General features: G+C 38.2%; 4 protein-coding genes across 6 annotated transcripts in view; all 4 read right to left on the bottom strand.

Annotated features, from left to right (window-relative positions):
- Window positions 1-26,441: 26,441 nt before the first annotated feature.
- Window positions 26,442-27,246, bottom strand: LOC130471416 (uncharacterized). Its single transcript, XM_056841527.1, has 2 exons — window positions 27,205-27,246; window positions 26,442-26,834 (listed from the first exon to the last, which is right to left on the bottom strand). The coding sequence occupies exons 1-2, from the start codon at window positions 27,244-27,246 to the stop codon at window positions 26,442-26,444; spliced, it is 435 nt and encodes a 144-aa protein (XP_056697505.1).
- Window positions 27,247-38,298: 11,052 nt separating this feature from the next.
- Window positions 38,299-54,571, bottom strand: LOC110802551 (cyclin-L1-1). Of its 3 annotated transcripts, none has more exons than XM_022007978.2 (9): window positions 54,359-54,571; window positions 53,799-53,957; window positions 53,487-53,568; window positions 53,248-53,388; window positions 52,887-53,062; window positions 39,429-39,702; window positions 38,857-39,301; window positions 38,686-38,724; window positions 38,299-38,553 (listed from the first exon to the last, which is right to left on the bottom strand). In XM_022007978.2, exons 2-9 carry the CDS (start codon window positions 53,948-53,950, stop codon window positions 38,483-38,485), a joined length of 1,380 nt encoding a protein of 459 aa, XP_021863670.2. In that variant the 5' UTR covers window positions 53,951-53,957; window positions 54,359-54,571; the 3' UTR covers window positions 38,299-38,482. The 3 variants fall into 3 exon arrangements, with proteins under 3 accessions (XP_021863670.2, XP_021863668.2, XP_021863669.2); XM_022007976.2 differs by having other exon boundaries at window positions 53,799-53,971; window positions 54,359-54,501; XM_022007977.2 differs by having other exon boundaries at window positions 53,799-53,985; window positions 54,359-54,498.
- Window positions 54,572-66,954: 12,383 nt separating this feature from the next.
- Window positions 66,955-68,043, bottom strand: LOC130471415 (uncharacterized). The gene has a single exon (XM_056841526.1). The coding sequence runs from the start codon at window positions 68,041-68,043 to the stop codon at window positions 66,955-66,957; it is 1,089 nt and encodes a 362-aa protein (XP_056697504.1).
- Window positions 68,044-70,097: 2,054 nt separating this feature from the next.
- The window catches only part of LOC110779564 (probable protein S-acyltransferase 17), a 9,204-nt gene continuing 7,212 nt past the window's right edge, over window positions 70,098-72,089 (bottom strand). Inside the window, exons 9-10 of the mRNA XM_021984050.2 lie at window positions 71,338-71,463; window positions 70,098-70,737 (exon numbers count right to left, since the gene is read on the bottom strand). Of these exons, the coding sequence (XP_021839742.1) occupies window positions 70,459-70,737; window positions 71,338-71,463 (405 nt within the window). The 3' untranslated portion in view covers window positions 70,098-70,458. The remainder of the gene's footprint in view (window positions 70,738-71,337; window positions 71,464-72,089) is intronic.

The following is a 72,089-nucleotide window of genomic DNA, read 5'->3' as shown; positions in this document are numbered from 1 at the left end:
GCCAAGCCACGCTTGCACGCAGCATGCTTGCTCGCTCGCAGCAGCTACCGTGGGATGCATCACTTGCTAGGCGCAAGCAATCGACCATTGGCGAGGCTGCGCTCGTTGTGCGCGGAGCAGAGCTCGCTGGACGACCCAGCTTTCGCTCTCCCGCGCGCGCGCCTCGGCCTTGTGCCACGCCCCTTTGCCCACCGCCTATCAACACAACACACACGCCCAGGCTCCCCGCCTCGCGCGCGCGCCACGACTTGGTTGCTCGCTGCATTCGTACCGCACGGGCGACGAGCTCCCTTGCTCGTTGTCGCGTGCCCGCACTATACAACACCCCTTAAGGGTAACACGTAGCTTCCATTGCTTTGTGTGTGCAACATTTATGGCCATTTTTCATAAAAATTTAAAATTTTTAATTCAAAATTAATGACAAATTAATAAAAAAAACATATTAATTTCATAATTTTAGGGCGAAAAATCTAAAATTTATTAATCAATTAATTTCCGATTAACATGGATTCAAATCTAGGTCATAAAAATTTAAAATTTAACCTAAATTAACAATTTTTATGGTGGTTTTTAATCATGGATGCCTAATTATATTATTAATTAATTTTAAAAACCAAATCAATTCTAAATTATTCGAATTTCAACAAATTAATCATAATTACAAATTAGGTTGTATAATTAACAAGTCTAGGCATTCAAAGTTGTTAAACATATACTATAGGTCAATCAAAAACTCAAGATTTATCAACAAGAATCGCAAATATTCAATTTAACATCTTAAATTTACAAACTTTTGAGTTCGAAAAACTAAAACCTCCGAAAAGTCATAGTTAGGCTTCGAATTTGGGAATTCTGGGTTCGGCCGAAAAACAATATTTTTGAACAAATTTTAGAATGCCTTTTACATGCGGAATTGACACAAAAATCACTCGATTTGGATGAGTAACGAATAAACTACCGAAAAACTGCGTACATATAATTAAATAAACGCAATTTGCAATTAATTAACAATTACGAAAATTAATCACCCCTTTTAATTCTTTGTGAATTTGTAAAATTTAACCATGTCATGCAATTTAGATTATGAAAATAATAAGAGGCTCGTGATACCACTGTTAGGTTATGATACATATGACAAAACATCAATCATGCGGAAAACCTTAATGCCAGGAAACATATTATTTACACATAATCATTTAGCATAGTTTAGGTGCATACACTTTGTAGCGTGCCCTCCCTAGCTGCGCCCGAACCGAACAAGAACAAGTCTTTAGGACTCCAAGTGTCGTCCCTCCGTAGATAGTCCACAGCACGTCCGGATCCGCCTTAAGATTGACCAACTAGAATCGCCCTTAAGGTACTATTATTTTCGGCTATTTATGGGCAAGAATGTGACTGATTTTTCTGCTCAAAAATATCTGTTTTATTGTATGAATACTTATTGAAAACTCGTGTCTAAAATTATGACCCTAGGCATATATTTATAGGACTATGGAAAAGGAATTCGAATCCTGTTAGAATACTAATTTATTAATTAGAATCCTATTAGATCTCTAAATAATAAATTTAATCTTTTAGGATTAGGATTTAATCAATGCACGAATTCTGATAGCATTAGGATTCGTCACGCACACGAGCAGCGCACAAGCACCGCACGCCCGCACGCAAGCCTTGCGGCCCACACCGAGCGCACAGCGCTGAGGCCCATGCTCGCAGCCCATCGCTGAGCTTGTCGCGCGCCAATGCTTGGCTGGGCCTGGCCTTGCGCTGGGCCTAGTCGAGGCCTTGGCGTGTTGGATGCGTGTGGCTTGCTGGGCGACGGCCTGGCTTCATGTTGGGCCTTCGTCTAGCAAGCCTCGTCCGATGCTAATTCGTACGATACGCTTTCCGATTAAATTCCCGATTCCGGAATTCATTTCCGACACGAACAATATTTAATATTTTCGATTCCGGAATTCATTTCCGTTTCGAACAAATATTTAATATTCCCGCTTCCGGAATTATTTTCCGATTCTGATAATATTTCCGATTCTGACAATATTTCCGTTTCCGGCAATATTTCCGATTCCGGTAATATTTCCATTTCCGATAATATTTTCCAATACGTACCATGTTTCCGTTTCCGGCAACATCTACGACTTGGATAATATTTATATTTCCGATACGATCTATATTTCCGTTTCCGGCAATATCATCGTTTCCGGAGTATTCATTTCTTGCCTTTGACGATCTCAGCTCCCACTGAAACCAAGATCCGTCGATTCCGAATATCCATAGATGGAGTATTTAATGCCATTAAATACTTGATCCGTTTACGTACTATTTGTGTGACCCTACGGGTTCAGTCAAGAGTAAGCTGTGGATTAATATCATTAATTCCACTTGAACTGAAGCGGCCTCTAGCTAGGCATTCAGCTCACTTGATCTCACTGAATTATTAACTTGTTTAATTAATACTGAACCGCATTTATTAGACTTAGAATTAAATGCATACTTGGACCAAGGGCATTATTTCCTTCAGCTTCAAGCTTGTTTCACTATGTCTTTATACTGTGGTGCATCTTGCCACACGGGAAAGAACTTAAAAGGCTTTTTACCCACTGCCAGGTGAGGATACACAGATATGATGCCAGGACAGTGATCAAAATACCCCTCATTTTTAAAACAAACCTCAGTATTTGGAAACTGAGAACACCAGGCATGATTAATCATGACTCCATCTAGTTTTGAGAAGACCCTCCTACTTCCTTGCTGCTTATTATTCCAAGTGAAAAAATTCCCATTCACTTTTGCATCCTCCATTCCACAACAGTTAACACAATTCTGAAAATCTTGTATCTCATTCAATCTTACAGCACTACCCACCCTTTCATCTGTATTAAGCACACAGTTAAAATCCCCCATCATAATCCAAGCACCTGTGATGTTACCACCAAGAGTGCAAAGGTCTTTCCATAGAGAAATTCTCTCATGTTTAGAAATGTGAGCATATATAAAAGAACAAGCAAAGGTGATGCCATTTTTTATACTGATATCACAGTGTATCGTTTGACTAGAACAAAAATAAGGGTTCACTTGAAACTCAAAAGGATTCCAAGCAAGAATAATCCTACCCCAGGATGACACATGCTGTTGGAAGTAAAGGCCCAACTAGCAAACAGATTAAGGTACAAAGCCCCCAAATTCCTTGCTTTGACCTTTCTTTCAAGGAGACAAACAAGGCTACACTTATTAGAGTTTCACATCTTTTTGCTTAGTGCCCCTATTCACCCCCCTGACATTCCAAAACAACAATCTATCAATTAGAATCAAGAGGTATTCCACCTCCATCATCTAATGCATCTACACCACTTACAGTGAACTCACCTATGTTGCACCAATTTTCTTGCAGCATCTGGAAAGAGTTTGCCACCACTACTGGTGAACTACTTTCTTGCCTAACCTGAACTGTATTGGTGGCTTGTATGAAACCCCCCTCCCCATCTCCAGTACCCTGAACATTAATGTTCCTAGTAACTAGTTGCTTAGTTTGGGTTGGTTTAGCCACCCACACCTTCTTCCCTTTTTTCTTCCTACAATCCACATTATTATGACCTAATAGCTTGCAATGTTCACAAACAATTGGTTTCCCTTCATACCCAACACTAATTATTTTCAAAACACCATGTTCATCCTGGAACTTCACACAATTAGGTAATTCCTGAGATAAAGAAACCTCAATCTGAACCCTAGCAAATTGCAGTTTATCCCTATTGATAGTTGCTTGGTCTGCTTGAATAAACTCCCCAATAGAACTCACAATCTTACCCAAACTTTTGTTTCCCCAAAATTTTAGTTCTAGGTGTTTCAAATGAACCCAAATAGGGACCACCTTGACTTCATCCTAGAAATCAACAATACCCTTGTGCCAAGGTTTGCAGATTACAGGCTTCTTATCAAAGGTGGGTCTATTCTCAGCAAGAATTCTGTCACGATTTTCCATAGTGAAAAATTGAACCAGAAAAATACCATGTTCAATAGAGACAATTTTATCAATCCCTAAGTCTTTCCAGATTCTTCTACAAAAACCCTAAAAAATAGATAAAGGGGGATTAGCACCTAGAACAGCACAAATTATTGCAGAGTTCCAGTAATCAACCTCATCCTGGATATCATCCAGTTCAATGCACACAACATTTTCAGTTTTATCCAAGTTATCATCGCAATTAGGTTGGAAAATAGGAATGGGGGTTACCTGACTGTGTTTTCCAGACTTCATCACCGACAACCACGACGAGAAAGTGCGGTGCTCTTCCGATCGAGATTTCATTTCAGTCCGTGAAGTAGGAGATAACAACACATTCTCATCTTCCAAAGCAATCACATCTTCCACCAATTGATTCCCATCATCATTCGATTCAACCTCCATAGCCAAAACGCCAAGAACTTCGTCCATTGACTTCGTCTTCTTCGCTTGAGAGTCAGAAACAGGTCCCATAGGGTCTTGGAGTTCTTCCGAGCTTTTGATTTGTCAGCCATGGCGACGGCGCATGATAAGGAAAAAAAATGTGAGTTGTTGGATTGTATGATTAGACGGTTGAGATTAGTTCTCAGTTCTCATCTTATATATATATATATATATATATATATATATATATATATATATATATATATATATATATATATATATATATATATATATATATATATATATATATATATATATATATATGGATCATGATCAATCATTGTTCCCATTTTAGTATTTCACTACTTGATGAGGACCGTGGGCCTTATTTGGTATGTTGATATTTTATGCCTATTAAAGTCTAAACTAAAGTTGGAATTAATCTTGGACTGAATGTTGCGTAATCATTTATTTAATCCTAAGATAAAAGGAGGTTGCGATTATTTGTTTATGTTGTTACTTATGTTGTTGGTGTGTCATAACAAAGTAATAGTTGGTAAATCATGTAAAATGAAACTGGATAGCAATAGCTTTAGACTGTGCATGTCTGAATTTACGGAAAATAAGGAGTTGGAGTTCATGGTGGTAGCCCATGGCTTTTTTCGGGACCGGATTGATCATCGTGTTGTATTTTGAATTAAAAGTTTCCTCGATATCGTAGGTCATAGGAATACAGAGTCGCGCCCGTATTTTGTCTTCCAAACGGAAGCTTTTCAGTTAGACACCTCTGTCCATTGATTAATCCAATTAAATGAATTGTTATTCAAGTCAGTCTAGTAAATGTTATTTGCGAGTCTTTATGATGTTACTTATTATTGTTTATTATTTGTTAGTATCATGTTAGGATTGTTCGTTTAATAGAATCATGTTAGGATTGTTCGCTTAATGGAATCATGTTAGGATTGTTCCTTTAGTGGAATCATGTTAGGATTATTATTGATTTAGTATGTAGTACTCAGCTTTGCTGATTACGTGCTTTGTTTGTGTATGTTGATCATGGTTATGCCTTATTGATCTTGTGATGACCCATTTTGGTGATCCATCTACAGGTTTGAAGATGATGCATCATTGGGTTCGGGATTGGAGAGCTTGTAGTTAACTTTTAATGTTCTAAGTTGGATTTGGTTTGTTAAAGTGGACTTTAAACTTTTTGAATTGTTTACTTTGACTTTGTTTTTCGTTGGTTGGTTTTGGAGTTAATTCCGCAGTTGACTATTTATAAACATAAAGTTAATTATTATGCTTTCCGCTGCAAAATTCTGAATAAGCCGAAATGTTTTCACACGGGCGATAATGCCTTGATAATTCTCTATATTTTATATTAAAAGGTTACTTTGGAAAAGAGAGAATTGTCGGGGTGTTACAGTGGATGATCTTACTCCTTTTCTTTTCTGAAGCACAAACCCATAGTTGAAGTTTTGTTGCAAATAAGAGTAACTCAAGCTTCGACATCTTTTTTTATATGCCATCTACACAACATATGTCTACTTTTGGGAAAAACCCCTGCTATCGGGTTCATCAAACCCAACTCGCGATCAGTCAAAATAGCAGTTCGATGTACATCAACTCCAACTATCATCCTCAATTTCTCCATTACTCATTGGTAACTAGTCTCATACTCATCAAACATAATAGCATAACCAATAATGAAGTTCATGCCAACTGGAGATACTCCAATCATCTCAAAAAATGGTAGGTTTTATTTTTTCGTCTTGTATGTAGAATCCAAACATATGACATATGGGTATGTTCGTAACAGTTTCACAGATGTTGGATGTGCCATGAATGCATAAGTAACAACATGAATAACAGGATCTTATGCACTCCAAATTAAATATTTGTGAGTAATAGCAAGGTGGAGAAATTGTTGAATTACTGACCTTCCTTCAAACTTGTGTTTCCGAATATTTTGTCGATAATTGTAAATATGTCGCATAGTGGGACGGCACTCTGGAAACTTTTGAACAACGGCATTCTTAATCATGTGAGGCCTCGTGAGTGTTTTTATCATCTCATACACTAATTCCTTAGCGGCTTGATGGAGATCGCTAAATTGCCGATGACCCTCTATATTGAAGGAAATATGTCCTTCACCCAAGGTGCATTAAGTCTAATACCAAGGTTCAGATTAATTGCGAACAATTAATTCAGTGAGATCAAGTGATCGGAACAGCTAGCTGGAGCAATGCTTCCGATCAGTGAGTTCTAATGGATATTGAACTCACAACTTACTCTTGAGTGAACCTACAAGGTCACACCAATGACACGTAACAGATCACCGGATTAAATGAATCGAAAATTCATTTAATAGCTTTTCGGGAATTAGTTGGAAACGTATTATACGTTATGACCTTTGTCGGAATCGTATATCGTATCGCGAATATTCGTAAGCTGGGCGACACGAATAAATCGTATCGTACGACGGTGATTCATCGTATACGAAACGATAAATAATATATAAGGAATTATATTAAATCGCGAATACGAAGGGCATCGGAGTTGCCGGCCCGTCGAGCCAAGCACGTAAGCGTGCAAGGCCCAACGAGCCAGCAAGCTCGCGAGCAAGGGCGAGCAAGGCCAGCCAATTGGGCGCGAGCACGCAACAGCACGCAATATCGCACAGCAGTGACGAGCGAGCAAGTCTCACGGCCCAGCTGCTCGGCGCGCGCGCTGTGGGCTTCGGCCTGCAGTGTGTCGCTGGGCACGGGCGTGCGGTCCGTGTTGCTTGGCTTGCACGGCTTGCTAGCCGGCCTTGCTTCTTAGCTTGGTCGGTTAGTAAGGTTATGAATATAACCTTACAACCTAATTTCCAACACATACAATTCATATTACTCAAACCCTAGAGACACAGAGAACCCTAATTCTCTCTGTGCCTCCAAAGTGAGTTCTTCCCAAAAGCAAAATATCTTGATCAATTGTCTAAGCTACGATTATCAAGACGGATCTGATCGTGTCGGTGAACCAAGTAGAGGAACGACAAGTGGAGTTCTTTGTTCGTGTTCGTTGACGGATTATTGTGGAAAACACGCTTCGAATGTAAGTTTGCTTAATCTGTGCTTTATACATGTTTCCTGGCTTTGGGGATTGTTCCGCACATGTTATTATGTTTAACTGTATTCCCCTACAGTGGTATCATGAGCCTTATGTATTCAAAGCATGAATTAGCATGATTATTATTGTTTTTGCATTGTCGAAATTTTTGGAATTTTTGTTGATTTTTCGGAATTTTTTCGAATTATGGGATTAATTGCGAAATTGGCAGTTCTGAAATAAAAAATATTCGCTTTTTCGATTTTTAAAACCCTAATCTGATGGAGAACGGTTTTCTAAGATCAACTCATGTGAATAGAATTGCGAAAACAGGCCTCGAAGTATCGTTTTTTGGGCGTTTTTGTTAATTTTTCATTAAAAATTAAAAGTGTCAGACAGTAATTCAATTAAAAGGTCAACCTAAACTACTCGGAATTTCTTGAAATTTTGACACAATGTTTCTAGGTACATGCATGATCTATCGAAAAAATTTCAGATTTTTCCGATAAGTATAAACCCTAATTCTGCCTTTCCCCAATTCGTAAAATTTATAACCCTAATTGAATTTTAATTAATTTTGGTTTAATAATTCGGTTAATTGGGGAAGAGGGTATAATTTCATGGGTCAGTGGCTAATTTTAAAAATTATTGGATTAAAATTTTGAATGGTTTCGTTAATTTTAATCGCACTTAAACCAAATTATTAATAATCTGAAATTTAATTGTTTATGAACGATTTAAAGCTTTGGATTTTATTAATTAAAAGTTCAAACTTTAATGTTGATTCGTTCGTTCATAAAAGTTTGAATATTGTTAGCCCTTGATTTAATAATTTTACGAAATTGGATTGTCGTTAAAGTTTATTGAATCGTTAAAAATCGTTGTTTTTCGAAAATAAAAATCGTAACTTTTTTTTGAAAAATAAAATTAATGCAAGTTCGTGAATTAAATTTAATTTTAATTAAGTTGGTCCGTATTACGAACCAAAGGCACGAACATGAGCATGATGGAAGTATGGCTCGTCAAGCCATACGAGGCCATTGCGCTTAGGCCGAGCCATGCGACACGGGCAGCAGCAGCTATGCTGCGTGCCTCGTGTGCGCTAGGCGAGGAAGGGGCAGGCGAGGGAGCTTGCGAGGCTGCGACGAAGCGAGGCGCAAGCCTTGCGACGTCTAGCTCACACACGATGCACAACACGCAGCGCAGGGGCAGCATGGCTGCGGGGACGCGGTGCACGCGCGCGCGATGGGGCTGGGGCTGGGGGTGCGCGAGATTTGCTCGTGTGCTCTTGGGCCTCACGCAAGGAGGGTTGGGCGCAAGCCTAGCCCGATTTAGCAATTGGACGTTTTTTGTTAAAAATCGTTTAATTCGTTGGGCTTCGTATATTTGCATTAATTTGGGCTAACGGGATATTTAATTTAATATTTTATTTGCTTGGGCCGGGCCGCGAGTTTTAATTTAATATTTCATAATTAATTATCCGGAATAATTATTGGTTTGAGTGGGAGCCACTAAATGAAATTAAAATGAAATAATTATATTAATTATTTCGTAGGTCGCATTATTTTAATTAAATTCAATTTTAATTAGAATAAAGTCTAAGGATTAATAATTTGGAAATTGATTAATCTCTTAGGACGCGTTTATGTGAACGTGAATTTTAATTAATTCACGTAAATACTTGCATATTTACATGGGCCATTCGTTTTAGTATACGAATGGGTGAATGCATAGAATATATATTTTATGTAATGCAGGTACTCCAAGTGACTAGTATGGCCAATTTAGGATAGTTAAATACGGTCTGCGTACCGTTCTATCTTTGAATGTAAAGTTTTAAATATGGTCTGCGTACCATGGAAATTTTGATGTAATTTATTATTTTCAAGTATTTCTAAGTTTAGAACTTTAAGTTAGCATTTGAACGAAGATTCAAGACGATGCCAAGCTAACAAGGAGGTGATGAAGATTGGATGCTTCAAGACAAATGTTTTGGGCCATACTAGATCACCATTTATTTATGCAATCTAATATATATATATATATTATGCATGAATGTATGAATGTATGTATGCTTTGCATGAACAGGTTGTTTCCTATGAATCGATTAGTTTTAAGTTCACTAAATAATCGAACCAACATAGAAACAACTAGGTCCAAGTAATATTGAGTTTAAAAATTGCCTTCCAAATCAACACTTACAAAAATCTAGGGATCTAAGATAGTAGGTTTACGCTAAAGCGAGGTGCTATTTTAGTTGACTTAGGTGGTAAGGCTGAAGGAAATAATGCCCTTGGTCCAAGTATGCATTCTATGTTAAGTCTAATAAATGCGGTTCAGTATTAATTAACAAGTTAATAATTCAGTGAGATCAAGTGAGCTGAATGCCTAGCTAGAGGCCGCTTCAGTTCAAGTGGAATTAATGATATTAATCCACAGCTTACTCTTGACTGAACCCGTAGGGTCACACAAATAGTACGTAAACGGATCAAGTATTTAATGGCATTAAATACTCCATCTATGAATATTCGGAACCGACGGATCTTGGTTTCAGTGGGAGCTAAGATCGTCACAGGCAAGAAATGAATACTCCGGAAACGATGATATTGCCGGAAACGGAAATATGGATCGTATCGGAAATATGAATATTATCCAAGTCGTAGATGTTGCCGGAAACGGAAACATGGTACGTATCGGAAAATATTATTGGAAATGGAAATATTACCAGAATCGGAAATATTGCCGGAAACGGAAATATTGTCAGAATCGGAAATATTGCCGGAATCGGAAAATAATTCCGGAAACGGAAATATTAAATATTTGTTCGAAACGGAAATTAATTCCGGAATCGGAAATATTAAATATTGTTCGTATCGGAAATAGATTCCGGAAATGGAAATTTAATCGGAAGCGTATCGTACGAATTAGCATCGGACGAGGCCTGCCGGACGAAGGCCCAGCACGAAGCCAGGCCGTCGCCCAGCAAGCACGCACGCCACAAGCCCAGCGCGCGCCAAGGCCACGGATGCGTGGGCCTTGCTGCGTGGGCTGCAGCTCGCACGCATGGGCAGTCCTTGTGGCTGCCGTGTGTGTGTGAGTTTGTGCTCATGCGTGATTCCTGAATCTGCAAGAGTCTGTATATGATTAAATGTCTATTCCTAATTGGATAAATTAATTAAATAGAATTCATGTAGGATTCTAATTCCAATTAATTCGCATCCTACTAGGATTACGATTCCTTTTCCATAACTCTATAAATAAAGGCCTAGGGGTCATAATTTATATACAAGTTTCAAAGTATTCAAAAGTGAGTTTTTTGAGAGAAAATCAAACACACATCTTGCTCAAAAGTGCCGAAATTTTCTAGTACCTTAAGGGCGATTCTAGTTGGTCAATCTTAAGGCGGATCCGGACGTGCTGTGGACTATCTACGGAGGGACGACACTTGGAGTCCTAAAAGACTTGTTCTTGTTCGGTTCGGGCGCAGCTAGGGAGGGCACGCAACAAAGAGTATGCATCTAATTATGCTATATGATTATGTGTAAATAATATGTTTCCTGGGTTAATGGTTGTTTCCGCATGATCTATGTAAATGTCATATGTATCATAACCTAACAGTGGTATCACGAGCCCCTTATTATTTTCATAATCTAAATTGCATGAACATGGTTAAATATTACAAATTTGCAAGAATTAAAAGGGGTGATTAATTTTCGTAATTGTTAATTAATTGCAAATTGCGTTTATTTAATTATATGTACGCAGTTTTTCGGCAGTTTCTTCATTACTCATCCGAATTGAGTGATTTTTGTGTCAATTCCGCATGTAAAAGGCATTCTAAAATTTTGACAAAAAAGAGTATTTTTCTGCCGAACCCAGAATTCTCAAATTCGAAGCCTAACTATGACTTTTCGAAGGTTTTAGTTTTTCGAATGCAAAATTTCGTAAATTTAAGATGTTAAATTAAATATTTGCTATTCCTGTTGATAAATCTTGAATTTTTGATTGACCTACTGCATATGTTTAACAAGTTTGAATGCCTAGTCTTGTTAATTATGCAATCTAATTTGTAATTATGATTAATTTGTTGAAAAATAGAATAATTTAGAATTAATTTGATTTTCATAATTAATTGTAATTTAATTAGAAACCTATGATTAAAAACCACCATAAAAATTGTAAATTTACGATAAATTTTAAATTTTTATGACCTAGACTTGAATCCATAACAATCGGAAATCAATTGGATAATAAATTTTCGATTTTTTCGCCCTAAAATTATGAAATTAATAATATTTATTAATTTGTCATTAATTTTAAATATAAATTTTAAATTTTTATGCGATTCGTTCAAATAACTTGCACGCACGAAGCAATGGACGCTTCGTGTTACCCTTAAGGGGTGTTGTATAATGCGGGCATGCGACGACGAGCAAGGGAGCTCGTCGCCCGTGCGGCACGAATGCAATGAGCAAGGGCGTAGTGCACGAGCACAAGGCATCAGCCCTGCCTTGTGTCGTGTGCCACGAGCAATGAACGAATGGGCATGGGCGAAGGGCGAGCCAAGGCAGTCGCGTGTGGGCAGCAAGCGAGCTGCGCCACAACGCGCGCTGCCTCGCACAAGTGCGCGCAACCTCGCACAAGTGCGCGCAACCTCGCGCGCAGCGAGCGCAAGCTCGCGTGCCACGAGCGCTGCGCCCAGCACTGCTCGCGCGCGCAGCGCGCGATGTCGCTCGCCCAGCGAGCGATGTCGCGCACCAGCGAGCGATGGCTTGCGCGCGCAGCGCGCGATGTCGCTCGCCCAGCGAGCGATGTCGCGCACCAGCGAGCGATGGCTCGCGCGCGCAACGCGCAATGTCGCTCGCCCAGCGAGCGATGTCGCGCCCCAGCGAGCGATGGCTCGCGCGCACAGCGAGCGAGCCAGCGCGCCCAGCGAGCGATCTCGCGCGCGCACTGCGAACGATAGCTCGCGTGCGATGGGGCGCTGTGCGGAGGCTTGCGATAGGACAGCAGCAGCTATGCGACGAGCGCATGGGCTGCGCGCACATGGCCAGCAATGGCTGTGTGCGTACGGCCCATGGGCGTGCAACGCGTAGGGTGTTTGCGTTACGATTAGATCGTTTTGAATGTTTAATTTGAAAATTTCAGTTCACATAATTTTAATTAATTTTTAAAATTAATAATTTGAATTAATTTCTTGGATTTTAATTTTGAATATTATAATTATAATAAATGGAATTTATTCTAATTATTTTACTAAAATTAAAATCATGAATTAATTTAAATGCGACTGAAATTAAATTAAATTTTTGGATTCAATTATAAATTTATATGAGCTTTAAATTTTAATTAAATTTGTATGTTTCCGGTTAGACTAGAAATACAATTTTATGTTTAAAATTAGTAAAACATATGAATTTATTGGTTTGAGTGGGAGCGCTTTTTAGTCATAAACTCTTGATTAGGTCTACAAATCCTTAAGGTTAAAACAACTCGATTAGAATTAATAAGGACTGAATAATTGGTAGATTATTGGTGCCCTTGATTAATTGCTGCAAATGTTTACGTGATGCATAATGTGTTTTACTAACCAGCTATGTGGGCCATTCATGATAATGAATGGGTGAATGGTATATATTGTATATGTACTGTTTTGCAGGTTATGAAGTGACTAGTATGGCCCAAATAGGATAGAAAATATGGTCTGCGTACCATTAATTTGAATGTAATTGGTCTAAAGCACCAAAGTTATTTTTCAATTCAAATATGGTCTGCGTACCATCAAATAGTTGTAATTAGTTATAGCTTATCCTATTTGAAGAAAATGGTGCCTCCCGCGGAGATTTTCAAGACGGACTTTGAAGTCAAAGCTTCAAGATGAAGTCGGGCCATACTAGATCACAAATATCTTATGCATGTTTTAAGTTATTTATTGCTTTAAATATGTCTTAAAATGCATGAGATCAAAAGCTTGATTATGTTGCATGATTAAGGATTTTAGTTCACTTAAAATCTAACCAACATAGTGAGAGCCTTAAGTTCCAAACTTAAAAATTGAGTTAAAAGGTGCCATGCCAAAATATACACTTGCTTGGATATCCTTTACATCAATCTAGTAATAGTTTTCGCTCAGCGAGGTGTTACTTATTGGTCCTAAAGGGGCAAGGTACACAAATAATTGTGAGTACATGTTAGTTTTGGTGAAACTCAACGATATAAGTAAGGAGTCCTTTTATGTCGTGGCAAATTCGATAGGTTTACCTAATAAGTTCTTAGACGTACCTATCAACCAAGAATAGTTTCTAGACTATTAGCAAAAGGCTTTTGCTTACCTAAAATGTTTTAGAATTGAGTCGACAAACTGTGCTTAATTCTTCAATGGTTTTAGGATCTTGGAATCATTTTATTCACACCTGCCGGAACAATAAAATCGAATAAAATGCTAATAACTTGTTTGAATTGCATGGTTGCTTTAATTTCAAGTTATTATTCATGATAAATGTTTAGACTTTGCATGCTTCAATGTATGTTTTAATTATTGTTTATAATTAAATATCTTGCACTGCAATAAATCCTTTTAGAAAGGTAACAGTAAATTTCCTCGATTGGTAGTGAATCCAAGAACGATTCACGGAAAAGAGAGAAAGTGAGCAATTTAAAATGTACGTTTCTTATAGCGACTTTTATGGTTGTTTTCGAATATCAAAATCGAATGGCAAACCAATTGGTGCTTGTGAATTCAAAATACACTGTAGTTTTGAGATCATGAAGCATTGAGTTTAACACGCTCAGCTTTACCAATGGTTAACAACCTAATATCTTTTTTCATTTAATTCTCGAATGAGTCTAGTCCCTAGACATTCGAATAGATCGATGCTTAGAGAACTTTAGAAGCTTCTGGTAAGATCATCTAGTTGAAACAGAATATTCAACATAAATTAAAATGATAAAGAACCTTGTTGGTGACATTGGACATGTCTAACAAAGTATAAAAGTCAACACTAAAGAATTCAATTCTTAAGACTATAAGAAAGGGTACAAGAAATAGGAAAACGAGGAACAAATGAAAGGAATTTACGATTCCGTTTCTACCTATAAATTTATGTTTAAAGAGAAGTGACCTAGCAATCAAACTTCCTTGGTATCATATACCGCTTGAGGTTCTTTTTACGGTAATAACTCAAATAAATGGAAGCTAGGATACACTAATGACCTACAAGTGGGAAATACAGCATGGCAATGCTACATTAGTTGTAGGGTCATCTAGTTTGTTTTAAGTCCTTTCAAAGGCTGGAACTTAATGGCTATTTTGTTCCATAATCAGCATACCTAAATTTCTGCTTCAAACACAGAAAGACTCACATTCAAAGAAAAACAAAAACAATGTTTGTTTATTTATTTGAATGAAATGGTCAATTACAGGTTGAGTCAATATGCTTGATTAAAACAAACAAATCTTTAAAGAACTTTACTAGGTTCAAATCAAACCCTTGATTTGAGTTCCATTAAATCTTTGGCATTGTTGCTTAGACCATATCAACAAGTTAACATTCATAAGCTCTATTTTGATGGACTTTTGAAAGTTGGTTGATTTCTAGATCAACTTAAGACAAGCTAGTCTTACTCGTTGAAAGTAACAAAGAATATGAACTATTGTTAGAACGCCTAGACGATAGAGTTCAAAGCTAAAGAAAGGTTTTATGACTTTATTATTTCACATGGATTTGAGTGAATATAGGTTTATTTACTCAAATGTGATATAAGTTGAATCTGTTTGGCTAGTTCAAAGATTCAGAAGTATAAAATCCACTCGGCAAGAAATCATAAAGATCTAGGTTAGATCATGTTGATGATTACTTGAGACCAAATATGATCATCAATGATTGTGTGTTGTAATTTCACAATCTAGCTCCATAAGATATGGCATATCTACGTTGGAATGATCGAAGTCAATTAGTACTTGATTCGATCAATGATGAATCATAAAGACTTTTCCTATAATTTCTAAAACAAAATGCTCAACTACCACCAAACTAAACCAAATTCGTCAAAGCTATTGAAAAGTAATTTCAGAATATCTTTTCATAATATATCTAAAGAGTTCCTAAACTCAGTGGGAGCTTAGTGTTTGTTATTCAACAAACTAAGGCCCAAGTATAGATATATGTTTCATTGTGATTTATTCAAATGAGACACAAGGGTATTGTTTCTACCACGAATTTTTGAGAACATAATGTTTGTTTGCTCGAAATAATGTCCTTTTGGAGATTCGTTTCCAAAATGACAAGTGGGAGAAAATAGACCTCGAAAGTCTTCGAGACGAACAACAAACATAAACGGACATTCCGGAGGCTTTTCAAAGTGCTTCAGAAAATCCGAACTTATTCTTTAAGGACTTTAGAAGTGGCTTTAAAGAATAGACATCTCTTAGAAGACTTTACAAGTGCTTCAAGGAGAACAGAATATTCAAAGGACTTTCAAGTGGCTATTGATATTCTATTGTTTGATGTTCTATACCCTAGTAGGCATAAAGTTCAAGTCACTGAAACTATGAGATTCTTCTATTAGATAGTAAAGAAACATAGAGATCAGGTCAATGAAACTATGAGATTCTTCTATTAAATAGTGAAGAAACCTACCACTTGCAGTCAAACTATTATCATGTAGATTAATGAGTTTGTGACTTGTAAGAAAGCTATGACGAAACCTAGATTCCCTAAAATGGTTAGAGGCCATATATAGACTCAAATGTTTTAAATGGTTAGAGGCCATAAAACATACTCAATGTTTTGATGACAAAATTGAAATTTTGTTGATTTGCAAGAATGGGTTCACACCTATTGGTTGCAAGTTTGTTTTAAGGATAAAAACCATCAAACATGGAATTGTGTTCACACACAAAGCTAGATTAGTTGCTTCATGGCATGGATTGTGTTGAAACCTCATGCAAAATCGTAATGCTTAAGTCTATAATTCAAGCAATGATTGCATATTGGTACATATGGCAATTGGATGACAAAACGTATTCCTCATTCAAATGTTGGAATAAACTATGTACATGGTATGTCATAGGATTTGTGGATCCAAATAAATGCTTGAAAAGGAAAGCTAGCTTATGAAATCTAAGTCCAGATTTAAGCAAGCAATTGGGAATTAGAACTGTATTTTAGTGAAGCTAATAAGTATTTTAGTTTCATAAAATATACATGATTCTTATAGATATATAAGAAGTTTAGTGGGAGTACATAAAACTTAATTGGTCCTATGTGTATCACACACATATCTCTCTATTGTAAAATAACATTCAAATGCTAATGACTTAGATTTGAGATTATTCATCAATGATGGACCATGGCGAAACTTAGTACATACTGGGTATTAAGATCTATTTACAAAAATCTTATGATATTGTTTTGGATTAAGTAATGGCATTTACTAAATCAAACACGAAAGTCTCCATTGGAGATATTCGACCCATGTGAATAAATCTAAGTAAAGAATGTTTGAACTATGTATAAGCATTTACTAAGTTAAACATCAAAGAGTCTAAATGAGATTCTTAACCTATATTATATGTCGAAGAATTTAGCTGGATTCAGTATCTACTGAAATTGAATGAGCTAAAGTTACATGAAAAGAATTCAATTGGGAATTATTCTGCAAAAGAATTTATCATGTATGATATAATATGAGGATCGCCAAAATGTATCGTGTGACTTTAGCCATGACGAACATATACCAATCTCTATTGATCTAAGTGAAGATCAACTAGATCGAGATCAAGAATACTTATGGTACTTGAAAAGGTACATAGGAATAGTTCTTGATTCAAGGAAATAAAGATATGCTAAATATTGATGCTACACGCATAAACACTGGCAAAGGATCAAGCAAGACCCTTTGGAGTTAACCATTGATAAGGACGAGCTATAGAGCATCGTGTTTTGAAATGGCAACATGGGTTGGAGACCATGAGTTGTTGCGTGGGAAATTAAAATATTAATTTCTATGTTCTAAGATACAGCTGGAAAGTCTTCCACATATCTGTGAACTGCTTGGATAAGCAAATCCAAACAAAGCATCACTAGCAACCTATACAGTTGAAGTAAAAGTAATTATTGCCTAAGAAGCAATAAAACAGGGTTGTTTAAAGTTCTTCACTGAACTTGGGTAGATCACCTATCTGCTGGCTTGATGATTCTTCATTGAAAAATGCGTAGAACCACTCTTGAAGCAAGAAAAACGTCTGCTAACTTGATGGTTCTTCATTGCAAAATGATTAAAACCACCATCGAAGTAAGAAAGACTAGATCACATAATAAACAAACTCGAAAAGATCTTATTATCATATCTCGAAGAACATTCGATGAAAAGGATATTAAGATTGGCAAAGCATGATAACTAAACCTATGCAACAAGTGAGAAGCAACACTCACATTGTAGCACTGGAAATCAAGCATAGCTTTGAATTCCATGAATTGTTTTAGAAGATGGGTTTGAGGCCCATGGTTATAAAACATTGGGGTTGAACATTTATCATATATGAAATGTATTTTCATATTCCATTTAATCTTGGTTTAGTATTAAATGATGAGTCCCTTCAAATTTGACGATATATTCAAGATAGACTGTCAGGACCAGTCCTGTGACTAAGAAATGTCTATCAAGTGAACTTGAATGTCAAAGGTTGAAAATGGTCCCTAATCGGAGTTTTCTATAAAATTGGACGCATAGAAAACGTTAGACGATTAGAGTGCAAGATGACTAGTAGTTCTGTTTCTTGAACTATGTGGACATGGCAATGTCATAATCATTTGCATAGATACTTACTTTGGGAAGACTAGTATCGGACAAGACCTATGAAACTTTACTGTAAGAGATGAAAGTCTGTCATAAGTAAATTTCATTAAATTATTAGACACTAAATCCTCAATACCTGAGTGATTTGAGATTACTTGTTTGAGAACTGGTTGCTTTGACGTTGACCAACCGTCGCACCGTAAAAGGAGGCTATAAAGGCAACGCTCAGGTAATCACCTATCAAACGAAGTCTAATCTCAAGATCGCAAGATTGGGATTGTCCTCCCATAAATCGGGATGAGATGCTTAAAAGTTGTACAAGGCCACTCGGAGAGCTAGAAACTGTGAAATGCATGGCCGTGCTCGGATGAATCATAGGCTATGATTATCTGTTTATTTGATCAGTTGAACTCTGAAACCGAGGAACACCTCTGGACATAATAAGGATGACAACTCTTACCTTATCTTCAAGAGCAAGCATCGAGCGACAAAGGAATTAGGAAATGCACACTTGTCCCTAAGGACAAGTGGGAGACTGAAGGAAATAATGCCCTTGGTCCAAGTATGCATTCTATGTTAAGTCTAATAAATGCGGTTCAGTATTAATTAACAAGTTAATAATTCAGTGAGATCAAGTGAGCTGAATGCCTAGCTAGAGGCCGCTTCAGTTCAAGTGGAATTAATGATATTAATCCACAGCTTACTCTTGACTGAACCCGTAGGGTCACACAAATAGTACGTAAACGGATCAAGTATTTAATGGCATTAAATACTCCATCTATGAATATTCGGAACCGACGGATCTTGGTTTCAGTGGGAGCTAAGATCGTCACAGGCAAGAAATGAATACTCCGGAAACGATGATATTGCCGGAAACGGAAATATGGATCGTATCGGAAATATGAATATTATCCAAGTCGTAGATGTTGCCGGAAACGGAAACATGGTACGTATCGGAAAATATTATTGGAAATGGAAATATTACCAGAATCGGAAATATTGCCGGAAACGGAAATATTGTCAGAATCGGAAATATTGCCGGAATCGGAAAATAATTCCGGAAACGGAAATATTAAATATTTGTTCGAAACGGAAATTAATTCCGGAATCGGAAATATTAAATATTGTTCGTATCGGAAATAGATTCCGGAAATGGAAATTTAATCGGAAGCGTATCGTACGAATTAGCATCGGACGAGGCCTGCCGGACGAAGGCCCAGCACGAAGCCAGGCCGTCGCCCAGCAAGCACGCACGCCACAAGCCCAGCGCGCGCCAAGGCCACGGATGCGTGGGCCTTGCTGCGTGGGCTGCAGCTCGCACGCATGGGCAGTCCTTGTGGCTGCCGTGTGTGTGTGAGTTTGTGCTCATGCGTGATTCCTGAATCTGCAAGAGTCTGTATATGATTAAATGTCTATTCCTAATTGGATAAATTAATTAAATAGAATTCATGTAGGATTCTAATTCCAATTAATTCGCATCCTACTAGGATTACGATTCCTTTTCCATAACTCTATAAATAAAGGCCTAGGGGTCATAATTTATATACAAGTTTCAAAGTATTCAAAAGTGAGTTTTTTGAGAGAAAATCAAACACACATCTTGCTCAAAAGTGCCGAAATTTTCTAGTACCTTAAGGGCGATTCTAGTTGGTCAATCTTAAGGCGGATCCGGACGTGCTGTGGACTATCTACGGAGGGACGACACTTGGAGTCCTAAAAGACTTGTTCTTGTTCGGTTCGGGCGCAGCTAGGGAGGGCACGCAACAAAGAGTATGCATCTAATTATGCTATATGATTATGTGTAAATAATATGTTTCCTGGGTTAATGGTTGTTTCCGCATGATCTATGTAAATGTCATATGTATCATAACCTAACAAAGGCGTCCTAAAGGAGCACGTTGATTGTGGTTGCAACTCAAACAACAATGGCATTAAGTTGTGGCAATGGGATAAATTATGGCATTAATTTATTAACCAATAGTAATTTGGAGATTACTAGCAATAGGTTTTGCTTACCTAAAATCTTAAACTACTTAAGACATGCTAAAGCTGCTTAAGGATTTAGGACTTTTTGGGTCTTGGAATCGTTTCATTCATTTTGGACCATGTTTTTGCTTTTTGCATGAATGAAATGTTTTAATAGCTTTAATGATTGCATGTTTTGCTTTTATTTCAAAGTTATTGAATTGTATGAATGGTTATTTATTGCAAATTCTTTTCGATTATAGTAATCAAAATGGTCGCAAACATAACAACAATCATATCAGCTGAAATTCTGGATGTCGAGTTAGACTTGACTAATTTTCTTGAATGGAAAGAGAAACTTGTCGAAGTTTTGAAAGTTAATGGCATACACTATGTCATTAAACAACCTTTCCCTAGCTATGCTGCGCGAGGCATGACTCCTGAAAGGTACAGAAGTTGGGCACTTCACAAGTACCTTGTCACGGAGTTCATCCTTAAGTCTATCCCTGAGAGTTGGAGAGGGAGGTTCATTACTTTTGAACCTCAAGCTCTCCTAAGTAGCCTCGAGGATAAGTGTGCGGGTTTTCGACCCTTGTGCCAAACTGGTGGCAATGGGGTGGACGAATTGACTAATTCGATGAGCGATCTCAAGCTCATAACCCCACGCAAGTCGTGCCTAGAAATTGAACTTCTGGAGGCACAAAGGCGCATCTACTCTGTCAAGATGGACAAAAACCCATCAATTCGGTCTCATGTGGATATGATGTCTGGATTATTTTTCACAATTGAGAGACTTGGTGGTTCCATCAAAGAATCCGTAGCTATTGCACTAGTGCTGAATTCTCTTCATAAGGATTATGAAGGTTTTAAGATGCACTATCTCTTTCATCAGAAAGAGAGCACACTCTGTGAACTTGTGGAATTACTCATGAAATGCGAGAAAATCCTTAAGTTCAATCAAGACCCTTTGAATGTGAGGTGCACTAAATTCAAGAAAGTGGGTAAGGGGAAGAAAAGCAAGGCTGCATCTTCGTCCACTCCCGGAGGGCATCTGGCGCCTTCCAAGAGCAAGATGAAGAGGAATTCTTCTCCTTCTACATCGCAATGCTTCAATTGTAATGAAATTGGTCATTACAAGCAAGATTGCCCCAAACTAAAGGAAGAGAAGAAGGACGGAAACGTTGCTTCTCCTTCAGGTATGTATGTTATACATTGTAATCTTGTTAATTCTACTTCTTGAGTATTAGATACTGGTTGTAGCTCACACTTATGTTCCAATTCACAGGGACTAAGGAGAAGTAGAAGGCTTGATAAAGGCGAGATGGATCTACGCGTGGGAAATGGAGCACGGATTGTTGCATTAGCCGTAGGATCTTATTTTATTTCTTTGCCTAGTGGGTTTGTTTTGGAACTAGAAAACTGTTACTACGTTCCTAGTATCACCAGAAACATTATTTTCGTTTCAAGTTTGGATTCTAAAGGTTTTAGTTTTCAATTTAAAGACAATAGTTGTTCTTTTTCTTTGAATGGAATGTTTTATGGTTCAGCACAACAAGAAAACGGTCTTTATGTGCTAGGTACGAGCAAACACATTTATAACATAAATACCAAAAAGGCTAAAACTGGTGATTCGGATCTCACATTTCTGTGGCATTGTCGATTAGGCCATATAAACATAAAGCGCATGGAATTACTTCAACGGAAAGGAATTCTAGAATCATTCGACTTAGAGAAGATTGATCAATGCGAATCTTGTTTACTTGGCAAAATGACAAAGCAACCTTTCTCAAAGGTGGGAGAAAGAGCAAGCGAACTACTAGGGCTAATACATACGGACGTATGTGGGCCCATGAGTACGAAAGCTAGAGGTGAGTTCAGCTATTTCATAACGTTTACGGACGACTTCAGTAGATATGGCTATATTTACTTAATGAAGCACAAGTCTGAATCGTTTGAGAAATTCCGAGAATTTCAAAATGAAGTAGAGAATCAACATGGCAAGAAAATCAAAGCTCTAAGATCGGATCGAGGAGGTGAATATCTTAGCCACGAGTTTGATGACCATCTAAAAGAATGCGGTATTCTTTCTGAATTGACTGCTCCGGGGACACCTCAATGGAATGGAGTGTCGGAACGGAGAAATAGGACCTTACTCGATATGGTCAGGTCAATGATGGGTCAGGCCGAACTTCCTTTACAGTTCTGGGGACATGCGTTGCAAACTGCAGCACTCACACTGAATAGTGCTCCGTCAAAAGCTGTTGAAAAGACTCCATACGAATTATGGACTGGGAAACTTCCAAAGTTGTCTTTTCTGAAGATTTGGGGTTGCGAAGCATATGTCAAGCGATTAATTTCGGACAAGCTACAACCTAAATCTGACAAATGTTTCTTCGTTGGGTATCCAAAAGAAACTATGGGGTATTATTTCTACAACAAGTCAGACAACAAGGTATTCGTTGCTCGTGACGGTGTCTTTTTGGAAAGAAATCATATTTCCAAATTGACAAGTGGGAGAATAATAGACCTCGAAGAGATTCGAGACGAACAACGAACTCAGAACTCTTTAGAAGCATTTCAAGTTGATGAACCTCCAAGGTCTTTAGAAGAGCCAGTGGGAGTAGTTCCTCAAAACGTTGTTGCCCCTCGTAGGTCAAATAGAACTATTTTTCAGCCGGACAGATGGACGGGCGTCCTCTTGACTGAAAACTTAGACGTTCTCATATTGGATAGTGATGAACCTTTGACTTACAAGCAAGCTATGACGAGCCCAAGCTCCATTAAATGGTTAGAGGCCATGCAATCTGAAATAGACTCCATGTCTGAAAATCAAGTCTGGGATTTGGTTGATTTGCCGGATGGGTTCACACCTATCGGATGCAAATGGGTCTTGAAGTTGAAGAAAGACAAAGATGGAATTGTATACATATACAAGGCTAGATTGGTAGAAAAATGTTACAGGCAAGTTCACGGCGTTGACAACGACGAAACCTTTTCTCCAGTCGCGATGCTTAAGTCTATTCGGATAATCCTTGCGATTGTCGCTTTTCATGACTATGAAATATGGCAAATGGATGTCAAAACTGCCTTCTTGAACGGTGTTCTTGAAGAGACTGTGTTCATGACACAGCCGGAGGGTTTTGTCGATCAAAAGAACCAAGGAAAGGTATGCAAGCTTAAGAAGTCCATGTATAGACTAAAGCAGGCATCAAGGAGTTGGAATAAACGATTTGATGAAGCAGTCAATAAGTTTGGCTTCATCAAGAATCAGGACGAATCTTGTGTATACAAGAAGGTCAGTGGGAGTAAAATTGCATTCCTAGTCTTGTATGTTGACGACATACTGCTTATTGGAAACGACATTCCTATGTTGGAGTCTGTAAAGACTTGGCTCGGGAAGTGTTTCTCAATGAAGGACTTAGGAGAGGCACAGTACATATTGGGCATCAAGATCTATAGGGATAGATCTAAGAGGATGATTGGACTAAGCCAAAGCACTTACATTGACAAAGTGCTAGCTAGGTTCAATATGATGGAAGCCAAGAGAGGCCATCTACCCATGTCACATGGCGTATATCTAAGCAAGAATCAGTGTCCCAAAACATCTGATGAGCGTAGAAAGATGAGTGGAATTCCATATGCTTCGGCTATTGGATCCATCATGTATGCTATGATTTGTACAAGGCCGGATGTTTCGTTTGCACTCAGTGCAACGAGCAGGTACCAGTCAGAACCAGGGGAGGCGCATTGGACTTCTGCCAAGAACATCCTAAAGTACCTGAAAAGGACTAAGGATCAGTTTCTGGTTTATGGTGGTACAGATGAGTTGATTGTTAAGGGCTATACGGACGCAAGCTTTCAAACCGACAGAGATGATTTCAGATCACAGTCTGGGTTTGTGTTCTGCCTCAACGGCGGAGCAGTAAGCTGGAAAAGTGCTAAGCAAAGCATTATTGCGGATTCTACAACTGAAGCCGAGTACATTGCTGCCTCGGAAGCAGCAAAGGAAGCTGTTTGGATTCGGAAGTTCATCGAAGAACTTGGTGTTGTCCCCTCCATTAAAGGACCAGTGGCTTTGTATTGCGACAATAGCGGAGCCATTGCCCAGGCAAAGGAGCCTAGGAGCCACCAGAAGTCCAAGCACGTACTGCGGCGATTTCACATACTTCGAGAGATCGTTAAAAGAAAGGAAATCGAGATTTGCAAGGTTGGAACTGACGACAACGTCGCGGATCCATTGACTAAATCGTTGCCACAAGTGAAACACAACGCACATGTAGCAATCATGGGAATCAAGCATGTTGGAGAATGGCTTTGATTTTCTAAGTATTGTTTTAGAACATCTGTTAGATCTATGTTTAAAACAATTGGTTTAACCATTTCATATTTATGAAATTTATTTATTTCATATTCATTTAATTGTGGTTTAGAATTAAATGATAAGTCCATGTGATTCAAATCATTCAAATGGGATGTCAAGATGGATTCTTCGACAAAGAAACACCCATAAGTGAACTTGAATATTGAAGTCACAAAGGATCCCTAATCCAGGTCATTGAAAGGTGGACGACCAATGACTAATGAAGATTAGATTGCAAGTAGATTACTTAGTTCTGTTTCTTAAACTAGAGTGACTGGATGTCAGAATCTTTTGCATAGATACTTATTGGATCTTGTATCGGATTGACCATGAGAACACTTTAAGAGATTAAAGTCATGTCATAGGTAGTTCTCATTAATGGTGATTAGAAATCGTTCCTCAGAACATGAGCGATTATGTCTGCTCGTTCGAGAATTAGTTCGCTTTGATACTAGCTAAACGTCGCACCGTAAAAGGAGGCTATAAAAGCAGTTATTGGGCGTACTATGAATCAAAGTGAGTGTTCATAGATTGCAAGAATGGATTTTCCTCCTATCTTTGATAGGATATGGTGTTGTTGTGTAACAAGGCCTCTCGGAGAGTTAGATACTGTAAAATGCATGGCCGTGCTCAGAATGGTTAGGCTTAACCTTCTGCAAAAGTTTGACAGTTGAACTCTGTAATCCAAGAAACACTTCTGGACCTAATAAGGATGGCTTGGATCTTACCTTATGTTCAGTAAGTAACACTAAGTGACAAAGGAATGTGGATGCACACTTGTCTGAATGACAAGTGGGAGATTGAAAGAAATATGTCCTTCACCCAAGGTGCATTAAGTCTAATACCAAGGTTCAGATTTATTGCGAACAATTAATTTAGTGAGATCAAGTGATCGGAACAGCTAGCTGGAGCAATGTTTCCGATCAGTGAGTTCTAATGGATATTGAACTCACAACTTACTCTTGACTGAACCTAAAAGGTCACACCAATGACACGTAACAGATCACCGGATTAAATGAATCGAAAATTCATTTAATAGCTTTTCGGGAATTAGTTGGAAAAGTATTATACGATATGACCTTTGTCGGAATCGTATATCGTATCGCGAATATTCGTAAGCTGGGCGACACGAATAAATCGTATCGTACGACGGTGATTCGTCGTATACGAAACGATAAATAATATATCAGGAAATATATTAAATCGCGAATACGAAGGGCATCGGAGTTGCCGGCCCGTCGAGCCAAGCACGTAAGCGTGCAAGGCCCAACGAGCCAGCAAGCTCGCGAGCAAGGGCGAGCAAGGCCAGCCAATTGGGCGCGAGCACGCAACAGCACGTAATATCGCACAGCAGTGACGAGCGAGCAAGTCCCACGGCCCAGCTGCTCGGCGCGCGCGCTGTGGGCTTCGGCCTGCAGTGTGTTGCTGGGCACGGGCGTACGGTCCGTGTTGCTTGGCTTGCACGGCTTGCTAGCCGGCCTTGCTTCTTAGCTTGGTCGGTTAGTAAGGTTATGAATATAACCTTACAACCTAATTTCCAACACATACAATTCATATTACTCAAACCCTAGAGACACAGAGAACCCTAATTCTCTCTGTGCCTCCAAAGTGAGTTCTTCCCAAAAGCAAAGTATCTTGATCAATTGTTTAAGCTACGATTATCAAGACGGATCTTATCGTGTCGGTGAACCAAGTAGAGGAACGACAAGTGGAGTTCTTTGTTCGTGTTCGTTGACAGATTATTGTGGAAAACACGCTTCGAATGTAAGTTTGCTTAATCTGTGTTTTATAAATGTTTCCTGGCTTTGGGGATTGTTCCGCACATGTTATTATGTTTAACTATATTCCCCTACATTTATACACCTCTAATTTATGGTTATGTGTTCCACGTACATCTGAATATGTCGATATAATCCATTGATAACTCCCTGATACTTCAGTAGCTTTAATTGTGAAAGGACATTTGCATGCTTTTGTTTTCGTATTTTCACGATTGGCCATTTCCAAATATTTGCAAGTACTTTTATATTGGCCACCACGCTTGCCTTTAAAGTAAAGACGTAAGGTGCCTCCACCATTTTTCTTATGGGATATTGTAATAATTTCAAAACCATGTAGAATTGCAATATCGTTAGCCCATTCAAAAGCCGCATTTCGAGTATCAAAACTTTGATTAGTTTCAAGATAAGAACTATATTTAATTCCATCTCCACCATAATCTTTAAAGGGATCCTATTAAACATTAAAAAAATATTATATTTTTATTAGAATTACTATTAAATATAAAGTACCATCGATATTTAAAGAATAAACAAATATGGGAAGGGCTAGACTAGGTGTAGTTCATCCAGAACCATGGTAAAGACTAACAGAAAATGAGTGACGTCCATGGAATAGTCTGAAAAAACCTGAGTCTTGCCCCTCGTTTCACCAAGTGAATTTCATATTCACTCCATGGGCTACACTCATTATTTGTAAGTTTGTCCCATGGGCTTCACTAAGACGATAGACGACTTCAGTCTACCTCATAGGCTACACTCACTTAGATGTAGTCTCGCCCTATTTTTCCGAAAACGTACAAAATTTTATACAGTAAAATTACCTCGTGAACGATAGTTGTTCTACGACCGTCGTCTTCAACCATGCGAGATATTGTGGTTTTTATTCTACACATAATGGAAATTGTGGATGTAATTGAACAAGATTGAAGAAACTTAAACTAAAATTTTGAAGAATTAATCGAGCATAATCAGGAGAAATAAAGGGGATAACTCACTGTAATTGGGTTGTTGATGAGTGAAGACCAGTTCATCGGATGAGGGAGGCCGGACACATTGCTCGAAAACACAAAATTTCGTCGGACTCCAGGGGTACCTTCGTGAAAAGTGGTGGCTCCGGTGATTATGGATGAAGTGGTAGTGGCCCGGTGGGTGGTTTGGTTGGGTGAGAGAGATGGTAAAAGAATATAGAGAGGTAAGAGTAAAAAAATGTGAAAAGGGTATGGTAAATGAGTAAGGGTAAAATAGGATAAACATATAAAAAATAGGGCGTTTTTGTGTATTTGTAGGGCGTTGAACAACAACCTCCATATTTTATATGGGATGTTTTAACATATATATTATGTTTATGAATATTTGGGGAATCGTTTGTGTTGGATTTTATTCTATTTGTTCTACTTCCTCCGTTCCAAAATGTTTTTTCGGGTATTTCATTTTGGGTGTTCGAAAATGTTTTAAAATTCTTTTTTAATATTATCATATACTCCCTCCCTATTTTGAAAAAGATACATTTTAATCGGCACGTAGTTTTAGGAAAGTGAGTTGAATTTATTAAAATGAGTGAAAGTGGGGTAGTGGGCGAATTATTTATTATAGTAAAAAGACGATGTGACTAAGTGAAGGAACCACAAGAGGGAGAAAAATATTTATATAATTGGAATTGGAGACCAAGATATGTCAAAAAAAAGTATATTTCTTTTTAAAATTCGGTCGTTTAAGGAAAGGGTATCTCTTTTTAAAATGCGGAGGGAGTAAATGCTTTAATATTCTATCAAAATTTGTCTCAAATTTTATTTTAACCAATTAAATTCATTGGGTATTTAATCTCTCGCACTTTTCCATTTTCAAAATAAAAAATAGAAGAAACTCAATACGTATTAATTAGTCGTTAAATCACGTGTAAGTACCAAAGATAAAGAACATTTTTGGACGGGAGGACTGGGGATTTGGAATCTCTTGACCAAATTTATGATTTTTTTTGTTTTTCTTATGAATTACGGAGTAATGTACCATTTACGATTATATTGAATGAAAAATATGATAAGTTCAATTAAGATAAGTTGAATAGAACAGATCCTTACTCGAATGGGAAGGTCGATCCATGTGAGGTTAAAGGACTAGGATACATGTACTTGGATTAGTGAATATGGATTCTATTTCATTTTTGAGATACCAACTTCTCATCATTGTTTAATGAAAAAAGGTTTCCCTAAATCTTTTTTCATTACGAACTTTAATTCCAATTGGTATTCGAAATTAGAAAACAAGCGGGCATTCGATTCAATTACAAACCATCGTTTGTCCACATGATCTTAAAATTGAATAATGTGAGGATCGAACCTTTCAAACTCAACGTTCAAGGTCGAGAGTGGTAACTCGGCTATTGATATCAATGTATGTTTAGCTCTATTAAATAGGTATTCAGATATACAAACCGACTACTTAACTACAGAAAGCAACTTGTTTTATTGAACGTTTGAACCCCTCAACAAAATTCTTGTTATTGTGCAAACACATACAAAATTTAGTTCTTTGTCAAACTAAGTAAAACTATTAAAGGTAAACCCTTCCTAGAAAACTTTAAGAAGTGGGTCCAAGCTATTTCTACTTTAGATTCAGCAAGAGCTATAATTAGTCTTGTATGTTTCCTGGTGAAAACATAAGCAGCCTAAAGCCGCAATCTATGACATCTAAAACATGCTTCCTAAGGCTTAAATTAGTTTTGATTTAGCCCAAGCAACAGAAGAAATTTTTTCCATTGTTTTCAGTTTTCAATATGATGAAGTTGGAATACCATGACATGTGAAAGTCAGTGACTCTAAAATGTCAACATTGTTTTTCTGAAATTTACGGCAAGAACCAAAAAAGATTAATGAACAGGGGAAAGCGGCTTTGGAAAAAGATGTACAATGGACTTACAGAAGTGAAAATATTTCGATCTGTGATTGGCCATGTTTATGTGTTTCTTCTTGTACAAGTTTATTGTATAAGGCATATTCCCCAATGTCGGCTGAGTTGCTTAATCGTTGGCAGTGCATTTGCTCTCTCAAATCCTTTCTTTTGAGGACTAAATGTGATGTGTTCCTTTCTTGTGCAGTTATCTCTGTCTGCTTCAAAGCTACTTGATTTGGATATTTTTTCAAAGGTATAATTAATCTGTATGACATTCAACTTTAAGTTAGCCAAGACTGGTAGCACAAGCTGCAGGAACACCTTGGTAGTAGGCTATAGGTCTTGGATTAGCTAATTGCAGAACTGCATATGCAACTAGTGTCTGAAGCTATTCGGTTGTTATGTTCTCACTGGTAAACGTATCAACTAATGCGATATAAAGAGCATGCTTTGGACCAACAAATGTTGTTTACCTTTTGTCACATCAAGAAATGCTGTGGAGATTGTATTCCGTTGTACCAATCTGGATAACAAAGATTTATTATCGAAAAGTTTATGTAAACTGTGCAGCTTTCATGGTCGAACTTCTTGTTGTACTTGTATTTCATTATATTGCTGACCTTCACTCCTTGTGTATAGGATCCTTTTCTGCGTGTATCCAGGGAAGCTGAAGCTTGGGGATGCTGTTCCAATCTGTAAGACAAAGGTAGTTAATAACAACTTAAATCCTGTTTGGAAGCATAGTTTGTAAGCAAGGCAAGTTTATAAGATTCTTTATTTGATGCTATCGTTTATAAAAGAAGCAAAATACATATGCGGTTTCAGATGAGTTGGTTCATCTTGTATTATATCTGTTGCAGGATAACCCGTTGATTATTGAGTATGCTGATTTTAACAGCAACGGAAATCATACTCTAATTGGGTAATCCTTGTTTTTCTTATATCCTTCCTTGCGTAGCTTTCTTTGTTTGTGTGCTCTTTGGGGATAGACTAGTAATGAAATCCATCCCACTTTAAACAGCAAACTTCAAACATCAGTATCGACCTTAGAAAACCTGCACAGAGAGAAGAGTAGCATCAACTTTGTTAAGCCACACAATGGTCATGAAAAGTTGCGTGTGTCGACCAAAACTTGATCTACATGGCCTTCCTTTTATATGATTTTGTAATATTCATATTTCTGGATGATGATTACAACAGGTTCTTAAGGGTCAGCTATTTGTAGACACATTCCGTGAAAAGAAGCTGTTTAGCTTTCTTGATTACATTTCTAGTGGTTTTGAGCTAAACTTGATGATTGCTGTTGATTTTACTGGTACGTAAATTTTGTCAATGATATGAACTACGACTCATTGATAATGATCGGTATAAGTATAAAGTATGCTTCTCCTTGTTTTTGGCAACTTCAAATGGAAATCCTAAAAGGCCAGAATCCTTGCACTACATTGATCATTTGATCCCTGAGGCCTTTTGAATGCTTACCAGCAAGTAAGGCTGTTGGAACATTTATAGAGTAAATGGGTTTATGAGTTAAATGTGAAGTGTGTATTATACTAGGAGTTCAGGAGGTAGTATAATGTTTAGAGTTTATTCCAAGCGGATGCAACGATTATTTGGGCTATTGCAACGGTTTTGGCGTTGCATTAGCCCTCCCGTCGGGCGACTTTCTCCAATCGCCCGCCGGGCGAATGGATAAAGTTAACTTCTCAAATCGCCCGCCGGGCGAAACTCCGCCCACCGGGCGAATGGAGAAAGTGTTCGTTTTGAGCGTTTTTGTGACTGTTGCTTGGATGTAACCGTTGGATATTATTTCCAACAGTGACTCTTCGTTAAGAACTCTATGTATAGAGTACTTATGACACATTTAATATGATGTTTAACATATTAATATACTTGCATACTTTTGAGAAATCTTCTTGCAAATTATTTCTTCAAAGTGAGACATTTGAGGGTTAAACACAAATTCTTGTTGGATTGATTTTGTGAGAACACACAAGATCAATTGATTCTTCATTGTATCTCAATAGTGTTATCGTGAACCCGATTGTTCCTTTATGGATCAATAAAATACTATTAGCAAAGCGTTCTATTTCGTGCCTTGAAGATTTTATCCAATCTCTCCACAGTGATATTTCTAACAATCTTATAGTATTTTATTCTTTGGATAATGGCGTCTTCATTGCGTAATATGGCTACGAATTTCCAGAAGTTGGACAAGTTCGAGGGTGCGGGTTATCGCCGTTGGCAAAAGAAAATTCACTTTATTTTGACAACATTGAACGTGGTGTACGTGCTAACAACTCCCATGCCAGATCCTCTCGCCAATGGAGAAGAAGAGACTTTTGAGAATACACGGCGTAGAACCAAGTGGGAGAACGATGATTACATTTGTCGTGGGCACATATTGAATGTGTTGGCTGACCCGTTGTTCGATCTGTACCAATATGAGGAGAGTGCAAAGAAACTTTGGGAAAAACTTGATTCCAAGTATATGGCCGAGGATGCTTCAAGTAAGAAATTTCTTGTTAGAAATTTTAATAATTTTAAAATGTCTAATGATAGGCCTATTATGGAACAATTTCATGAAGTTCAACATATTTTGAGTCAAATTAGATTGCATGGCATGGTAATGGATGAGGCTATAGCGGTAACATCTATTATTGATAAATTTCCATCTTCTTGGAAAGATACAAAGAACTTCTTGAAGCATAAAAAGGAGGAAATGACCATGGAACAATTCGGTACTCATCTTCTTGTTGAGGAGGGTATCCGGGTTCAAGATGGTGTCAAGGAGGCTAATGTCAATGATAAGATTACTTCGGGTTCTTCTATCAACATGGTGGAAGAAGGGCAGTCTAGTGGGACTAAAAAGTTCAACAAAAGGCCACATAAATCCAACAACAAAAATGTTGCAAACAAGAAGGATAAAAAGATAAAATCTGTTTCTTGTTGGGAATGTAACAGTCCTCATTTCAAGAGGGATTGTCCAACCTTCAAAAAGAAGAAGGCTAGCAAGGGTCAACATAACAATGTTGACAAGAACCAAGGTATGGTTGTTGCACATGATGCTACAAATATATAAATGAATTTTGTGGCTATGATTTCTGAAATCAATGTTGTGCAGGTTGATGACTCTTGGTGGATTGATACGGGAGCCTCTAGACATGTGTGCAAAGATAGGAATTATTTCAATTCTTTTGAAGATTTGAAGGATGGTCCAATTTTGTACATGGGGAATGATTTTATGGTCAAGGCTAAAGGAATAGGCCAAGTATAATTATTGCTAACATCTGGAAAAACTCTAACTCTTAGGGATGTAGTTTTTGTACCAGGAGTTAGGAAAAACTTAATGTTTGGAGGTGTATTAAATAAGTATGGATTTAAGATGGTTTTTGAGGCTGATAAGTTTTTATTAAGTAAGGGTGGTATTTATGTAGGACAATGATATTATTGTAATGGGATGTTTAAATTAAGCATTAATAATAAAGTTGTGGATTCTATTTACTTGCTTGATGTTTCTTCTCTATGGCACAATCGTTTATGTCATGTTAATTATCGTCGCTTGTATGACATGTCTAAAGTAGGATTGATTCCTCCTTTTGATTATAATATAGAGAAGTGTAAAACATGCATGTTAAATAAAATTACAAGAAATCCTTTTCCTACCGTGCAAAGACAAACAAAATTGCTTGAATTGGTGTATAGTGATTTATGTGATTTTCATAGTTCACCTTCTTTAAGAAATAAGAAATATATTGTAAATTTTATTGATGATTATTCAAGATGATGTTCCATTTATTTATTATCTTCTAAAGATGAAGCTCTTGATAAGTTTAAGATCTTTAAAATCGAAGTTGATTTGCAAACTAATGAAAAAGTTAAGAAACTTCGAACGGATAGAGGTGGAGAGTATTATGATGCAAGTTATTTTCAGTCTATTGGTATAATCCATGAAATTACCGCACCATATTCTCCTCAAAGTAATGGGGTTGCGGAAAGAAAGAATAGGGTTCTAAAAGAAATGGTTAATTCCATGCTTTCTAATTCGGGTCTTAATGACGGTTTTTGGGGTGAAGCTATGTTAACAGCTTGTTATGTTTTGAATAGAGTTCCTAACAAAAGGAATAAGACTACCCCATATGAACTTTGGCACAAACGAAAGCCTAATCTCATTTACCTTAGGGTATGGGGATGTAGGGCTATCGTTAAAGTGATGGGACCCAAAAGGAAAACTTTGGGTGAAAAGGGAATTGATTGCATCTTTATAGGCTACGCTAAACATAGAAAAGCCTATAGGTTTTATGTCATTGGGTCTAATGAATATGTCTCTACACACACCGTGGTAGAGTCAAGGGATGCAATTTTTGATGAAACTCGTTTTTCATCAATTCCAAGACCAAATGATATGTTACCTAGTACTAGTTCCGGTATAGTAGATGATATTGGAAAAGATCATGATACTATTGTACCGAAAATAAGGAAAAGCAAACGAATTAGGAAAGAAAAGTCTTTTGGACCTGATTTTCAGTTGTACTTAGTTGAAGGGTCGAGAGAGTCAGTTTTGACTCTATCTTCATATTGCTATAATGTGGAGGAAGACCTTAAGACTTTCAATGAGGCGGTCAAGTCTTATGACTCTTCCTTTTGGAAGGAGGCAATTGATGATGAAATTGATTCTTTAATGGGCAATAATACTTGGGTTTTATCTGATTTACCTCCCGGAGGCAAATCACTTGGTTGTAAGTGGATTTTCACAAGGAAAAAGAAGATCGATGAAACCGTATTGAAGCATAAGGCCCGGTTGGTGGCCCCAGACTTTAGGAAAAGATATGGTATTGATTACTTTGACACTTATGCTCCGGTGGCAAGAATTGCCACTATAAGGTTATTAATTGCATTAGCTGCGATTCATAACTTGGTAATTCACCAAATGGATGTTAAAACGGCATTCCTTAATGGTGAATTGGAGGAGGAATTGTATATGAATCAACCAGAAGGCTTTGTTGTTAAAGGACAAGAGAGAAAGGTTTGCAAGTTAATTAGATCTTTGTATGGGCTAAAACAAGCACCTAAGCAATGGCATCAAAAATTTGATGAAGTTGTCTTGTCTAATTGTTTCAAAATAAATCAAGCTGATAAGTGGGTATATAAAAAATTTGATGACAACGGTAAAGGAGTTGTAATTTGCTTATTTGTGGATGACATGCTTATCTTTGGGACTGATTTGGAACAAGTTGAAAAGACCAAAGTTTTTCTCTCTACTTGTTTCTCCATGAAGGATTTGGGAGAAGCGTATGTTATTCTTGGAATTAGAATAATAAGAGAAAATGGAGCAATATCTTTATCATAATCTCATTATATTGAGAAAGTGATTGAGAGATTTGGTGAATCAAATTGTTCACCGATTTCTATTCCTATGGATCCAAGCATTAAGTTGGTTCCGAGTAGTGGTACTCCAATTTCACAATTGGAGTATGCAAGCTTGATTGGAAGCTTGATGTATGCTATGACTTGTACTAGACCAGATATAGCTTTTGCTGTTGGAAAGCTAAGTCTATTTACTAGTAATCCTAGTATGTTTCATTGGCAAGCTTTGAGGCGAGTACTAAAGTATTTGAAGAAAACTATAGATTATAGTTTGACTTATACGGGAGAACCTTCGGTATTAGAAGGTTACTCGGATGCTAGTTGGATCACAAACCAAGAGGATTATTCATCTACAAGTGGTTGGGTGTTTATTCTTGGAGGAGGTGTCATTTCATGGGCTTCTAAGAAACAAGCATGTATAACTGATTCAACTATGGCATCGGAGTTCATAGCATTAGCTTCATGTTGCAAGGAAGCGGAATGGCTAAGGGATTTGTTGAGAGAGGTAGACTTATGGGTAAAACCAATGTCTCCTAATGCTATACATTGCGATAGTGCTTTAACAATAGCTAAGGCATATAGCCAAGTGTACAATGGTAAATCAAGGCATATTGGTGTAAGACACAGTTATGTGCGTGAATTGATTAAGGATGGAGTCATTACCATTGATTATGTACGGTCTAATCTCAGACGGAAAATGGCAGTGTCTCCCATTGCTTTAACTTGAATTCAATTAAGCCCATATAATATAATAGTGAGGTAACCAAACATCTAACTATCGATAAGATGCTTTTTACTTGCCGTTATCTAACTGGAGGGATAAAGCTACCCTTTGCAACCATAAGCACGATGGCGGGCTTGGCCTCAATGATATATTTACTCTTAACGCGGCCCTGCTGGCCAGACAGAGCTGGCGTTTCCACGACCACCCGTGTCTTTTGGCGAGCAAGATTTTTGTTGGTAAGTATGGTAGGGATCCTATTTCTATGGGTAGGTCCAATTATGTCCCTCGTAAGGCCACTTGGGCTGCGAGAAGCTTGATTAGGGCCTCTTCAAGTATCAGTGAAGGTATCAAATCAAGGATAGGCAACGGACGCTCCACCTCCATTGCTAATCATATTTGGGTAGGTGATGCCAAAATCCAACCAAAGCCTTCCTCATCATCATGGCTGCCCCCCGACGCGAAGGTGTCAGATTTGATGAACCCCAACCGGACGTGGAACACGAGCATCATTTGGAGGTCATTCCCTCCATCCACTGCGGAAAATATTCTTGTAACCTCAATTCCTAAGGAGGATAGGGAGGACCGCATCTGTTGGGCCCACACCAAGAATGGCAAATTCTCTTTCAAATCGGGTTACTGGTTCTTGATGAACCAAAAGCAAGCTCTTATATCTCGCCCGGACAATTCTAAATTCTGGAAAAATCTTTGGAAAAGTGGTATGTTCCCAAGGTGGAAACATTTCTGTTGGAGGATCCTCCATAGAGCTGTCCCTACTCGTCAGAACCTCGGGAAAAGGGGAGTAGTTCTCGACCAGTCTTACCCGCTTTGCAATCTCCATCCTGAATCAGAGGATCACTTGTTTCGTAAGTGCCATGTAACGCAACGAGTGTGGGGATGCAGTAGTTTTGGAATTGCCTCGGCAATGCCAGATAACATTTCAATGGATGCATGGCTAATTAACTTTTTGAACCTCTTCTTCAATCAAGATGGTGATGATCAAGGAAGGGTTATTGAGTTCATGGCAATTATTTGGGCCATCTGGCTCCATAGAAACGAAATCATATTTAGAAACATGAGGGTAAGTGTTGAGGTGATTCTCAACCTTGCCCAGGCACATGTTCAGAGATGGTATAGAGCGCAAGAGGTAAGGGAAATTAGGAATGTAAAGCAAGGGAGCATTGAAGACACACCAGGCATCCCTTCTCCTCAAATTTTCAGAATGGGTAAGTGTACCTCCAGGGAGTTTATCTCGATCGTTGTGGATGCGGCGTGGAAGCCAAGAGGCAAGGTGGGCTCGAGACACTGGACGGCGGCGGTGGGGTGGACTGAGGAGACTTCTCAACAACCCAGGATCAAAGGAGCACGAAGGATATTTGCTCAAGATCCACTCCAAGCGGAATGTTATGCTATTTGGTGGGGTGTCTCTCAAGCTGTTGGCCACTCCATGAATGTCATCATCAAGACGGACTGCTTGCAAGCTGTTTCTGCTCTCTCCGAACCGAGCATGTCCCCAACAAACGTGGTAGACATTGTAGAAGATATCCTTTTGATGATTAGTTCATTTTCCTATTTTGTTTGTGTTAAGTTGGTAGAGACCAGGTTTCGAAAGCCCATTTCCTTGCACAACAAGAAAGGAAAGGGTGCTAAGGGGTTTTGGTTTGTTATAGCTGTCAAAAAAAAAAAAAAAAAAAATCTATCCTTATTGTAGGGGTTGGGGAGGTTGGAGAGGGGGCATGCTGTGATGTGTGAGCAAACACATCACAGGGGTATTTTCGTAAATTTACACCAACATCAAACAAATTAGGAATATGACAAAATGAATAGGACAACCGGAAAATGACAAAATTAATAAATAAAAGAGAAGAGAATGACAGAAAAAGAGGATAGAGAAAGTGACATGAAGTACCATTTCTCTTTTACAATGTACCATTCTTTAAAAAACAAGTACCATTTTCTTTTAAAATGTACCATTCTTTAAAAAACAAGTACCATTTTTTAACAAAACACCATTTGTTTTTTACAAAATGTCATTCTTATTTAAAAAATACCATTTCATTTCATCTTTTGTACCATTACATCATTTATTCGATCCATAATCGGTCCAAAAAAATATGACAGCAAGCAATTTTGACTTTTCTCTATTTTGTCTCTTTATTGGTGTTATGTTTTTGGTGATACATCACAGCATGGGATTTTTACTTCCTCGGGGTTGGGTGCTGCTGAATTTACACAGATAGAGGTAAGCTTATTATCTTTATTGTAATTGAATGCATTTCCTTCCATCATTGGTATGACATTGATATCTTGATGAATTGTATTTGATATACAGCTTTATGTAGCTACATGATGATGTAAGAACTACTCCGTACAAGTGTAAGATCTTAAGATCTGAAATGGGGCTTCTATCATTAGAGGCGCATTTGTTTGCCTTGAAGTATTACTTTGTGCAGAGTAGAAGGTAACTTAGTGAATCATCATTTTTACACTGAACTGATTTTGATTTAGTTATCTTAATTTTTGGTGATCAGATGCATGCTTTTGTTTTTGGTTGCAGACGGGCAGAAGTCAATTCCTCACTTACATGCGTAGTAGGGACATCAAACCGATCGAAACGACACTTCCTCAAGTGCCCATTGTCAACCATGCCGTATAGTCACAATCAAGATTATCTTTCCTCTCATCCCACAAAGTGTAGGAGTAGGAAATAAATCAAGAAAAATTAGATAAGTTTTTCTAAAATTTGCAATGTAATTTAACCTTGCTGTATTGGCCACTTTTAAATGTTAATCTTCCATCATAAGTTACAGTTACCTAAGTTTTATGGACTTCATACCCTAAATAAATGACTTAGTCCAAAAGTTTCTTGTATTGACAAGAAGCTAGTATTTTTACTGGCAGAATTATGCTATCGCTATGCAAGAGGATAAATAGCTGATTCCGAAAAACCATCCAAATTTCGTGATTCAGTAGACAGTCATCTCAACGACATCCCATTAGGTACCAATGTTTTTATCTTTATCAATCTCTATCAAATCCAGACATCAAACACATCTGCTAAACAGTAGAAACGTTTCTGCTATACATTTTTAACACTTGGTACAACAGCAGATAGATCTTAACTATGGTTTCGAATGATGTCTGTAGCGATCTTTATCCCTAGCTGAGTAAGCATGGAAATCACGATCTCGGTCTGCAAAAGAGAGAACAAAATACTCACTTAGTCACTTTATCCACTTTGGTAAAAACACATCAACTGTATGAACGAATCCCATCACCAAAAAATTAGATTACAAAAAAACTGCCAAAATATGAAGAATCATACCTCGAGAAGAATGATGCCTTGATTTATCTGAATGACCTCCTGCATTCACAAAGAATACAACCAGGATCAAGAAACAAACTTCACATTTTTGGCAGTTAAAGAAATAGGAAGTTGTAACTGATAATAAAAAAAAACAACTGTTTAAAAAATAAAGTGATGAAAAATACTGACCGAGATCCTTGGTTTTATCCCTGGATCGGTGGCTTCTTTCCATTGCTATCTCCCGTTCAGTATCATCTCGTTCTCTTTCCCTGTCGGAATCTCTTCCCCTCTCACGATCCCGGGATTTCTGTCTTTCCCTGATTCTGTCTCTTTCTCTGTCTCTAACCCTATCCCTATCCCTATCCCTGTCCCTCTCTGTCTCTCTGTTTCTCTCTCCACTAGTTTCTGTTCTGATTTCAGGCTTCGACTTAACCATGGAGTCATCTCTTCCTTCACCGTCAGTTGTTATGTCCTTGGACTCGTCATCACTTCTCTTAGAATCTTTCAGCTTGTCAAGTGCTTGTTTTACAAGTGCGTCTTTGGATCCACCAGATTCTGCATTAGCTGAAGCACCTGAAACCATCTTTGTCACACTAGCATCAACACTGGCCACTGGTGTATTCAGCGAACCTTCCTGGAAAATGTGAAAACAACTATTATAACAAGCATCGCAACTAAAACAAGTCATAATTCAAGTTAACTACTACGAGGCAGCTGATAGTAGGGCCAGTGCGCTAAAATGGTAGAGTGGTGCTACTTACTTTGGGCACTGCTGTAGACTGTGAATCCCAAGACTTGTTGGATGATGTGAAGGAAGCCGACTCCTTACAGACAGGTATATACTGGGCCTTTGGACGACTGTAAAGATGAGCCAGAACTCTGCATACTTCATCAATGCCCGATTTATCTGCATCAAAGACCTTCCACCATGGTGGATTCTCAGGAAGGGGCACTCCAAACCTTCTAGTAGCAGCATAGACAACTCCACAAGCGACCACCTCGCTTTTGAAGCGCACACATAGAGTAGTACGCAAACTGAGATGGAAGACAAATGCAAAATCAGACCATGATACTAGAAGCAAATAGGAGCTCCACAATCACAAAGATCCTAGTCAAATCCATATTCTTTTTAGCACACAGAAAATTTTCAATAAATATAGTCCAAAGACACGTCTATGCACATATAATAGCTTACACAAAAGAAAAGTATACAAATATCATAGAAGGGCTGCAACCTGCAAAAGACAAATAGGCAGATATGGAGATAGTCTGGCGTATAGTCTATCTAGTGGCAGTAGACTAGGAGGAGATGGGACTAATGGCACATTGTGGCAGTAACAGCCAAATAGCACTTGCAGTGGTGATTTTGGGTTTAGTAATAGATGATGGGTTCAGCACGTGGTTGAAAACATTGCCACGGCCAAAAAATATATATCATGCTGACCAAATAAAGCCATTTATGCCTAAGAACTAAAGAAGTAATAGCAATCACCACCATCAGTTCTCAATACCTCACCACCATCAGTTCTCAATACCTCACCACCAATGATTTAACTACAAATAGACTTCAGATGAAGAGAGAAATGCATGCACATTTTTGTGTCAGCATTAAACACCCTGGACTTGTATGCATGACCTGACAAGATCTATCCATGAACTTAACCAAAGTAGTTTGGTGCTAAAATTTGAAGGGGAAGGTCTTCGGGGCTTAGAAGCTTCGTTGATATCAGGGATAGATAAATTCAATTACATAGAGCAGAATATCCAAATGTTGCTGCAGGAGTCATCTACATTCTGTTCGCTTACTATTCTTTTCCATAGGCATTCCATGGGCAATCCCAGTGTTGGACAGGGCTCAAGGTGCAGCACTCATAAAAGCAGGTATTAATGGTACCAGTAAATATTATCCGTGTAAAAACAAGTTGCAAACATGAAAATAAAGCAGCCATGTGCCTATTGGACCTATTGGTGCGTTAGGTGACCTAATCAAAGCGCCTTGTTTAGGCCTTTTTAAGCGTCTGAGAAATAGCGCCTTGACGTGTTTTATCCCTGACTAATTAAAAAGACAGTTCTTAGTATAATAGTTTATGAAGGAAATAATGCCCTTGGTCCAAGTATGCATTCTATGTTAAGTCTAATAAATGCGGTTCAGTATTAATTAACAAGTTAATAATTCAGTGAGATCAAGTGAGCTGAATGCCTAGCTAGAGGCCGCTTCAGTTCAAGTGGAATTAATGATATTAATCCACAGCTTACTCTTGACTGAACCCGTAGGGTCACACAAATAGTACGTAAACGGATCAAGTATTTAATGGCATTAAATACTCCATCTATGAATATTCGGAACCGACGGATCTTGGTTTCAGTGGGAGCTAAGATCGTCACAGGCAAGAAATGAATACTCCGGAAACGATGATATTGCCGGAAACGGAAATATGGATCGTATCGGAAATATGAATATTATCCAAGTCGTAGATGTTGCCGGAAACGGAAACATGGTACGTATCGGAAAATATTATTGGAAATGGAAATATTACCAGAATCGGAAATATTGCCGGAAACGGAAATATTGTCAGAATCGGAAATATTACCGGAATCGGAAAATAATTCCGGAAACGGAAATATTAAATATTTGTTCGAAACGGAAATTAATTCCGGAATCGGAAATATTAAATATTGTTCGTATCGGAAATAAATTCCGGAACTGGAAATTTAATCGGAAGCGTATCGTACGAATTAGCATCGGACGAGGCCTGCCGGACGAAGGCCCAGCACGAAGCCGGGCCATCGCCCAGCAAGCACGCGCGCCACAAGCCCAGCCAAGGCAGCGCCCAGGCCTACCGCAAGGCAGGCCCAGCGCGCGCCAAGGCCACGGATGCGTGGGCCGCGCTGCGTGGGCTGCTGCTCGCACGCGCATGGGCAGCCCTTGTGGCTGCCGTGTGTGTGTGAGTTTGTGCTCATGCGTGATTCCTAAATCTACAAAAGTCAGTGTATGATTAAATTTCTATTCCTAATTGGATAAATTAATTAAATAGAATTCATGTAGGATTCTAATTTCAATTAATTCGTATCCTACTAGGATTACGATTCCTTTTCCATAACTCTATAAATAAAGGCCTAGGAGTCATTATTTATACACAAGTTTTAAAGTATTCAAAACTAAGATTTTTAAGCAGAAAAATCAGCCAATATTCTTGCCTACCTAACCGAAAATATTAGAACCTTAAGGGCGATTCTAGTTGGTCAATCTTAAGGCGGATCCGGACGTGCTGTGGACTATCTACGGAGGGACGACACTTGGAGTCCTAAAGACTTGTTCTTGTTCGGTTCGGGCGCAGCTAGGGAAGGCACGCAACAAAGAGTATGCATCTAAACTATGCTAAATGATTATGTGTAAATAATATGTTTCCTGGCTTTATGGTTTTTCCGCATGATTTATGAACTGTCATATGAATCATAACCTAACAGTGGTATCACGAGCCCCTTATTATTTTCATAATCTAAATTGCATAAACATGGTTAAATATTACAAATTTGCAAGAATTAAAAGGGGTGATTAATTTTCGTAATTGTTAATTAATTGCAAATTGGGTTTATTTAATTATACGTGCGCAGTTTTTCGGCAGTTTCTTCATTACTCATCCAAATCGAGTGATTTTTGTGTCAATTCCGCATGTAAAAGGCATTCTAAAATTTTGACAAAAATAGTATTTTTCTGCCGAACCCAGAATTCTCAAATTCGAAGCCTAACTATGACTTTTCGAAGGTTTTAGTTTTTCGAATGCAAAATTTCGTAAATTTAAGATGTTAAATTAAATATTTGCAATTCTTGTTGATAAATCTTGAATTTTTGATTGACCTACTGCATATGTTTAACAAGTTTGAATGCCTAGTCTTGTTAATTATGCAATCTAATTTGTAATTATGATTAATTTGTTGAAAATTAGAATAATTTAGAATTAATTTGATTTTCATAATTAATTGTAATTTAATTAGAAACCTATGATTAAAAACCACCATAAAAATTGTAAATTTACGATAAATTTTAAATTTTTATGACCTAGACTTGAATCCATATCAATCGGAAATCAATTGGATAATAAATTTTCGATTTTTCGCCCTAAAATTATGAAATTAATATTATTTATTAATTTGTCATTAATTTTAAATATAAATTTTAAATTTTTATGCGATTCGTTCATATAACTTGCACACACGAAGCAATGGACGCTTCGTGTTACCCTCAAGGGGTGTTGTATAATGCGGGCATGCGACGACGAGCAAGGGAGCTCGTCGCCCGTGCGGCACAAATGCAATGAGCAAGGGCGTAGTGCACGAGCACAAGGCAGCAGCCCTGCCTTGTGTCGTGTGCCACGAGCAATGAACGAATGGGCATGGGCGAAGGGCGAGCCAAGGCAGTCGCGTGTGGGCAGCAAGCGAGCTGCGCCACAACGCGCGCTGCCTCGCACAAGAGCGCGCAGCCTCGCGCGCAGCGAGCGCAAGCTCGCGTGCCACGAGCGCTGCGCCCAGCATCGCTCGCGCGCACAGCGAGCGATGTCGCGCGCCCAGCGAGCGATGTCGCGCGCCCAGCGAGCGATGGCTCGCGCGCCCAGCGAGCGATGTCGCGCGCCCAGCGAGCGATGTCGCGCGCGCGCACTGCGAGCGATAGCTCGCGTGCGATGAGCGCTGGCGCGCGCAGCGAGCACAATGTGTGCGGAGGCATGCGATAGGGAAGCAGCAGCTATGCGACGAGCGCATGGGCTGCGCGCACATGGCCAGCAATGGCTGTGTGCGTACGGTCCATGGGCGTGCAACGCGTAGGGTGTTTGCGTTACGATTAGATCGTTTTGAATGTTTAATTTGAAAATTTCAGTTCACGTAATTTTAATTGATTTTAAAATTAATAATTTGAATTATTTTCTTGGATTTTAATTTTGAATATTATAATTATAATAAATGTTATTTATTCTAATTATTTTACTAAAATTAAAATCATGAATTAATTTAAATACGACTGAAATTAAATTAAATTTTTGGATTCAATTATAAATTGATATGAGCTTTAAATTTTAATTAAATTTGTATGTTTCCGGTTGGACTAGAAATACATTTTTATGTTTAAAATTGGTAAAGCATATGAATTTATTGGTTTAAGTGGGAGCGCTTTTTAGTCATAAACTCTTGATTAGGTCTACAAATCCTTAAGGTTAAAACAACTTGATTAGAATTAATAAGGACTGAATAATTGGTAGATTATTGGTGCCCTTGATTAATCGCTGCAAATGTTTACGTGATGCATAATGTGTTTTACTAACCAGCTATGTGGGCCATTCATGATAATGAATGGGTGAATGGTATATATCGTATATGTACTGTTTTGCAGGTTATGAAGTGACTAGTATGGCCCAAATAGGATAGAAAATATGGTCTGCGTACCATTAATTTGAATGTAATTGGTCTAAAGTACCAAAGTTATTTTTCAATTCAAATATGGTCTGCGAACCATTAAATAGTTGTAATTAGTTATAGCTTATCCTATTTGAAGAAAATGGTGCCTCCCACGGAGATTTTCAAGACGGACTTTGAAGTCAAAGCTTCAAGATGAAGTCGGGCCATACTAGATCACAAATATCTTATGCATGTTTTAAGTTATTTATTGCTTTAAATATGTCTTAAAATGCATGAGATCAAAAGCTTGATTATGTTGCATGATTAAGGATTTTAGTTCACTTAAAATCTAACCAACATAGTAAGAGCCTTAAGTTCCAAACTTAAAAATTGAGTTAAAAGGTGCCATGCCAAAATATACACTTGCTTGGATATCCTTTACATCAATCTAGTAATAGTTTTCGCTCAGCGAGGTGTTACTTATTGGTCCTAAAGGGGCAAGGTACACAAATAATTGTGAGTACATGTTAGTTTTGGTGAAACTCAACGATATAAGTAAGGAGTCCTTTTATGTCGTGGCAAATTCGATAGGTTTACCTAATAAGTTCTTAGACGTACCTATCAACCAAGAATAGTTTCTAGACTATTAGCAAAAGGCTTTTGCTTACCTAAGATGTTCTAGGATTAAGTCGACAAACTGTGCTTAGTTCTTCAATGATTTTAGGATCTTGGAATCATTTTATTCACACCTGCCGGAACACATAACTTGAATAAAATGCTTAATAAACATTGAATTATGCATGTATGCTAGAATTTAAGTTTATTAAGAGAAACTGTGAATGGTTATTTATTTGTTTATTCTTTTCAATTGTATTTTTTAATATGGCAAACAACAATTCATTCAACATTCGATCAATTCTCGAAAAGGAGAAGTTGAACGGGAAAAACTTCCTTGACTGGCAAAGGAACTTGCAAATAGTTCTTATGCAGGAAGAAAAGGAGTATGTCCTAGATGAGGCGATGCCCGAAACTCCAGGCGACGGGGTCACTCAGGCAGCCCTCAATCGTTGGATTGATGCCAACAAGGATGTGAAATGTCTAATGCTCGCCACCATGAGTGCGGATCTGCAGAAAACGTTCATCAACTCAGATGCTTTCACAATCATCAGTGAGTTAAAGAACATGTTCCAAGATCTGGCTCGAGTCGAAAGATTCGAGACTCATAGGCAAATTCTTGAGACCAAGCTTAAGAAAGGCGAGCCCGTAAGTCCACATGTTCTCAAAATGATTGGACTCATTGAGAATATGAGTCGGCTGGATCAGCAATTTTCTCAGGAAATGGCTATAGACACCATCCTCCATTCTCTTCATAGCGGGTATGATCAGTTCAAACTGAACTACAGTATGAATAGTCTGGACAAAACGCTCACTGAGCTTCACGGTATGCTGAAGACCGCTGAAAAGACGCTCAAAAGTGATAAGCAGGATGTGCTTAAGGTGCGTGGGGGCAAGTTCAAGAAATCTGGAAAGAAGAGGAATGCTAAGAAAGGTGGCAACAAGGCCAGCCCAACTAAGCAAACTGGCGCCAAATCTGCAAAGAGAAAGGTCAGTCAACCCACTTCTGAATCCGAATGCTTCTACTGCAAGAAGAAGGGGCATTGGAAGAGAGATTGCTTGAAGCTAAAGGAAGATCAGAAGAACGGAACAGTCGTTCCATCTTCAGGTATTTTCGTTATAGACTGTATACTTGCTAAATCAACTTCTTGGGTATTAGATACAGGTTGTGGCTCACACTTATGTTCCAATCCACAGGGACTAAGAAGAAGTAGAAAGTTAAGCAAGGGTGAAGTCGACCTACGAGTGGGTAATGGAGCACGGATTGCTGCATTAGCTGTAGGAACTTACTATTTGTCGTTGCCCTCCGGGCTAGTTTTGGAACTGGAAGAATGTTTCCATGTTCCAAGTCTTACTAAAAACATCATTTCAGTTTCTTGCTTAGATGCTAAGGGATTTTCCTTTATAATAAAAGACAATAGTTGTTCGTTTTATTTTAAAGAGATGTTTTATGGATCTGCTAGATTAGTCAATGGACTTTATTTATTAGATCACGACAAACAAGTATATAACATAAATACCAAAAAGGCCAAAAAGGATGATTCAGATCTCACCTATCTGTGGCATTGTCGATTAGGCCATATAAACTTGAAACGCTTAGAAAGACTTCAAAGGGAAGGAATTCTAGAACCATTTGACTTAGAGGATTATGGTAAATGCGAATCATGTTTACTTGGCAAAATGACAAAGCAACCTTTCTCTAAAGTTGGAGAAAGAGCAAATGAACTATTGGGTTTAATCCATACAGATGTATGTGGACCAATGAGTACAAATGCTAGAGGTGGTTTCAGCTACTTTATCACTTTCACTGATGACTTCAGTAGGTATGGTTATGTCTACCTAATGAAGCATAAGTCTGAATCCTTTGACAAATTCAAGGAATTTCAGAGTGAAGTAGAGAATCAATTAGGCAAGAAGATTAAGGCACTGCGGTCTGATAGAGGCGGTGAATATCTGAGCTATGAATTTGATGACCATCTGAAAGAATGTGGAATTCTATCAGAATTGACTCCTCCTGGAACACCACAATGGAACGGTGTGTCAGAACGGAGGAACAGAACCTTGCTAGACATGGTCAGGTCAATGATGGGTCAGGCCGAACTTCCATTAGAATTTTGGGGACATGCACTAAATACAGCTGCACTCACTATAAATAGAGCTCCGTCTAAAGCTGTCGAAAAGACTCCATACGAATTATGGTTTGGAAAGCCTCCAAATGTGTCTTTTCTTAAGATTTGGGGATGTGAAGTATACGTCAAACGATTAATTTCAGACAAACTTCATCCAAAATCTGACAAATGTATCCTTGTGGGCTATCCAAAGGAAACAAAGGGGTATTACTTCTACAATACATCTGAGAACAAAGTGTTTGTTGCTCGAGATGGTGTCTTTTTGGAGAAGGATCACATTTCCAAAATGACAAGTGGGAGAAAAGTAGACCTCGAAGAAATTCGAGTCGAACAACAAACTCTAGAGAATGCTCAAGATGACATTCAAGATGAAACTCAGAGATCTTTAGAAGAATCTGGTGAGAATCATGGTCAATCTAGAAATGTTACCCCGCGTAGATCGCAAAGATATAGATCTCAACCGGAAAGGTACTTAGGTATTTTGACGAACGAGAGCTATGACGTTCTATTACTTGAAAGTGATGAACCTGCGACTTACAAGCAAGCTATGACGAGCCCTAGCTCCAAGCAATGGCAAGAAGCCATGCAATCTGAATTAGACTCCATGTCTGAAAACCAAGTATGGGATTTGGTCGATTTGCCAGATGGCTACCAAGCCATTGGAAGCAAATGGGTTTTCAAACTGAAAAAGGACAAGGATGGGAAACTTGAAGTTTTCAAAGCTAGATTGGTTGCAAAAGGTTACAGGCAAGTCCACGGTGTGGATTACGATGAAACCTTTTCACCAGTTGCAATGCTAAAGTCTATTCGAATAATGTTAGCAATCGCTGCATATTACGATTACGAAATATGGCAGATGGATGTCAAAACTGCTTTCTTAAACGGCGTTTTAACAGAAACTGTGTTTATGACACAGCCTGAAGGTTTTGAGGATCCAAAGAATGCTAAAAAGGTATGCAAGCTAAAGAAGTCAATCTACGGATTGAAGCAGGCATCCAGGAGCTGGAATATACGTTTTGATGAAGCAGTCAGTGACTTTGGTTTCATCAAGAACGCGGACGAATCTTGTGTATACAAGAAGGTCAGTGGGAGCAAAATTGCTTTCCTAGTATTATATGTCGACGACATATTGCTTATCGGAAATGACATTCCTATGTTGAACTCTGTCAAGATTTGGCTTGGGAAATGTTTTTCGATGAAGGATCTAGGAGAAGCACAGTACATATTGGGCATCAAGATTTACAGAGATAGATCTAAAAAGATGATTGGACTTAGTCAAAGCACTTATATCAATAAGGTGCTTGATAGGTTCAAGATGGCGGACTCCAAGCGAGGCTACCTACCCATGTCTCATGGAATGACTCTAAGCAAGACTCAGTGCCCAAAAACACTTGATGAGCGTAGACGAATGAATGGGATTCCATATGCATCATTGATTGGTTCAATAATGTATGCTATGATATGTACACGCCCGGATGTTGCGTACGCACTCAGTGCTACGAGCAGATACCAGTCAGACCCAGGAGAGGCGCATTGGACTGCTGCCAAGAATATTCTGAAGTACCTGAAAAGGCACAAAGATGACTTCCTGGTCTATGGTGGAGATGATGAATTAATTGTTAAAGGCTATACGGACGCAAGTTTCCAAACCGACAAAGATGATTTCAGATCACAGTCTGGGTTTGTCTTCTGCCTCAACGGAGGAGCAGTAAGCTGGAAAAGTGCTAAGCAAAGCACCATTGCGGATTCTACAACTGAAGCGGAGTACATTGCTGCACATGAAGCAGCAAAGGAAGCTATATGGCTAAGGAAGTTCATAGGAGAACTTGGTGTAGTCCCCTCCATTAAAGGACCAATAGCCCTGTATTGTGATAATAACGGAGCTATTGCACAGGCAAAAGAGCCTAGACACCACCAGAGAGTCAAGCATGTACTTCGTAGATTTCACCTTCTACGAGAGTTCGTTGAAAGAAAAGAAGTCGAGATAAGCAAAATTGGAACTGATGACAACATATCAGATCCATTAACTAAACCTCTGCCGCAAGCGAAGCACAACTCGCACACTGCAGCTATGGGAATCAAGCATATTGGAGAATGGCTTTGATGTCTCTGTTTAATGTTTTAAAGTTTTAGAGTTTAAATCTTTGTAAAACATTATTGGTTAATCATTCACAATAAATGAAAGGAATTCATTTTTCCATTTAATTTGTGGTTTATTAAATGATGAGTCCCTTCAACTTGACGATATATTCAAGATAGACTGTCAGGACCAGTCCTGTGACTAAGAAATGTCTATCAAGTGAACTTGAATGTCAAAGGTTGAAAATGGTCCCTAATCGGAGTTTTCTATAAAATTGGACGCATAGAAAACATTAGACGATTAGAATGCAAGATGACTAGTAGTTCTGTTTCTTGAACTATGTGGACATGGCAATGTCATAATCATTTGCATAGATACTTACTTTGGGAAGACTAGTGTCGGACAAGACCTATGAAACTTTACTGTAAGAGATGAAAGTCTGTCATAAGTAAATTTCATTAAATTATTAGACACTAAATCCTCAATACCTGAGTGATTTGAGATTACTTGTTTGAGAACTGGTTGCTTTGACGTTGACCAACCGTCGCACCGTAAAAGGAGGCTATAAAGGCAACGCTCAGGTAATCACCTATCAAACGAAGTCTAATCTCAAGATCGCAAGATTGGGATTGTCCTCCCATAAATCGGGATGAGATGCTTAAAAGTTGTACAAGGCCACTCGGAGAGCTAGAAACTGTGAAATGCATGGCCGTGCTCGGATGAATCATAGGCTATGATTATCTGTTTATTTGATCAGTTGAACTCTGAAACCGAGGAACACCTCTGGACATAATAAGGATGACAACTCTTACCTTATGTTCAAGAGCAAGCATCGAGCGACAAAGGAATTAGGAAATGCACACTTGTCCCTAAGGACAAGTGGGAGACTGAAGGAAATAATGCCCTTGGTCCAAGTATGCATTCTATGTTAAGTCTAATAAATGCGGTTCAGTATTAATTAACAAGTTAATAATTCAGTGAGATCAAGTGAGCTGAATGCCTAGCTAGAGGCCGCTTCAGTTCAAGTGGAATTAATGATATTAATCCACAGCTTACTCTTGACTGAACCCGTAGGGTCACACAAATAGTACGTAAACGGATCAAGTATTTAATGGCATTAAATACTCCATCTATGAATATTCGGAACCGACGGATCTTGGTTTCAGTGGGAGCTAAGATCGTCACAGGCAAGAAATGAATACTCCGGAAACGATGATATTGCCGGAAACGGAAATATGGATCGTATCGGAAATATGAATATTATCCAAGTCGTAGATGTTGCCGGAAACGGAAACATGGTACGTATCGGAAAATATTATTGGAAATGGAAATATTACCAGAATCGGAAATATTGCCGGAAACGGAAATATTGTCAGAATCGGAAATATTACCGGAATCGGAAAATAATTCCGGAAACGGAAATATTAAATATTTGTTCGAAACGGAAATTAATTCCGGAATCGGAAATATTAAATATTGTTCGTATCGGAAATAAATTCCGGAACTGGAAATTTAATCGGAAGCGTATCGTACGAATTAGCATCGGACGAGGCCTGCCGGACGAAGGCCCAGCACGAAGCCGGGCCATCGCCCAGCAAGCACGCGCGCCACAAGCCCAGCCAAGGCAGCGCCCAGGCCTACCGCAAGGCAGGCCCAGCGCGCGCCAAGGCCACGGATGCGTGGGCCGCGCTGCGTGGGCTGCTGCTCGCACGCGCATGGGCAGCCCTTGTGGCTGCCGTGTGTGTGTGAGTTTGTGCTCATGCGTGATTCCTAAATCTACAAAAGTCAGTGTATGATTAAATTTCTATTCCTAATTGGATAAATTAATTAAATAGAATTCATGTAGGATTCTAATTTCAATTAATTCGTATCCTACTAGGATTACGATTCCTTTTCCATAACTCTATAAATAAAGGCCTAGGAGTCATTATTTATACACAAGTTTTAAAGTATTCAAAACTAAGATTTTTAAGCAGAAAAATCAGCCAATATTCTTGCCTACCTAACCGAAAATATTAGAACCTTAAGGGCGATTCTAGTTGGTCAATCTTAAGGCGGATCCGGACGTGCTGTGGACTATCTACGGAGGGACGACACTTGGAGTCCTAAAGACTTGTTCTTGTTCGGTTCGGGCGCAGCTAGGGAAGGCACGCAACAAAGAGTATGCATCTAAACTATGCTAAATGATTATGTGTAAATAATATGTTTCCTGGCTTTATGGTTTTTCCGCATGATTTATGAACTGTCATATGAATCATAACCTAACAGTTTAGTCTCCCAAGGTGAGGTGATTAATGTAGTTGAATTTATACAGCTTAGTTTTCAAAGAGCATTTTATGTACTGTATAACGTAATGAAAACCCTATTACAAATCCTTATTATCATTTCATCCCATATTGCTAACAAAAGTTTAGTATGATAAGGCTGACAATACCTACCCTATATCCTAAAATAACAATAGACTTAGAACCCACCATGGCACCAAGCAATCGACCTTGGCTTTGACATGAACAATAAACACTATTACTGATATCTGATGTACAGAAACGGCATCTAGGCAGATATACCCTTCTTTAAAATATTGCAGAAAAGGGTTAAAAGAGGCAAGAGAATTTTGGTCTCAACACAGCTTGAGAGTGGGGCTACAGGAGCGTTGCTGCAGAGAGTGATAGCAAGAACAGTGACACTCCTATTACAGTACTAGGTCATAATTTCTAACATATTGGATTTTGTTCATAATTTTGATATTTTCTGTTTTTCACTTGTTCCACAGAGAAGGGAATTCGCTAAGAGTGAGATTATAGGATCTTCTTAGTTGGTTTGGCTGCAGGATGTTCCTGACTTTTCTTGTGATCTAGCAAGTGAAAAATAGCCAACTGCATACTTTTTTTTTTGAACATAAAACAAGTTCCCTTTGTCATAGGCCTATCATAAAAGGACACATTTTGTAAATATAAACAGAAAGAAAACAAGTAACAACATTTAAAACCTTTTACAAAAACAACCTTGAAACACCAGCTAAATGTTCTTTTTAACCTCACTAAATATTGTTTCCGCGACAAAAAAAAAAACCCATCTTCTATTTACGGAGTAACATCTAGCTCTAAACTGAAATGGGCCTCTATTTTCAAATATCTCAGGCAAAAGAAGGCATCACTTCCAGCACAAATCATGTGCAGACACCACCCCTGATCAACAAACTACATCTCTCCCTTGCCCTCTAGTCTACTCTTTCTAAAGTTGAAGGAAACTTTTCCTCCAGCAGCTACTACTATTCTCCGATCTCCAGCTGCTTCCAGTGTCATCTACAGTTCTCTATTACACCTATAATTTATTATGAATCTTAGAAAGGAACTACATATCTATGAGAGACTATATGAATAATGAATCTAGGGGAGACTATATGAATAATGAATCTAGGGGGGGCTACTCGAAGATTACGATTTTAGAAAAGTCTTATGTAAATAAGGAAATGCAAAGAAAACTATTTCCAAAATCAAGATAGTCAAAAGTTAAACATATGCATACCAACAACATACACAAACCCCGAAATGGGTCCAACTATGCACTTCCTGCGTTCCTGGACTTCAGAACTCAGCTTTACATAAAACCATGGCAAACATGGATTAAGGCATTTATGTCCTGGTTGAATGGAAAATCGTTACAAAGCCAAAACCAATAAAGGGGATAGCTTGTTAATTGTATAAAGAAACAATAATTGCAAGAGATGCTCAGCTGTCCTGACCTTTTATTTCTTCCAACTTTAAAGACGAACTATGAACCAATGCGAGCCTACTATAGCCTAATGTATGAATCAATAGAAATTCCAGAAGATTGAGATTTTCAGACTTCAAATATACAAGTAAAAACACATGAACACAAATACACAGTCGGGATAGTCATAGGCTCATAGCACAATAAAAATCCAGTAGGTGGCATAACAAGTCAAGCAAAATAGCTTTGTATTACAGACAAGATTATACAACATGAATTAATGCGAGACATACCTGTCATTTGCTAGATTCCAAGCGTCCTGTCTCAACTCTGGATTTTCTTTCACATCAAGGACGGCGAGGTAGTTGGATATGAACTTATGCGGGTGCTCAACGTGACATATGAAACCCATTTCTTTGAGGAGATGTCTTTCTGTTCTTATCAAGTCCATCTTCAACTCCGAATATTTCTATTACAAAAAGAGGATGAAAAATATAATCAGTACAAACTTAAAAAGACACCGGCACTATTGTTCCTACAAGGATAGATTCAGAGGTTAACTGAAAAGGAAAACACGTGGCAATATCCTAAGTACTCTGTAACCAATATGCCAAATATAAAAAGAAATGAGAAAAATGCAGAGTTGATCCATACTTTAGAAAAAAGATCCAAATGTTCGACGGGTAAATTCTCCCTTCGACATTCCATTCGATGGAAAACGATAAGAACTTGTCTGGCTTTCCTTGGACTCTCCTCAAGTTTTGATGCCAGCCACACACAACTGGCAGCTACTCTCTGAAAATCAGTAAAATTAGAAGCAGTATTAGACCCAACAAACAATAAGTGGATTACAACATTTCATGTCCCATCAGAATGAAGCAACAGAAATTAACCTTCACATTAAAGCGCGCGAATGACTTTTTGGAGTAAAAACGATGGAACAAAACCTGGCCAGTTGCCATAACAGCTTGAGGTCTAAAATTTGACAATTAAGGACAACAGAATACATAATATGTTAGATAAGGGCATAAGAATGCCGCTATGGTACTTGGACTTGGCACTGCACTGTGGATCGCAATCATAAGGCTATACACTCGGACATGCTCATGTCCCACACACCCGAATCCGAGTAACATATAGATATAATGATAAAGATACATCAGGAAAAATAACAAGCACAAAGATAGAGTGAATATGAAGGATACAGTTTTAGGAGAATGCCGCTCTCTTGGATGAGATCACAGCCATAAACCCTGAGAGTGGTTTCTGTTTCCTCGTCTATAGCATCTTTCCTCGACGGCGAGTTTGTTATCTGTTCCTCCGTCAAGTAAAATGTATCAATCGCCGTATAAATCATCTTCCACCTGTGCCCGATAAGCTGTTTCAATCAAACTAAATTTTATTATGCCCTCAAATTATTGCTCTTATCTACTCTAATCACTCCTTTAAACATCCAAACCAACCCCAAAACATAGTATTTGAACAAAAATAAATTGAATAAGAGGATAATATGATTTTCAATTACGATTCTGAACTGGGCATCGACTAATTAGACATAAAACAACGCCAAAATAAAGCCAACATAAACCCAACAGTGTTTTCTTTAGCGAGATATCATCTTTTGAAACATTATGTCAAGCAAAATCAATCACACACGTGAGATAAACACTTTTTTAAATAGAATACAAGTAAAACCAACAGAAAACCCTAAAAAGGTCGATGAAAACAGGAAAGTGGAGAAATAGATGAGGAAAAGAAGCTATACACTGTCGTAACACCGAGAATAGCACCGGCAGAGGAGAGGTTGTCGGAATCCCCAAATTGATAATCCGCAATGGAAGAAGCGCCACCGAAGAGGGGTGGTGATACCACCAGAAGATGGTGGTTTTGCGGGAGGTTTTTAAGCAGAGGAAGAGAATATAGATCAGAGCAGCTGGGATTGGGAGTTTGGGGAGAGACCGAGAGAGGAAATATTTTCTTTTTTTCTTTCTTTTTTACCTTGCGAATAAAGTACGGAGTAGCCCCGTTTATTTTACTGTGGTCCTTGTTTTATTTTGTTGAACCGCAGATTCATGACTTATCTGGCCGTTTAATTCAGTTGCAGATTTTGTTCTTTAAAATTGAACTGAACTAAATTGAATGCTCCTGAACTGAATTGATCTGAATGTTCCTGAACTGAATTAAACTTAACTTAACTTAATAAAATAATAAATAATAATAATTACTAACCTCTAGTTAATTACAAAATAATGATAAAATGTTAATTAATAATTAAATAATTAATTTCTAATAATTCATAATTAATAATTAATAGTGAGATAAGGAAACAAAAGGGGTCTAAGATATCAAAATTTTCACCGTTTGGGGTCTAAGTTTTTTTTTTTCACCCTTTGGGGTCTAGCTTTCAATTCTCTAGCAAATTAACCATATACTTAACTAACCCTTAACCATACATGAAGTTAAAAAAAGAAAAAAAATAATATATATAATTACCATACATGAATTTAATTAACTAACTTTATCTAAATTAATAAAAGTTAATGAATAGCAACACTCATAACCGTAACATTTAATTGAAGTACTGTCATTTAATTAAAGTACTAAGCAACACTCATAACCGTAAGACTAAGCTCTCTGAATAGCAGTACTTTATTAAAGAATGTGGCATAAATTAATACTCCCTCCATTCCTTTTTGTTCTTCCCATTTCCTTTTTTAGCATTTCTTTTTGTTCTTCCCCTACTGAATCTTTACTATTTTTGGCCATAGTTTTTTTACCAATTTACCCTAAGATTCCCCACTATTTACCAAAAATACCCTAAGATTCTACCCTTTCCCACCCACTTTTACCCCACCCACCTTATTTAATTATTTAACCTAACCCTACTCCCCCTCCCTTTATTACCCGTCCCTTTCTCATTTCACTCTCTCACCTCTCATTCTGATTTCTCTCTCTCTCATTCTGATTTCTCTCTCTCACCTCTTCGGATCTCTCTCTCTCTCTTATTTCACTCTCTCTCTCTCTTAAAATCCCTCCCCTGTTCTTGAGAAAATCCTAGGTTTTCCGCCTCTGATCTGGGTTTTCCTCTCCAAATCTCACAAATCTGAAACGTTTTCGCCGAAAAACTTTCATAAAAATTACTCGGATTCATTTTCCGATCAGATCCCCTATATTTTTGTCCCCTTTTTGGTCCCTAATCGTCGCTGATCTTTGTTTTTCTGGTACGTTATGGGTTCTTCTTTGTCTAGAACTCGAGGTGATTCTGGGGTGGGAACTTCTGGTCAAAGAATCCCCGATTCCAACTGTGATTGGGGATCCAAGTGCAACTGTCCCAATAACGAGCATTCCTACTCCGCCGAATATAAAAACAATCTGTATTTGGCCCAAAAAGAAAATACGAGTACTCGAAACTATTTGGAAGAATGGTTTCGGAAGAGGGAAGTGGAGCCAGGAGAGGAGGTTGAGTCAAAATATGACGATCGGAAACCCACTCCCTCAGATCTGCGTTTTTTCGGTGAAGGAGATTCCGATGAGGTATTACTTTTGATTTTTTGCGATTTATTTAGGGTTATTGATGTCGGTTTTATTAAAATGGTTTGATGATTGTTTGCATGTCTAAAAAAGTGGGATTTGATAAATGTTGGATTTATTTGGAGTATTGTTCATTAAACTCGGATTATTTTTTGGATAAGTTGCTCTGATTTCCCATTGCATGTGTTAAAAATGCAGATCTGGTATTATTTCGAATTTTTTGGGAATTTTTCGGAGATTTGTTGGATTCATTCGGGCTTTTTATGTTATTCTTTGCTCTGTTTTCTCATTGCATGTTGTTAAAATTGAGTTCTGATTTTATTTTGTGCTCTGTTTTTTCATTGCATGTTGTTAAAATTGAGTTCTGATTTTATTTGGAGATATTTGGAAATTATTTGAAGAAAATCGGAATATTCATGTGTTTTGTTGATTTGTTTTCCCATTGCATGTGGTTAAAAATGGGATCTGGATGTATTTGGGATATTATTTGACATTTTTTGGGTAAAAATGGGATCTGGATGTATTCGGAAAATTAGTTGGATTTTAATGGAATTATTGTGTGATTTGCTCTCATTTATCTCATTGCATGTGGTAACCATGGTGATCTGAAATTATTTGGAACTTTATTTTGAGTTGTTTGATTAAATCTGATTTTAATTCATGGTCCCCTGTTATTTTATGATGGCACTAATCACGTTGTTTGTCCCCTATTGATTGCAAGGAACCAAGTGGGTCTGATTCATTTGATCTGGTGTATGTTGGAGAGTGTGAAAATGAGAATGGTGATGCTGTTGGGTCTCCAGGACAACTTTCATCTGGTTATCCCTCCTCAAAGAAAGGAGGAATAACCAAAAAATCGGCTTCAGCATCTGATGATGCTTAGATAAGTCTGTCTCCTTTCTCCCTTTTTTCATTTTATTGAATGCTGGCTAGCTGTGGAGTCATAAGGTGGATGCCAACAACTGTGATCTGTTGTTGGCCAGGGGTGTTGTTGTTTGGATGATGATGTTGTGATTAGTTGTATGGATGTTGATGTTAGATAATGATGTTATGATATTGATATTGATAATGATGATTGGATGATGGTGTTTCCATATGGTTATGAAATTTTGTGGAATGTTGTCTGTGTGATGAACATGATTTGATGGCTTAATGTCCCCTGTTTTATGGTATGTTTTGTGTATGATAAATATGATGCTTTGGTGAGTATGAGATTTGATCAGTATAACTATGTTTTGGATTAGTAAAGGCATGAAATGAATATAATTTGGGGATAGGGTTTGAGTTATTTCAGTCCTCTCAGTGTGGCCTGGTGTTGAATGCTTAATGTCCAAGCATGTCCCTTTAGGATACAGTAATGTCCCTTTATTTATTGTGATCGATGATGAGTCTTTTTAATGCTGAGGAACAAGTCTTACTAACCACAAATGCTCGTGCTGCCATTAGTATCAGTAATGATATTTCTCGGGCGCTAAGTGTTTGTGGTTTGGAGTTGTTTTAATGATGCTTGGGGACATTCTGAGATCAATATTAGGAGGTTTGTGATCTTCAATGATGTGATTGTTGATATTCTGAGATCTTTGTTTTGATAATTGTCCTTTAACTTCTTTTGTCGAACGGAGTGAATGTCATTTCACACAATGAAATGTGAATATCAATCATTCCGTTCGGCAGAAGAATGTTAAAGATATGATAGTATTGAAACTACTTGATCAATGATGTGTGTCAATATGTCTGAGAAATGAAACCCTACATGTTAATGATCTGTTTAATGCTTCATGTCCCATGAATCAGTGGAGGTCTGTGATGAGTCTTTCATTTGATGAGGTTCAAACCCTATGTTTTGATCAGTTCATGGTGATCTGATGCATTGTTGATTGTTATTGTTATGCTTGATCTGTGATGAGTCTTTCATTTGCTGAGACTAAAACCCAATGTTCCAATAACACTTGTGCACCATTAGCATCATTGATGCTCTTCCGGAGCTAAGTGTTAGGGGATAGGGTTTGTGTCAATGATGCTTGGGGACATTCTGAGATCTTATGTCATGTTAGACAGGAGAGGCAATTCATGTCTTGCAAAACATGTATAATGTGTTTCTGATATTCAATGATGTTAGTGTTGATATTCTGTGATGTATGTGTTGATAACCTGAGATATTTGATTCTAAACATGTCCTTCATCACCAATTACCAAAGGGAATACAGATCATGTCACATCATTGATTGATCTAGTATCCCCTTTGGTGAATTGGTGGTGAGGTTGTAAATCATTTAGAAACAAATCTGTCAATGATGTAAAACAACTTAACTGAGATTCAATGATGTTGCCTTGTTCATTGCTTCCTTGTTTTTGCTGCTTTGTTCTTGTTTCCTTGTCCATTACATCTTTTGGCACATCGGCATCCAATTGGGAAGAACTTCCATCTGAAAATGATGTGATATGCATTCTTTCCATTTGGATGCCGATGTGTTTAGAGATGTGATGTGTTAAAGTTGTGTACTTATGCCTTGTGATCTGTGATGAGTCTTCATTTTATGAGTGTCAAACCCTATGTTTTTCAATCAAACTCATGCACCATTAGCATCCATGATGTTTTTCAGGAGCTAAGTTTAATTGGAAAGGGTTTGATTCAATGATTTTTGGGGACATTCTGAGATAATTATGATTCTTTGTTTATGTGAGGCATATTCCATGTGTTATCAATGATGAATTGATTGTTTTTGTCAAAATTACATCTTTTGACGCATCGGTTTCAAAATGGGAATAATTTCCATCTGAAAATGATGTGATATTATTATTTATTTCCATTTTGAAGCCGATGTGTTTAGAGTTGTGATATTGCAAATGCTGCCTTGTTCTTAATAACCCAATGCTGCCTTGTTTATAGTGTTGTCAATGCTGCCTTACCTCTTGTGCCTTGTTCTTTTTCTGCCAATGCTGCCTTGTTCTTGTTATGTACTTCTTCCTTGTTTATTGCCTTGCCTTGATTACTCTATATTGATGTGAATAAGAATGATGGAAAAAAAACTTTACTAAACTTAAACATGAGATTCATTCATTGATGCTTCCAAAAGATATGCTTACAAAATGTTTTGCCTACATGTTATGCTTGCATTTAAGCTTACAAAAGTGACACATTGGTTTTACTTGTCAATTTAAAAACATGTCCCCAAAACACAAAAAGTTATCTAATTGTTTTCACCTTGCTTCACTGGTTTGCTTTCCATTCATCATAGAGTTGCATGCATTCATTAACTGCCCATATAGGTGCCTTGACTTGCTCTGGCAGTCTGCCTTCATCTTCTAAAATCTTCTTCTTGTTGTGTGGAAGTTGGTAATCATTGTTGCCTTTGTGTTTTAGAATCTCATTAGAAACAAACTGTAATGTCATCCACACATTAGACAATGTCTTAGGATGCAACTCATTAAAAGAATCATACACTGCTCCACTTAAGTCCTCCACAGTTTTAGGCATTTTCTTGTGCATAAGTGATTGTATTGACCTGAAAAATCCCAAGTCCAAGATGTTGCAATCTGGACTGTTTGCTGGCTGTTGAGTCAACACAAAAGTGAACCCATCTTGTTTGTAGTGTAGTTGCCATTCAGGATCATTTTGCAATATATGTGCTTTTGCATTATCTTGAATGATATAGATGACCTTTTCCCCTTCATGTGGTGGCCACTTTGCCTTGATTGCTGGAATTAGCATGTTGATCATCATTGCCCTTGTTTCAATTTGATTCACAGACTTCACTGGCTTTGTTTCAATGGTCCCCTTTACTCTGTTTTTTGATGTCCTCTTGGCTGCAACTGCATTTGTGAATGGAAATATGCCTATTTTACCATCAAATTCACAATTCCCATTTTCACCCCACCTTGGTCTGGCTACTGCTGCCATGAACATGAATTTTGGTATCTTGGTTCTTGAACTTGCACTTCTATGTGGATAGGGTTCATTGTTTGCAAGATAAACTCTCTGGTTTTTTTGAGTCAAATAAAACCACTTCTCATCAATATGAATGAAGTCATACATGCTGTAATATGTTGGTTCTTGTGGTATAGTGTAATCCATTATTAGTCTGAGTACCCACCTCATCCTTGCCATTTTGCATGCATCTGAAATGCCTGGATGCAAGGGACTTGAGTGTGGCTTAATAATTTTCCTCTTGATGAGCCTCCATACTGTTGTTGGCCCCAAATTGAGCATTCTTGCAAGATCTACAATGCATGTTCTGTCCCCCATGGCTATTTGTGCAATAGAGTCATATGTGACTTGAACCTTTTTCCTGCCACACTTGTGATACTTACTTTCCACCACATATGAATTCATTGCTGCCTTCTGCTTCTTTGCTTTGTCCCATATTGACCCTATGGTTTTTCTGTTGTAATCAAATTCTATGGCTGCATCCCTTATTGTCCCAAACAAAAGAGTTTCCGAATCTGGAATTTTTCTATTCAGCAGGTACACCAAAATTTCAAGCCTCAATTCATTATTTATTCTAGGAGTCCTAGGCTTATGATGATCTGTTCTGGGTGTTGCTGTTTGATGATGAATTGGTGATGCATTTTCTGATGGTGGTGGAAAGTTCAAATCAAAAAGAAATGGTACCTCTTGAAAGTTGGTAGTTTGCTGCTGCCCTTCCCCTTCTACTTCTGGTACTTGCTGTACATATTCAGTGCTGTTTGATACATCTTCATTAAACCCAATGTCCCCAAAATCAGCAGCAGTATTTTGAGAAGCTTGTACCAAGTCAGCAGCATCATCACCTACCTCTGAGTCAGAATCGGAGTTAATGCCATCGCCTTCATCATCAGAAAATCCGAGGAAATCGTCATCCTCTTGATCTGAAGCCATTAAGTCCCCTGTTTTTTGCTATTTAATGCTGAATTGAGGAAGAAATTTTGGTGTTTTCCTTGTATTTATTGAACTTGGTAAAAGTCAGATTTTGGTCTTTTGTGGGGGGAAAGTGACCCTATTTATAAAGGGAATTCACTATGTCAACCCCTCAAAAATTTGGAGGGAAATTAAAAATCCCCTGTTTTTTTATTTGGGGGGAAAATTTGGAGGGAAAACTGAAATCAATTGTTTGGGCTTAATTTCCAGCCAAAAAAAACGTGAGTCATTGTATGATTAAATCTGATTGGTCCATGTAACAGCTGATGGGTCCCATACCCCATGTGACTGAATTTTTTTGCTGATTTCTTTCATTACTTTAATAAAATATCTACTTTTCTCCCTATTAATTAAATACTTTCTCTCTCTTTACTTTATTCAATTTCTTACACCCAATCATTATTCTTACACCCAATCATTACTCATATTCCAATACAAACCAAGATTCAGTTTTCTTAAACCACACCCAACATTCTTTAGGGGAAGAACAAAAGGGAATGGAGGGAGTATAATATAAACGTAACATTTTTTTTTTTGGTTCGAAAGAGTTACTTAATCCATTACTTCAGCAAAAAATTTACAGTGCATCATAGTTTTAGATAGTTTCCACTCTTGGTGGAGCAAAATTACAGCCATCCACTTCATGTGGCACAAAAATACAGCCATCTATGGCGCAACCGGGATTAGGATTTAAAGTTTCCAAAAAAGAAATATCATTGTTTTCAGAGATACTATCAGATTTTGTTAGGGGGGTGTAGACTAACTCCTTGATGCGACAGATTCAGCAGCCTCCTTGCCTTCCTTGCTACATGATCCACTTCCTTCATCAAATCTCGCCTTCTTTCTTGCAAAAACAAGCTTCTTTGGCTTCTTAGGAGTTCCCTGCATTTTCCATATAAGTTAGAAAGCCATGTTGTTGGGGTTGTTTCCTCGCCTATGCTATCAACTGCCACCTTACAATCTGAGACTACCACAGTATCCTCCCACTTATTGACAGCAGCCCAGGAGAGAGCTAGCAAGATTGCTTGAGTTTCAGCAGTTGTGGCTGACACTGATGTTGTGGTTCCAGCAACTCCATCTATGTACATGTTGTTCTTATCCCTGCAGATAATTGCATAGGAAGCAAGCAAAGAGGTAGAGCAAAAGGAAGCATCCACTTTAACTTATATACCTTACAAAGGGAGGGCTTTGAACAATATGCATTGGTCTGATGGGGGTGGATTTGGGTATTTCAGTTTTGGCAAACTCTTTAGTCAAGGAAATTGTTTGAGTGACCCAGAATTCAATGGGCTTAGATTCTTTCTGGAAAACCCACAAGTTTCTTCTCAACCACATTCTCCAAATACAGAAGATAAAAACAGTTGCATGTTCTATGTCTAACTCATCTACATTTTTACTTTCAGAAATATTTTCCATGAACCAATTTTGAAAATCTGAGTTGGAGCATCTGACTTTGGGGATAAACTTGACTTTTGACCAGAACTCAACTGCCCTAGGGCAGCTGTAGAAGATATGTTCCTGATCCTCTTGGACATTAGGACAAAATTTACATTGGGCATTAGGGATAATCTGTCTGCTAGCTAAATGGTATGCAGTGGGCAGCCTATCCCATATACAGAGCCAAATAAACATTTTGATTTTTGGGGGACATCTAGCTTTCCATATTGCATTCCATTTTTTGCTTTGAACTGGTCTGGGAAATTGATTTTTCCAAATATGATTGTAGGCTGTTTTTGAGTCAAAGTGGAGGCCTTGGGATAATTTGCAAAAAGGGGTGTCACAACCAAAGTTAGGCAGAGGTGTAGCCTGAATCCAGTTAGCTAAGTCAGTGGGCAAAAGGGCAGCTAGTTCATTCAGTTTCCACTGGCCATTTTGGATAATTGAGTCAAGAGTTTGGTCCTCCTCACCTCTATTAAGGGGTCCAGCAATGATTGACCTCAGAGATCCTTTCCCAGTCCAGTTATCATTCCACAGATTAATCTGTTCCCCATTTCCTATACACCACCCAGTTAGTTGGTTGTACAGGTTCCACCCTTTACCCATATTTTGCCATATATGGGACCCAGTCTTAAAGGAGGCAGGAAAAGCTCTATTAGACACATATTTTTCTCTAACTAAGTTGATAGCTAAGTTGTCAGCACTATTCATTTTCCAACAGAGTTTAGTCATGGCTACTTGGTTCATGATTAGAGCAGATCTGATTTCTAAACCACCTACTTCTTTTGCACTACACACTTTGTCCCAAGCAATAAGGTGGACTTTCCTATTTTCTGACTCACTACCCCACAGAAATCTTGCACAGGTTTGGTCAATCTCATGGAGAATTTTCTTGGGGAGGGACAGCACCTGCATGGAGTAGCTAGCAATGGCAGAAAGGGAAGATCTAATCAGCACTAACCTACCAGCTTTTGACAAGGATTTGGTTTTCCATGAGTTCAGTTTTCCTTTTATATTTCTACAAATGTGGGCTAGTTGGGTTTGGGTTGGCCTCTTATCAGTGAGGGGAAAGCCTAAGTAAGTTCCAAGATCTGGGCTTTGCTCTACTTGTAATGCTAGAGTGAAAAGATCCTTTTGATCACCAGGGGTGTGTTGGGAAAAGTATAGTTTGCTTTTTGAGTTGTTCATTTTCTGCCCTGAGCATTCCCAAAATTGGTCCAAAACCCTTTGCATGCTATGTAAGGTTTCCCTAGATGTATCCCCAAAAAGAATTAGGTCATCTGCAAACATGAGGTGTGTGATTGGGATTCCTCCTCTTTTGAGAAAGAAGGGTTTCCATTCTCCTTGATCTGATGCCTCATAGATGAGGTCTGTGAGGTATTCCATGCATATGATGAAGATATAGGGGGATATAGGATCCCCTTGCCTAATTCCCCTAGAGGTTTTGAAGCTATTGGATGCTTTCCCATTCACTAGGATAGAAGTTTGGGGGGAGGCTATACACTCCATAATAAGGTCACAAGAACTCTTATCAAAACCTTTTCTAGCTAGGCAAAATCTAATGAAATTCCAATCCAATCTGTCATAGGCCTTTTCTAAATCAATTTTCAAAGCAAATCACCCCTTTTTCCCTTTCCTGTTTTTCATAGAGTGTAAAACTTCAGTGGCAGCTATGTAGTTGACATCACATCCCCTCCCAGGGAGGAAACTGTTTTGGTTAGGGGATATCATATTCCTTAGGTGAGGCCTGATTCTGTTTACCAGCACTTTAGACACAATCTTATAATTTGCATTACAAAGGCTAATGGGTCTAAATTGTTTAATGGTTTCAGGGTGCTCAGTTTTAGGGATGATGCAAATGACAGTTTCATTAACTTTCCCTGGGAATTTCTTAAGTTGGATGACTTCATCCACAAACTTGTGTATGTCTTTCCACATGACTCCCCAATGTTGTTGGTATACATGGGCATGGAGACCATCTCTTCCTGGGGCTTTCAGAGGTCCTAACTCAAAAACTGCTTTACCTACTTCTTCTACAGTTGTGGGTTGGTCAATTTTAATGCTACACAAGTAATGGTGATTGGCACACACAGGCACAGTTGGTTCAGAAGTGAAGAGAGTATTAAAATAGTTGACAATATGACCAGTTAACTCATCTCCTTCCACTTGTTGACCCACTTCAGTATTAAGGGTGGTGATTCTGTTTCTTCTCCTCCTAACAGTAACTGACTTATGGAAGAAACTAGTGTTTTGATCCCCACAGGCTAACCAATTAGTTCTAGCTCTAGTCATCCAAAAATTTTCTTCCTGTTCAAGAATTAGATTTAAATCTTTTGATAGCTCATCATTCAGGTCAAGAAGGTGTCTGTTGAAGGGTCTAGATTCCAATGCTTTTTGGATGCCATCTATTCTAGCAGACAGATTTTTCTTTTTTTTGAAAAAATTTCCAATGTTTTCTTTTGCCCAACTAATCATCAATTTTTTAAAATTAGTCAGTTTATCCACAAACTCAGCATTTAGATTGCTCCAGTTATCATCTACCATTTTTGCAAAACCTGGTTGAGAATACCACAGTGGTTCCATTTTAAAATCTTTTTCTGTAGGTTTGGCAACAACTCTTTCCGGATTAGCAATTAGTTTAATTGGGTTATGATCTGAGGAGTCTCTTGGCAAGGTGGTTACAGTAGTAGAAGGGAAGCGGGCAAGCCAATGCATATTGGTCCAAGCTCTATCCAATCTTTGGTAGATAGGTTTTTCTTTCCTTTTGTTATACCAAGTAAATCTACTTCCAACACAACCAACATCAATAAGACCACATCTATCCATAGTATCAATATATTTATCTACCCTTTTCATTTTAACTGGACGACCTCCTAATTTTTCCGATTGAGACGTGACCTCATTAAAATCCCCCATTACTACCCATGGTATACTCATATGTGCAGCTAACTCTATTAAATCATGCCAAGTTTCCACTCTACTCTTGTATTTAGTACTAGCATATATAGCAGACAAAAAGAATTGATACTCAGGTTTAGTGTTTACCTCTACAATGCCATGAATAGCATGTTGGTCCGACCCAATCAATTTGAAGTTGATTCGGGGGTCCCACATAACTACGATCCCTCCAGATAGCCCATACGGTTCCGCCATAACATAGTTCTCGAAGGGGTTAGATTGACAGCTGAGGATGGTTTTGAGGATATGTTTGGTGTGGGCTTGGCTGGTTTTGGTTTCAGTCAGAATGATGATATCTGGACGGTGCTCTGTATACAGGTGGTAGAGGTTGGTTCTGAATCCTCGACGAGCCATACCCCTGCAGTTCCAGGCGACAATAATCATTGGATCAGGTGTGTTGCGAGTTCTGGAGAACTCCTTGAACTTCTTCTGAGTCAGTGGATCTATCTTGTCGATAAAGTCCCTGCTCCTCATACTCCATAACTCCTTCTTCCTCGCCACAAACTCCAGCTCCGCTTCCCAAATTTCCTGCTCTATCTCCTTCACTAGATAAGTCTTGATCTCCACCTGAGGGAAGCTCTCTGTTGTTGATATGACCATCAGGCCATTGGTCGTGGCTCCAACTGTTCCTCTCAGTGGGGATCTGGATGACAATTGCCATGTCTTTCGCAATTGAGGGAAGATCGGGATGGGGTCGTGCATAAATTCCAACTCCATTGGTACTAGTCCCATTTTTGCTTCTGCACTTGTCATCCACCATCTGACGAACATCTCCAGAATCGGGCATAGGGCTTTCATTGTGTTCAAATCTGGGAGATGCACAGGATACATCGAACCGCCTTTTTTTGGAGCCATGAACATGTCCTGGTAGGGTGTCTCTACTGCTTGGGGGTTGAGCACAAAAGCCCTTATCTTCGCCGCGCTGACCATGAACCACTTGGAGGGGGTTTTGAGGTAGAAATTCATATCGTTGACATGAATCTCCGGGAAGGTTGGGATCGGTGCATCTTTGTAGACATAGTGGTTGGGAATGTGATCGCCGGTGTCCTCCATAACTGGGATTGGGAGTTCCAGAGGTAGAGGTTGAAAGGGTAGGGTGAAGTTGGGATTTGGGGTCTTGCGACTCTTGAAATATCTGGCTATGTATGGAGGTGGTTTGGAGAAATCGTTGTCCTCCGACGACTCGTCGCCGAAGTCGAACATGTCGGAGTCCAGATCGCTCGAATCCAAGTCGATCGACATTTTCAGTTTGAGAGTGAGTGGGTGAAGAAGGGAGAGAGATGGAAGTTGGATTGGTATTCAGATTGGAGGAGAGAGAGTGGGGTTTTGTAACTGTGGGGGGTTGGGAGAGGAAAGTGAAGGGTTTTGACTGATTAATGCTTTCATTGATTATGGTGGAGGTGGATGGTGTTTTGGCTGATGGGGTATTGATTGGTGGACTTTTCGGTGATTGAAGATCCGCCGTTGGATTAGGATTAGGTTTTTGTTTGGATGATGTTTTTTTTTCCGATCTTTTGATCTGCCTTGCCTTCATTGTTTTAGGCCCCCAGTTGTGTGTTATTCTCGATTTGGGCCACTAAATTTTGGACCACCTTCTTGACCAGCACAGGTTGCTTCCCACTTTGACCCATTTTCTTTTTCATTTGAAAACCTTGCTTCTGTTTAGGCGCCGAAATTTCTTGTCTTTTTTTGTTTCTTCCTTCCCCTTTTTCTGGACTTTTTGTTGTATTCTTACTTTTCCTTGTACTTTTTCTGTAGCTTGTCCTTTTGTTGGAGACATTGATCCATGGGTTAGGATTAATCTCCCCTTCTTCCATCAACGGTTGTTGATCCCTTTGGTTGTTGTCGCTGATTAGGGTTTCCTCATGGCTCATCTTTGCGCCGCTCTGCAGTTCTTTCCTCTGCTCTATTTCTAGCGGACATCTGCCCACTCCATGGTCGATGGATTGACATAGGGCACAAAAGAACGGGGTTTCATCGTAGATGATCATTTGTTTGAATGCCCCCAACCATACTGCTTCCTTCCTTTGCAACGCCAAATCTAATAGTACTTGGATTCTTGCAAAACGCACTCTGTTTTGCTCAATGGCTCTGTTATCAGTTTTTATGAAGGTGCCGATCTGACTTGCAATTTTTTGTAACACTGATACAGAATGGAACTCAATTGGCAGCTCCGGGAGGGTAATCCATACCGGAATCTTAGTGATTGTAGCTTGCGATGGCTTGAAACCCGGTGTCCATGGTTGCACTAATACCATGAAGTTAGTGATGAACCAGGGTCCATTCGATAATACATTCTCTCTATCTTCCTCTGATGGCAAGGAGACATTGTAGAAACCCTTCCCCAGGGCAATTAGTTGCACTGGCGACTTGATTTTCCATATTCTTTGCAGGGAACTTTTGAGAAACTCCACTGAGAACGACTTTCCCACCACTTTGATAATTAGGGAGTTAATCCATCTTACCGAAAGGGATTCAGCTTCTGCATATTCAAGGCTAATGAAAGCATCAACCTTAGGGTCGAAGTTGGGGGGTGGGTTGGCGGCTACAATTGGAAGTAGGGAGGCATGGGAGAACGAAATTGCGAAGGGTTCGGGTTGGTTTTTTAGGGTGGCTGCGTATGACATTTTTGGTTTGGGTAAAGGGGTGGAGGGAGGTGGTTGTTGGAGGGGTGGTTGGGAGTGAGTAACCGTAGACGAGAACCGCTGTGGGCGAATCGAAGGGCTGCCTGGTGGATCTGGCGGTTGCGGAGGGGGGCTCTCTCTCACTTTCTCTCTCTAGCTCTCTCATCTTTCTTTTTTTTCATCTTAAACGTAACATTTTAATAACATTAAATTTAGAGAAAACAGAAGATGAGATTTGCATATTAACATCAGATAGAGGAATATAAGATGAGCTCTGCAATCTGCATATTAACATCAGACAAGGAACATAGCCTCCAGTAATAAATGGCACAAAAGAAGTCTGCCAACAGCTATAGTAGCAAGAGAGTAGTAGTGGCAGAACCAACAGCTATAGTAGCTCTGATAGTGGTTTGAGCATAGTACGTACCCTATTACAGTCATACAAAAGCATAGAAACCTTAACAAAAATGACAAAACTTCACAAAAAATTATGGAAAAATCATCCTTCATCCAAATTATCACTTAGAGAGTAAAACACCCATTCCTTCAAATAATAGTATCTTCAAGCCTTTTGAAATTAAATACATACCTTTTGAATTTGGAGTAAAAATTTGCTATGAATTCAAAGAGGGGAGAAGAGAACACCTCAAAGGGGAGAAGAAAGCACCTCAAAGGGAAGAAGAAGTAGTTTGGGGAGGTGGTAATTTCTTTCGGAATAGCAATGGGTAATTTTTTCTTATTTTGATTTTTTTTATTTTTCTTTCGTACTACCATTTCACTCTTTTGGGCCTTTTGGCTAATTAGTTTGACTCAAGGTAATCAATTAATTGAATAATCTCAAAGAAATAATTAAAAAATAATGGAAACATTACTTATTATTATTAGTTAGTTTTAGTATATATATATATATAAATATATATATATATATATATATATATATATATATATATATATATATATATATATATATATATATATATATATATATATATATATATATATTTAAATTCATGTATGGTTAAGGGTTAGTTAATTATACGTGTTAATTTGCTAGAGAATTGAAGCTAGACCCCAAAGGGTGAAAAAAAAAAACTTAGACCCCAAATGGTGAAAATTTTGATAACTTGGACCCCTTTTGTTTCCTTATCTCAGTTAATAGTAGTTAGTAGTTAATAGTTAATAATTAATAGTTAATGATTAATAATTAATAACTAATAATTAATAATGAATAATTAATAAAATTATTATTATTATTATTATTATTATTATTAAGTTGAGTTGAATTGAATTAAACTGCACTTAACTGAATTGAGTTGAACTGAATGCACCTGAACTGAACTAACTGAACTGCAAAATAAGTCCTGAAACAGAAATTAAGCCAAAAGAACATGGCCTAAGAGCCATCAATTCAGTTCTATTTTATTCGACTTATTTTGACTTATTTCAGATAAAATAAGTTCATATAAATTCAGTCAATATAGGTTCAACAAAAATAAGTTCTTTTAAGATATTTTCTCACACAAATAAGTTCACTTCAAACAAAATAAGTTTTTTTTCCGGATAAAATAAGTTCAGATAAGTTCAGATAATATAAGTTCAGTCAAAATAAGTCCAATAGAACTGAGCCTAAGTTAAGTTTAGGCTCTGTTATATTCGACTTATTTTGACTTATTTCAAACAAAATAAGTTCAGGTAATATAAGTTCAGCAAAATAAGTTTTTTCCAGATATTTTCACACACAAATAAGTTTATTTCAGATAAAATAAGTTCAGATAAAGTCAGATAATTCAGTTAAGTTCATATAAACCTCCATACTTATTAGTTTCAAGCAAAACTCAAGCATCTTAGACAACGTATTCACTCACACTCAAAACGTTGAAATTTCTTATATTAACCCGGAAATAAGATGCACCCCCTCACATAAAAAGTTCACATGATCATGTACAAAGCATGTGAGTAGGAAAATAGCACACTCAGTGCCCGAGTGGCGAGAGCATAATACAAACCTGTGGCTGAATGAACAGCTTCATTAGCAACTGTTGTGAAATGCTATCATGTCAGCAGAAGTTACTAAACTTTCTTTAAATTTGTAAAAACAAAATTCTGAATGTAAAGTCATAGTAAGCAAATATATTCCCTAATATTGCTCTTCTTCAACATAAATGTACACGCCTTATTGGCAAAGAATGAAGTATTAACTAATACACTGTGGTTCAATCTTCAAAACCATCACCTCATGTTCAGACTAGCTAGCTCCTAGGAATGTATAATAAGCACCAGACATGAACACCTCTAGTCCTCTACGCCCCCATCCCTTCTTCTTTCGAACTGCAACTCCAGTGTTGATTGAAGCCTTGGAAAGCATATCAAGTTGCTAAAATGCAATGAATTATACAACAAATTTACAACGTTCTCTCTCTAACTAGACTTTTCTTTAGCTCGCATGAAGGAGGATCTTGTTGAAAAGGGGAAGATAACCTCACAAAGATTATGAACAATTCCTTTGTCGTAAATATTTATCTTTGACACCACCCCTGCATCTCTCAAAGGTGACCTTCTGAAATAGGATTTCCATTTGCTCTCCGGAGGCTTGCTTTCAGGGCTAAGTCCACTAATACTTTCCCTCAGGGCCATTGCACTGGCTTTTGCTTCATTTATCTTCCTCTGCAGGCTTATATAATCTTGCCACTTGTATGTCTGACCACGCAAAATACAAAAACATAAGAATTATGTCACGTAACATCTTTTTCTATATTCCCTTTTCCGTTTAATTTTGTTATTGTTGGGGGTGGAGATGGGAGAAGATGACTTCTGGTTTTCTTCTCAACCCAACCACCACCGTGTTAGAAAATTCATCAGTTTGCATAGCTAGAGCACCTAAAGAAACTGAAACTGAAACTGAAACTTCCACAATAAATCACTTGGGAAAACAAGCAGGATGGAGAAATTTATGTTATGGGGAACTCAAACGCTTATCATTCCATGTAGAAAGTCTAAGTTCAAAACCCTAAGCCCTCCATGATGCAAGTTGCTCACTCGTTCCTTAGGCTACTACAATTGCACTACTCATCCTGACATTTTGTATTTCTCTATCCAAGGACTTGTCTCAACCATATAAACCAGTGAATTTTAGTACTCCCCTCCCGATCTTTTAATCAAGGCTTACTGTTTGAAATGCTTCTTCATAAACTAAAACATAACAATTTGAGCCCTCTTCAACGTAATTTGAGAAGCATCATATGGTCCCAATGTTTAGTCTTCAAGTAATAATCAGTAATCAATGGATAGAGGACATACCTCATTTGTAGTGGTATTTGAAAGACACAGTTTTGTGTGGTAGCCGAAGAAAGCAGCCATTAGCAAAGAGACAATTGCAAGAAATACCATCAGAAGTATTTGAGTGTTATAGGAGCCCACCAGCCACTGTTTTAAGGACATAAGAGGATAAAAAAAAAAAAAAAAAATTACTCGTCTCAGTGCATAGACAGGGAAATTCAACACACTTCATCCAAGTACAGTAAGAATGGAAATAAACAGAAACAGTAATGCACTAATGCCAAATTTTCCCATTGAGAAGATAACATAATGGAGATGGTCTGTACATCTGATTCGGTTTTAGAACTTAACAGAAACAGTATATAATCTCTTTTGAGGCCTAAAGGTTATTGGAGAAGGAGAAAAAAACTAAGCTCAGCTTCAAGAAGGAAAGTGAGACCATGCTCATGAGGCGTCCCCTGGTATCTTCTAATGAGATTTAAAGTGGTGATGGCATTTGGAACTCTCTTTTTCTGTCTCCTAAATATTTGGTGGATTTCAGGCTCCCTGTTGTTGTAACTTCTTTGGTTATTGGTTCTGTTTATCTTTAAAGAAATGAAATGTAGATACTAACCACAACTTGATCAAGAATATTATAAAAGTAAATCAGATCAATTTACTAAGATCAAAAGCCAGAAAATGGTCATCCTAATATCCCATTCAAGTTCCAATTTGTGTTGAAGGAATCCTGATTTTACAACTACAAAGTAAGCTTATATATTGTTCATATGCCC

Source organism: Spinacia oleracea, chromosome 4, assembly GCF_020520425.1.
Source record: "Spinacia oleracea cultivar Varoflay chromosome 4, BTI_SOV_V1, whole genome shotgun sequence".
NCBI lineage: Eukaryota > Viridiplantae > Streptophyta > Magnoliopsida > Caryophyllales > Amaranthaceae > Spinacia > Spinacia oleracea.
The sequence above is the reverse complement of the archived record's forward strand: the minus strand, read 5'-3'. Positions and strand labels throughout refer to the sequence as shown.

Excerpts from the sequence above, each read along its gene's own strand:
- LOC130471416 (XM_056841527.1), bottom strand. The coding sequence starts at position 27,246 with ATGGTTGAAGACGACGGTCGTAGAACAACTATCGTTCACGAG. Across the intron at positions 26,835-27,204 it reads GAACAACTATCGTTCACGAG|GATCCCTTTAAAGATTATGG; the intron begins GTAATTTTACTG and ends AATGTTTAATAG.
- LOC110802551 (XM_022007978.2), bottom strand. The coding sequence starts at position 53,950 with ATGATTTATACGGCGATTGATACATTTTACTTGACGGAGGAACAGATA. Across the intron at positions 53,063-53,247 it reads ATTTGGATCTTTTTTCTAAA|AAATATTCGGAGTTGAAGAT; the intron begins GTATGGATCAAC and ends TTTTTGTAATAG. Across the intron at positions 38,554-38,685 it reads AAGGCATCATTCTTCTCGAG|ACCGAGATCGTGATTTCCAT; the intron begins GTATGATTCTTC and ends TCTCTTTTGCAG.
- LOC130471415 (XM_056841526.1), bottom strand. The coding sequence starts at position 68,043 with ATGTCATACGCAGCCACCCTAAAAAACCAACCCGAACCCTTCGCAATT.